The following is a 72,089-nucleotide window of genomic DNA, read 5'->3' on the forward strand; positions in this document are numbered from 1 at the left end:
CTCCAAATGGGCTGATTTAAAACAGGAATGTAGAACTTTTGGCTCTTTGGGTGTTGTTAGACTCCAACTCCCATCAGTGGTTGAGACCAATATAGTCTCCAGGATCTTGATTATGAATTTCAGACCCAGATTCATTCCTGCTTTATTCATTTCCAGGGTTCATTCTGAACCAAAATTGTGAAAGTGTTTTCCTCTTTTAATTTTTCTTTCTTTCTTAGTAGCACTGAGTTGGGTGAATACTTTCTAAAAGGTATATGTGCCCCTTATGAATTAATCGCCCTTTAGATTAGAGAAGTAGTTTATTTTTTTTTTAAAAAAAGGTCAATTAATTGCTGATTCAAAACATAATGTGCAATGTAAAATAATGCTGATGTATTACTAGTGCTCTTCAACCTCAGGTTTCCAGATGTTGTTGGACTACAACTCCTATCATCCCTGACCATGGGGATAATGGAAGTTGTAGTCCAACAATATTTGGGGACCCAAGGTTGAGGTACACTGCATTAGAGTCAAGGTAACCAGAATGAGATCTAAAGAAACCTTGGTATATGTGCTCAAGGATTTCTGCACTCGCATAAAAGAAAAGCTCTCTCTCTGTGTGTGTAGCTCTGAAAATCAAAATGTGTATGCTGTTTTCCACAGTAGTTATTTCCGTTCCACAGCGTATTTTAAATATGTATTCTATTTCATCACAGCCACTCAGCATTTAGGCCAGCCTTTCCGTCTGTCTGATCTTTATCAGGGGAGATTTCAACAACTGTGAACTTAGAAGTGTAAGTATCAACATCTTCTACCCTGTCTTTGAGTTTCTTGTCAAACTGTGATTTTAAAAGAATGTAAAATTAAAATACAGGGTGTAAGGTTTAAAGAAGACCCACCCAGTAAGAGGAATGCTGTATCTCTAAACGCTTCCTTCCTTTCAGCTGATGGTTATCTAGTGGTTATATATGGCCTACTCATTTGTAATCCAGGGTTGACAAACCCTGATAGGAAGAATGGAGCATCTCTTGCTTTTCCATCTCTCTCTCTCCATTGTTGTTATATCTAACCTTCATTGCTAATTAACATGAATTCCCAAATGAGTCTTGGAGGAAAGTGTCATGCTTTGTTCAAAGTCATATGTGCTTGCTGGATATGGCAACCTTCAGTCAGAAGCTTTTAATTTAAAAAGCTTTTTAATGCCATTTGCTTGCTGTTTTTAAAAAGCCACATTCAGCCTGCAAACTCATGCAGTTATTTGGGAGTGAGCCCCATTGAACTTGATGGGACTTACTTAAATACACCCACCTACAGGGCCGTGCTATTGTGAGTGACCTCTAATTCATTGAGGCAAAGTTAGAGTTTGCTTACAACTTCTTATTTGACATTCTGCCATGGTAGCAGAAATTAGGTCAGTGTTTAGGCAGAATATAATTTCTACCCACTTCAAGTCTGCTGGCCCTTGTCCATTTCATTCCAACCTCCAAGTAATTTTCTGCCCCTTCCCATGACTGGGAGAAACAATAACAAAAGTTCAAATAAATAAATAAATATGATAAAAATTGTCAAATTAGAGTCTATGACTTATAGATTCTTCTTCTTCGGCGATCACTTGTAGCCAAGTCTTCCATAAACACAGTTTTAACACTGAGTCCATAAGTGACTGAGGAGGCCAATTCTGGATCCACACGGCCTTCTACAGTGGGGACATAAATTTCTGGGTGCGAGTTGATCACGGTGAGGGTTTGCCAAACATGCCTTCCTCTTAGCACATTTCTCCCTTTCGTCCTGAGTTCGAGCGTCTTCAAAGTCCATGACACCTTGGTTAAAGGCTATTCTAAAACTGGAGCGCTCACAGGCTTGTGTTTCCCAGTTGTCGGTGTTTATACTACATTTTTTTAGATTTGCCTTGAGACAGTCTTTAAACCTCTTTTGTTGACCACTAGCATTATGCTTTCCATGCTTAAGCTTGCATTTTTAAGTTTACCTGCAACACAACAAACGTTTGCATGACTTTTTCCTAACTGGCTGGGCTGCCACGACAGGGTTTTCATCTCGGCAGGAGAAATCTCCCACCAGGTCCCGCCTATTAAATCTTTCGCCAGCCAAAAAGAGGCCTTAGCCCTCAACCCTTTCTTACTTTGCTCTGCAGGAGAGCTATAATCCACAGTATTTGTTTGACGGTGGGAAGTGGTGGGGTTATCATAAATTGAAATACAAGCACACTTAAAATATCCTAATAAATAAAGTGCTATGTTGTTTCAAAGCTGCCTTTTCACCTCATTACAGGCTCAGCAGAGTGGAGAATGATGTCATGGTTGACCTAGCACCAGTCCGCCCATAAATGTTACAGTATGTGCCCCTCTTTACTTCCTGGCTAAAGCACCGGGAAGCAGCTTAATATGAAATTCATGTTGTGCTGACAGATTTAAAAGTTGCCACAATCTGGAACAGACAGCAGCCTCAGGTTTACAGACACATCTCAGGCACTCTCTCGTATACCTAAGTGATGACATTTTCCCTTAAAAGAGTTGTGTTTCTATCATATAGAATTCCTGTCCATCTAAAGAAATTTGGCAGGAAAAGGAGGAAAGCGAGGAGAGGGGGGCGAAGGTCTCTGAATTTGATCGAGAGCTTTTACTAGGATAGTTTGCTACATGTCAATGACCGGGCTTGAGAGACCGCACACTGCAGAGTTCAAATATACAGCCTCCGTTGTCGGCCTTATGTGAAGGGAGAAGTGAGGGGAAGGAGATTGGATGTAGGGAGGAGATGTCCCCAGCTGTTGCACTTCATGTGGTTGAAATGTGTCCCTTATTCTTCGGACACTTAAAACCCGGAAAGTTCAAATGTTGCTAAACTGTAAATCTAGAGGCAGGAAATGAACAAGATGGCAAACTCGAGACACCCCTGTTTGGCTGGGTTTTTCCAAGCAATTAAGTAAATAGCTGTCACCCAATATCTCCTGAGTGATAAAGCATGTCACTGAAGTGGATTTATAGAAGAGGCCCAATAAGGCTATCCCTCACAACCAAGCTCCGAAATTAGACCTTCCAAGTGTCCCTATTTTCCAGGAACAGTCCCGTATTTAAAGAAGCCATTTCGGTTTTTGATTTGATCCTGGAATGTTGTGCTTTTCCTTAGGAAGTCTCTGTTTTCATGGGATAAATGTTGGAGGGTATGGATTTATGCAAGGAGATGAGTAATTTAGAAGACATCCGAAGGCAGCCCTGTATAAGGAAGCTTTTTTTAAAAAAATGTTTAATGTTTTATTATGTTTTTATATACATTGGAAGCCACCCAGAGCAGCTGGAACAACCCAGTCATATGGGTAAGGTATAAATAATAGCATTATTAATAATAATATTATGGAATAGGACATCCCTATTTTCATCAGAGAAATGCTGAGGGTATGTGAAATACTTCTGTGGCCCTGGCTATTCCACTATGCTGAAGGGACTTCCATATTGAAAGAAAGCCAGACTGTGAAATGTAAGCTTCTGTATCTGCCTGTAACCTTGGTGCGTTCATTTACCCTCTGTTAGCTACTTCCTTTCACTTTTATTTACTGTTGCACCACATGTGAGATAAAGCCCTCTCAGATTTATAGGTACCATGCAAAGTTATGCAAATAAATAAGTATTAATTATTAAACATTGGCCTAGATGAAAAGAAAAGACATTGACTTCTTCCCAGAAGGTATATTGCACCCTGCTCTCTCCGAATACATATAAACAGCTGGTGAAATTATGTTCTGTATCATCCATCAAACAGTTCCACACTAAAGGTGCTCTAAAATAGCATTCCTCCAAAACAGTGGTTTTCATGCCAAGGCACTGAGGCAGGATTTCCTATGAAAAAGACCATGGGGGCAAGCGTTGAGCTCTCAATTCAGTTTTAATCTGTCTTTTTTCTGGTGCACGAACATCACCTGACTTACCTATAGCCTCCAACATTTTTCTGATGAAAATAGGGATGGCCTTTTCAATAGTAGTAGTAGTAGTAATAATAATAATAATAATAATAATTTTAAAAAATTATTAATAATAATTTTATTATTATTTATCCTCCGCCCACCTGACTGGGTTGCCCCAACCACTCTGGGCAGATTCCAAAGTATATTAAAACATAATAAAACATTAAACATTAAAAAAGACCTCTCTATGCAGGACTGCCTTCAGATGAAGGTTGTATAGTTAGTTATCGCCTTGACTTGGGGATCACATAATCCATACCCTCCAGCATCTCTCAAATGAAAAAAGGGACGTCCTAAGGAAAAGTGGGGCATTCTGGGATCAAATCAGAAACCAGGATGGCTTCTATAAATCTGGGACTGTCCCTGGAAAATAGGGACACTTGGAGTGTCCAATCCTACATAGAATTATATGTTGTCCAAGGGGCTATTTCGATTTCAATTGGGGGGTGAGTAATAATAATAATAATAATAAAGTTTTTTTACTCACAAAAGCCGTCATGTGTGCATGGTGAGCAAAATTCACTGCAAAATTCAAAGGCCTTCTTTTGGATCTGCTGAAGATTAAATTGTGGAAAAAAGAAAAAGAGAATGAAGTTTCTGAGCTTGTTACATTTTAATAACTTCTAATATCCAGAGGGGCATGGATTGATCATAAAGATGTGCAAGGCACATTGCGCACATCAAGTGAAGGTAATCCATAATAATAGTCCCAGTTAGTGCACTGGAGATCTCCACTGACTGATTTACCACAATTGTAGCATGTGAGACAAGATGGACGCGAGCAGCTTTATCCTCAAATGCCTTGCAAACACCCCACAGCATGACATGGAAGGTTCTGTGCTAGATTTGACAAGGACGTGCACTACCCCCAAATACTCAGCTGGACATTGTTGAGAAGGCACAAAAGTTATGGAGAAATTGCATCTTTGTCCCTGTCACAGCCATCAAGTGGGCTTGATGCTGAGCTATTACTTGTGTTTTGTTGGGCTTCCTGCATGGTTTCCATTGCTTCCGTTTAAGCCACCTTCCTTTCTGATTCATTCCACTCTGCTCTGGTGTATATCAAAGAGCTGAACAGCCTCAGAAGAACATGATTGGTAGCATAGAAAAGAAGAGAAAGACTCAAACTCCTCTGTGGTAGCATGATTTTGAGGGAGATGTCTGATTTCTAAGCAGGCTTCTGCCAATTCCCTTTACTCTAGAAGGCGGTTCGTTGACTTTTCAAGCAGAGTGTGGAAGTGGTCAATGCCTTCTCAACAGTTTGTATCTATGGAAAGTCTGCCAGGTAGAATCAAGGGCCACCATGTTTTACGGTTTGACCTTCACAGAACACAACTTGAAGTCCACATCTGAATATTGCCCTCACCTATCTCCCCAGCCCAAACTATTGCACCCACCACACACTTCACCCCACAGGAGCCAACTCCTAGTGGCAAAGGTCCCTTCAGGTCCACCAATAAAATATTTGAGCAGGCCACCCCCCCCCCAATTATTGGGCATTGCCATTTAAATGGGGGGGGGGAGGTTGGGCTGCATCTTGTAATGGATTATGCAGGGCGGGCCCCCTCCAAAATTTTATTCAAGTTGGCACCCCTGCTTCCCCCGCATCCCAGCCCTGCCCTCTTCTTAAAAAAGAAATTAGGCTGGAGCATGAGGTGCTTAGGAAATACACCCGTTGTGAGTTTTCCAGTCCGATACCACAGCCGAGAAGGGAACATACACAAAAATGTCAGGCGGGTTCAACCCATTGAAATGAATGACCGTGACTAGGTTAGGTCCATTAATTTCAGTGGTTCTACTCTGAGTAAAACCTAGCTGAGTACCCACCCATGCAATGGAGCTACTCTTCTTCAACCTCTCTGCTCCTCCTTTCAAGCTCTGGCCTCTCCACCCACAAGTGACCAGCCGTAGGATTTGGCCCTCCGATTCAAGAAGAGGTATGACGACACTCTATTTTCCTGACATTTCCAATTAACGTGTGTAAATAAGACCTGGCATCTTAAGGTAGGGCATGCCACCGCGTGTCCTCTGTCACACCGCTGTCAGGCGAAGGGGACATCTTTTTAATCCTCTCTTCGGCCCAGCTTCCCCAGATCCATATTAATTTATCTTTGTCTCTGGCAAGGCCTCCCTCAGATAATTGTCTCTCATTTGTACTGTGACCTTTGCTAGCCCACTGGTTATCTTGTAACGAGTGAAGGGAAACTCCTCTCACACAGATGGTTCTCCTTCCTTGCTCAGCTCTGCGCTAGAGAGAGCCCTGCTGTTTACAGAAGGTCTATGTGAGGATTTCCTATCCTTCTTGGAAAGGGTTTCCAGCACTGACTGTAATAGGACAGCAACAAAATGTATTTCAAAATGGGCATTAATGAAAAGCTACAGAAATCTCCTTGGAAGGTTAATTGAGGAGATCCATTGCATAGTTCCTTAGCATGGTGGGCTTCTTTTTTTAAACAGTTCTTTCACACTCATATGGTTGGCTGGATTTCCCTTTCCCTTTTACATTATTGATTTAAAGCAGCATATATTACATTACCAGCAATCTGCTCAGTTTCATTATTTTTATAGCCCACGGAGGATAGTATTATTGTTCCAGAATTAAGATATTTTTAAGGGGAAGTGTGGCTGATGCTGTAAAACTGAGGGAGTGAGAGAAACTCTGTGGCCTGTTTGCCAGACTAGGAGCATGGATTAGCAGCGTGTAAAGAAGAAGAAGAAGAAAGAAAGAAAAGAAAAGAAATCCCCAGGGATGAACTATTGACCCAACGAGCAAGTCCTCATCAACACAGAGTCTAACAAAGTAGAGTGTTATTAATCACTACTTCCCATGTGTATTTTGATTTTTATTCTTTATTTGGCTAAGCAATATTGTTAATAAGAAGTCCTTTACTGAATATTGTTACTGTAAACGTACAGTAGATACACAGAGATATATAGCTACTGCTTCACTTTCAAGTGACAAATTTAGTGGGGTACCTATTAAAGGAATGGAGGCATTATATTGTCTACAATGGTATAGTCCCACTGGCTTCAGCAGAAGGTTACTAGAACTGAAAGGCAAGGCCTTAAAATAAATTCTCTTTAACACCGTGCTGCTAAACATACTTCTTGGATGCAAATTCCATTAACTTTGGCAATGTGCTTAGGATTTTGAAAACTGGCTAGGAACCAGAAAGTTATTCCAAAATGCTGTGTCACTGAAAAATATATGACTAGAGACTCAACTATACAGCTGCAAATAAAATGTTTTAAGTGTGTTTTAAGTGCAATATACAATGTGAAACTAATGGTGATAGCAAGCCTTATGGAAAATTCAATGTAATTTTTAAAACGCTTAAAAAACCAAACATTTCAGAACGGTTTTTATATGTCTGTAGATTCCACCTATGATAGGCCAGCTCCAAACATGGAAAAAGTGGACTGGGGATTGCAGCCTTCCGAGTGTTCCTCTGATTGCCTGAACTGAGGTTCAGGGTATGGTCTGAAGCTAAGCCTTCCAGAAGCTAAGCCTGTCTGGGTGTGGTCAGTTTTGAGATGAGAGACCTCTCGGGAACTGCATGTGCTGGGGTCCATGATGGAAGCCAGTGTGGTGTAGTGGTTAAGAATGGTAGTCTCGTAATCTGGTGAACCGGGTTCGCGTCTCTGCTCCTCCACATGCAGCTGCTGGGTGACCTTGGGCTAGTCACACTTCTCTGAAGTCTCTCAGCCTTGCTCACTTCACAGAGTGTTTGTTGTGGGGGAGGAAGGGAAAGGAGAATGTTAGCCGCTTTGAGACTCCTTTGGGTAGTGATAAAGCGGGATATCAGATCTAAACTCTTCTTATAAATATAAGAAGTAAATCAATCAATCGGTCAAGTAAATCTTGCAAATGCTTTTAAGAAAAAGTGGTGAGGCCCTTTGCACATGTATTTGCCATGCATGTTTCCAAAAAGTTAACCTGTGCAACATGGTAAGCAGAAAAATGAGTTGCACGTGTGATTTGTCAGTGCATTTCTGCACATCCTGTCCGCTACCCAGCCTGTTGCTTCATGCAAGCTGTTAAACTTTATAACCCCAGGAGTAATTGACTGCTGGAAGTTGGTGATCATACTGCCTCCAGAGTTTTAGTATTTTGTGGGAGGGTTTTTAAGCACATACTATAAATTTAGGTTTGCACCATTAAAGCGGATTAAAGCACCTTGTTGCCCTGCTGCAATAAACCCGCTTAACCCCCCCCCCCAAAAAACCCTGAAGGCTTTTGGTAGAAAAGTGACATGGGAACACATTAAAAAGTGTAGGATGAATGAAACACCAATGGGAAGACATATAAACACCACACAAGGAAATCAGGATGAATTCAGGTAGAATGCTCCTATTTGTATAACCTCTCCATAAACAAAACAGGATGAACACTCAGTAAAGGGCCTTCTGGCGGTTCCCTCCCTGCGAGAAGTGAGATTACAGGGAACCAGACAGAGGGCCTTCTTGGTAGTGGCGCCCGCCCTGTGGAACTCCCTCCCTTCAGATGTCAAGGAAATAAGCAGCTATCTTATCTTTAAAAGACATCTGAAGGCAGCTCTGTTTAGGGAAGTTTTTAATATTTAATGCTGTATTGTTTTTAACACTCGACTGGAAGCCGCCTAGAGTGGCTGGGGAAACTCAGCCAGATGGGCGGGGTATTATTATTAATAATAATAATACTAGTAATAATAATAATAATTAAGGCCACACTTAATCTAACCTCTGCATTTGTGCAAGCAAATCTGGACAAATGCTCAATAAACAGTTTGTCAGGAAAAACCCACAGGGAGTGGGTTGTTGCACATATTTGGGGGTGTACTTCCAGTGTAAACAGTGCATATGTAACCTGCATATGTAGGCTTTAAGAGGTTGGGGAAGAAGTGCCTGCTCTAGGCACAAGACATTTTGAAGATATAACTAGGACCTTCAAACATGCAGTTCCACATATCTAGGCCTCTCCCCAGGTGACCTTACATTTTCAGGGCGCATTGCAGGAAAACCAGAACTCAGAACTCACCAGAACCTCAACAAGTCCTGAGGAAAACGAAGTAGGTGTGGGTTAGCCTACCTGCACATTCAAGCTGTTACTGATGGATTAGTAGGGATACACTCAAAATCTGGCCAAACTGAATTAGCATGGACTTCTTCAGCGGGATCCAAAGAATCTCTTGGCTTGTTCCCAGGGCCGTAGCTAGGGGGTGGTAAGGTGGGGCCCTACCAGGAGCGCAGGCAATGGGGCACGCGCAAAATTGGCTAAAATATGTTGATAAATATAAATATTGGTATAATAATAATAATAATAATAATAATAATAATAATAATAATTCTACCCCGCCCATCTGGCCAGGTTTCCCCAGCCACTCTAGGCAGCTTCCAATAAAAGATTAAAAATACAATAAAACACCAGTCATTTAAAACTTCCCTAAACAGGGCTGCCTTCAGATGTCTTCTAAAAGTCAGATAGTTGTTTATTTCCTTGACATTTGATGGGAGGGTGTTCTTAGGGCGGGCGCCACTACCGAGAAGGCCCTCTGCCTGGTTCCCTGTAACCTCACTTCTCACAGTGAGGGAGCCGCCAGAAGGCCCTCAGAGCTGGACCTCAGAGTCTGGGCAGAACAATGGGGGTGGAGATGCTCCTTTAGGTATACTGGGGTGAGGCTGTTTAGGGCTTTAAAGGTCAGCACCAACACTTTGAATTGTGCTCGGAAACGTGCATAAGAAATGGTTTTTAATAGAGGGTGAATTGAATGGGTGGAAGGGGTGGGGGTTAGAGGAGAGGCGGAAAGAAGAGCTATTGTCCATGGCTAGGGGGCGCAATCTGGGCGGTTCTGCCAGGGGCGCAAGATCACCTCGCTACAGCTCTGGTTTTTCCATGACCCCAAAAGGGCTTTAGACTTTTGTCTCTTGAAAAGTAAGCACCCCCCTCTCCTACCCATCCACGCAAATATGCATGGCAAACTGCTTTTGAAACTGGTGTGGCCTTTTCCTTCCCTCGAAGGGAAAAAAAGAGGAAAACTCCGTAGGTGTGCCCAAGCCTTGGGACTGAGAAGCAGTTTGGATTCCAGCCCTCGGAAACGGAACACTTCCAACTATTTCAATTAAGCCATGTTGTTAAAATGTTTTAATGTATGACTTCACCCTTCATTTTTATGGCATTCCTGGAATACTGTTACAAATACAATAAATGCTCTTTTAATCTTGAACGCTCTACTAGTTGTCATTTGTGAGACAGTGCAATAAAATGATCACAAGTACTAAATGGCCTATTTTATATAGAATACAATATCCGTTGCTATAACTGTGAGGTATGTTTCAAGTTAGGATTTACTTTAGGATTTAAAGTTAAAACGTCTGAAAGGAGCTGTTCGTATTTCATTTGGCACATGATTTCCAGTAGAAGTTAATCAATCTCTGAACGTTCTGGGCCTTCCAGTTGTGTAACATATTTATAGGTGAAGGTAATTGATTCTATGCCACTGTTTGCTTTAATTCTGCAAAGTATATATTCAAAATCTGCTTCTTATTATCAGCTAATATGGATATCCCCATCGGAACTATTACTTTATGGTTCCACAGAAGGCATTGCTTATGCATGCACTTTGTATAGTTGTGAGTGACAGTCACCATTTGGTGCATGATATTTACACCCGTTCATCAAACTGTCTCCCTGTTGCAAGTTCTCACAAGCTCTCTCTGCTACATACACAATTATGGTAATTTGGAAACGAAACATAGAGTGGAAAAAAGTGCATGATAAATGCATATTATCTTAGTTTTTATGGCTCTAGTAAATTTCACACCCTAGGCTAGATCAAATTCACTTTGAGTTGCTCATGCAGCAATCATTTTTGAAATGAGTCAATCAACAGGCTTTTCCTTACTCATTACTCCTTTGCCTAAAAATCTTAGAAATCTGTTTTCATTCCTCTATCAGTTTATTTCCAAGTAATATTGTTGCCTTTACCTAGCACTGAAACCATTATTTCCTGTTTATAACAGTTGCAAAAGTAAAAGATTTCCCTCTAATGCCAAAGACATCTACTTTTGTGGCTGAATATTTCAATTTCAACCAAGATGCTTGGCTAATAAAAAAAATAAAAAAGCAATTTTCTCTCAGCAGTAGGTGAATGTTAGAAAAGAAGGGGTTAAATCGCCCCAAACACTGTTGATATACAACTGTGAATTCATCTGAAGAATTTGGATTTAGAATGATTTAATCCCATCAAAGTCCATGACATCAAATTGGTTCTGATGGATCACAGCACTTCAGTTTTACACGATTGTGGATAGATTCTTCAGCTATTAGATTATTTTATATTACTACCCTAAAGACAGTTATATTCAGTCTCCCTGGGCATTACGGAAGACTACATACTACACTGTCCAGCAAATAGATTGTAGGGGGGAAATAAAGATTGCCTGAAAATGGCTTGTATTTGTAAACAGTTCTGCAGAACATTGTACACACTGTATATCAGCTTGTCAGTGTAGTATATTTTTGGAGTTTATATGCATCATCCCCCGCTCCTTTAGCATTTTCAAGTAAACAGGTCTTGGAATAGAAATATTAAATATTAAGATCTGAGACGCTTGGAGAAAAAGAAGGGAAGACAAACTGTCACTTAAAAGACAATTCTGGTTTTGAGGCTTATAGCTGGAAGGTGTGTGTGTGTGTGTGTGTGTGTGTGTGTGTGTGTGTGTGTTCTACACTCAATGTCACCCCAGGATCATTAATAAAGAAGAGCATTCACAAAGTGGTATATGTGGAAACATCTCTGCCATCTTTATTAGATATTAGAATGTGTAACAGAAAACACACGCCACAGTTTAATTAATACGGATGATTAAGAAGAAACCATGGTGGACCATTTGAGTCCTCTGCAGGTATTCTTGTTCTCTTGTTTGTTGACACAGGAGTAAGAATGAATGAATGAATAAAACTTTGCGTCAGCCATCAGCCATAGCAACAAAAGAACATTGCGATATACACAGAACAAAATAAAAGTCGATTATATAAAACACAGTTTAGGGTCCTGAATCAGCAGTCAAATAGTGGACCATATTCTGATTGCCCAGCTAGAACAGCTGGGTTGAACAGCTAGAAACCTTGCAACCTTTGCAGTCATCTGCTCCTCTTGATCTGCCAGGAGAAAAGATACTGTGGCGGTGGTTGGGCGACCTGGAATGGACAATAAAAGAGGGGTGATAATCTCGTTCCACAGGTCTTTTAAAGAGTGCACGCGAGGAGGGCATGTGCCACTGATTCGGTGCTACCATCTCTGCAGGGACATAAGCGTTTTTCGTATGGAATCTGTTGGAATCGTCCCTCAAGTATAGCCGAGGTGAGTACATTACAGTGGTACCTCTAGTTACGAACTTAATTTGTTCTGGAGGTCCGTTCTTAACCTGAAAGTGTTCTTAACTAGAGGCATGCTTTCACTAATGCAGCCTCTTGCTGCCGCTGTGCCACCAGCACACAATTTCCATTCTCATCCTGGGGCAAAGTTCTCAACTCGAGGTAACTCTTCCAGGTCGGCGGAGTTTGTAACCTGAAGCGTTTGTAACCTGAGACATTTGTAACTTGAGGTACTACTCCACAAAGCTACAGGGAACCAGGCAGAGGGCCTTCTCAGTAGTGGCCCCCGCCCTGTGGAACGCCCTTCCAGCAGATGTCAAAGCAATAAACAACTACCTGACATTCAGAAGACATCTTAAGGCAGCCCTGTTCAGGGAAGTTTTTAACATGTGATATTTTACTGTATTTTTGGTTTTTATGGAAGCCGCCCAGAGTGGCTGGGGAGGCCCAGCCAGATGGGTGGGGTATAAATAATAAATTATTATTATTATTATTATTATTACTGTACAGGAGTAAGGAATGAGGGTGTTCTAAGTAGCACCCCTCTCTAGTCTTTGTGTGAATTGCTCAGCTGTCTGTAGTGATGGGACCTTTACACATATAGCTGCACACACAAATACTTTCTTGCAACCACAGAACATCCATTGTGTAGGGTCTGCAGCAGATGATAGTGTGGTGTGGGAGTGCTCAGCTGATCTCCGGTTGCTGGGTTGCAGCACTCCAGGAAGGAAAGGGAGAGGATTAAGGTTGGCAGCAAGGTTGGTGGGGTGCAAACGAAGCAGCGGAGCTAATCCAGTGTTCCTGCTGGTATGTTTGCACCATGATGACACCTCACCCCTCCCCATTCTGGTATGCAGTGGTGGTGTCCCCTGTTTTCCCCTAGGAAATGTGGAATCTTATGTACATATACCACACAAAGGTTATATCAGAAAAATGGTTGCACTTTTCATACAAAGAAACCTGCTGGGAATCATGGGAGCAAGAACAGGGCTTTGGTGAGTTAGTCATTTATCTCAGGCCAATATCAGAAGCCTTGACTGATGAGAGAGGAGTCTATGATGTAGCTCTGTTGGGTTTCCATGTACAGGAGTGTGCCAAAAGGCCCAGTGTCCATGTCCCCTTGTCCCCCACCCTCCTGCACATGATTAGCCACTTTTAGCTGGATAGTTTCTTGTTGTTTATTAGGGACAGGGTGTTACATCACATGCTTTCCCCCCACAGTTGACAACACTCCAGCAGTTCCTTCTTGGGGCACCTGTTGGATATAGTTTGAGACATTACCCTGTGGCCCCTTGAGTTTCTTTCCAGGAACTTCTCCCTCCTGAGAGAACTCCAGTCAGGCCGTCTCTCCACCGCCCCTTCTCTTCCTCCTCAGTTGTAAGGAACTCAGAAGTCCTACCAACAACAGTTGGGTCCTTCCTGTTGTTGTTGTTCTAATCTGTCTTGTTGTCAGGCCTAGCTGGAGAGAGGAGAAATGGCATGGCCTGTCTGGCTGCAGGCTTCTCTTCCAGCCATTCTCCACCAGCAAGTCTTGCCAACCAGAGCACTGACCCTGCATGTACAATTCCCATAATTCCCTTTGACGAGGGATTGATTGCTAAACCACTCAGAGAGTCAGGTGCTCCAACTTGATTTTGTTTTAAGGGAACTGGACCTCCTCAATCTTCAGGTGGTCCTACATGCATGTGATGCCATGTGAACAGCATGTGGTGCATGGTGTAGGTCTAATGTGTCAGGCTTTGGGGAATGAGCTTCTTCCATGGCGGTGAATAAGAAAATCCAGCAAAAGGATGTCTTACCAGTTAGGTTCTTTAATAATCACAGTGAGAGACAAAAGAACACGTTTCCCTAGAACGGCGGTGCTCCAAATTAAGGCTCGCTCTGCCCTTCTGTCCCTATTAATCTACATCACTCCTACGTCTTGTAATCTGAGCTTGTACCCTCTGCACTTTCTGTTCTAACACTTACTGAGCTCTCGGTGTCTTTGGGGAAGGTGGGGGTGAATGCTGTCCAGAGACAGTGAACCTGTTAACCCTCTCCCTTCCAGTGTTTCTTCTCCTAGCTGTTCCCTATCCAATATTTCCCAGCTTCTGCCTTCTGAACTATGGCCCTCTGCAAGCCACTGTTCCAAATCTCTAAACACCCTTACCAAACTACAGCTCCCAGAATTCTTTGGGGTAAGCCATGACTGTTTAAAGTGGTATCATAGTGCTTTAAATATATGGTGTGAATATGACCATACACTATTCCTACAATTTCGTCTGCTGGGGGGGGGGGGGGCTTCATTTAAAGGATTATGCTAAAGAATAGTGGATTGACTTTAGCAAGTGTTGGAAAATGGTGGCACTCTGGCTGCTGACATTAGGCATGTGAGGCTCCTGCTTCTTCCACCATATACTTTGTAATTCCCCAACATGCATCCATGATGGTGGGGGCTTTGTTTACAGGGTTATGCTATGCCCTCTGTTGTTGTTGTTGTTTAAGCAAGCCAAGCTGAATGTCAGGAATTACCAGCAGGACATCTAGCCTGTTTTGCAGTGGGTGTATAGTTTAGACCTCTAGTCAAACACAGACAGCAGTTTAGCTGTCGAGGCACTATCACTCCCGTGAAAGGTGAGATGATTTAGAGGCCGGGAGAAGCTTAATTTTTCTTGATCACCACGTGCAACCTGGAATTTTAATGGCAGGCATAATTAATTCTTCTGATGTTAATCATCAGGGCTGGACTCCACAATTATCAGCCTTGTGCAGCTGGGGCATGGTGCAGACATGAAAAATTAGGAAAATGAATCCGTAATAGGGTGGCAGATTTAATCTGCATCGTGCAAAACAAAGTTGAAAAAGAAGGGAGACTGGGAGAATTTCAGCCGAAGCTTTTGTGCCAATAAGTGCTGACAGAACTGAAAAATGTTGCCGATGTCCAAAGTGATTGGTAATTACCAAGCCATTGAATTTTTTATTGTCAATTTATCATTGCACCAGAGGTTAAATTTAACATCTTCTTCTAAAGCCATCACTCTAGGAGGAAGGCAAGCTTTGTATCACGTGATCCCAGGAGTCAGTGAAAGGTTAATCAGGTATTCCTTTAGCTGGCGTGTGCTTCCAAATAATTCTTCCTTTTTGTGTCCTTGTATGAGTGTGTGTCTCTGCCGGGGTGGAGGGTGTGGGGAAGAGATTTAATTTTTGCATTTACAGCACCTGTGCATTTCAGTTAAACAGCTGACTGCATTCCTCAGATGCATCTCTGGTCCATACAATTTCCCTTCCTTAAGGGAAAAAAAAACACATTGAAATTTTACTTATAGGGTAATACAAAGGAGGATATTTCAGAGCTTCTCACTGTGTGTTTTAAATCACATCTTTAGCTGCCCACAAATAGAATTTTAAGCTTCTTGCATCTCAGAAATGCCTCTTTTCTGGTCAGAAATCTTTATTTCATTTCATTTCATTTTTGCCTCTTCGTTTCCCTAATGAGTCATAACTGGATAGTTTATTGTAAAGTGAGGGGCCTATATTTTTTAGAACGGAAATATATATTTTTAGTTGTAAGCAATATGTGACATGTTTACATGCCTTGTGGAACTCCCAGAACAATGATGCTTCTTAAAGAAAAGGAATATATAGGATGTTTATGTGTGTTTTAATATGGATTGCCCCATAGTCAAAACATGCATGGCACAATCCAGACAAATTTAAGTGCTGTAACAGCACCAGCCTAGACATATATACTCAGAGGTAAGTCCTATCCTGTTCAAAGTACATTATGTATGGTATTTGTGCATAGGATTGCAGTCTTAGTCACATTAATTTCAGGGGAAGAGATATACATCACAAGCCTATACATTCTTACTCAAAAGTAAGTCTCACTACATTAAATGAAGCTTACACCCAGGTAAACTTGTATCAGCATTAAGCATGCATTTAATGTTCCACCTGAAATCAGTGGGATATAATATGCTTGCTGTTGTTTTGATAACACACACAAAAAGTTTAAAATTACCAAAAGATTCATACTAAAATTCCCTAAATGGCCTTCTGATATCAGGAACCAATCCCAGCACTTGTAAAAATCCAATATATCTTCATAAAGTTAGTGAGATTATTTTCTTTAGCAGATTGAGTTACAGCCTCCATTGTTAGCTCCTCCCTCTAAACAGCAAATATGATTTTTTCTAATCATTGCAGTTCAGCCACTTTTTAATATGATATGAAATTCACCCTTTGCCCTCATCGCTCGCTCATCTTTCCACAGAGCAGGCCCCGGATATTTTTTTCTTGAATTCTGGGCTGTGCTCTGTTGAAAAGGAATTGTATGCGCTTTCTATAAATTAAATATGGAAATGACCTTTAAGGGGGAAAGTTGGGATCGGAATCAATGTGTGCATTAATTGCTGCAATTCATTACCCAAATAAACACTGAGCCTTTCCTTCTTTCTTTTTTTCCTGGGTGCAAATGTTGGGGCAAAAGATGTTCGCAGGAGACAAAGGCTTTTGATCCGGCTATGTTAATCTGCAGATAAAAAAAGAAAGGGAAAGAGTGTGACTTCAGCTTCAGTGTGTAAGCTCCTCTGGGGATATCCTGGCTGGGATCAATTCCCACATGCAGGCAGTGAATTATTGATGCTGAATACAAAAGCTAGTCATGTGACCCACACCGCTATCACCTAACAGTCCCCTGCACCATCTTCATGTTCTGACACCCTGCCTTTTTATTATTAAACTCAACACACAAACCAGCACCTCTATTCTGATTTCTCTTATAATCAGAAAGATAATGCCTCTCGTTGCTGCTCCTCATTTATCTCTCTGTGTGTATATGGGAGAAAACCCAACATGAAAACGAAATCTTTAGCACCCTAGAGCCCAAGCAGAAGCCTAGAAAATATATAGCACGCATGGTTCTATGGGAAAGATGCAGTGAATTATTGAAAAGATTTCCTGCTCGTCTTCTGAATTAGTATCATCTGTTCCTTCTTTTTCTTAAGCAGAGCCACTGCACAAATGTAATTCCCCTCCCCCCCTTGCAGTGTTGGGCTGCCTTCCTTTATAGCCTGATGATAAATTGTCACAGGAAGGTTTTTTTCCGTACAAAAAAAAAAAAAAAGCAAGCCCCAACGACAAGGTATGATTTTAATTCTGAAGGGTTTTTGCATAGCAGCCATTGCTTACGAGAGGGCATAGCAATACACATTAGACCGGAAACTTCAGCTATTTTAATTGGATGCCATCCAAAATCGCAAGTAATTAAGAATCAATTTGAGGCCATTAGTAAGTGAGGCTAGCTAGCCAGTGTTGCATATTTCAGAAGAGTTAGTTTTAATGAGAGGAGTTCCTGGATTGGGAAGAGAGGAGAAAAAGAAAAGGGGGAAGCGGAAGGGGGGGGGGCGCCCCAGAGAGAGATTAAAGATAGTGTAGGGACTGTCTGCTGCTTAACTAAACAACTAATGGTACATGGAAAGATGCTGAACTTGTAGTCCTCTCTAATTGATCTACTTACTGTTCTTGAGGAAACTTTAAAAAATGAATGTAGGTATTTACTGTGCATTAGTGGCTCAATACCTATTTATAAACATTAGAAATGAGAGCATCCCTCAATGCCTTTCTCTTCACCATGGAAGCCTAAGCTGTCTCTTTTCAGACATATCAGGCTTATGACCGTCAAGCCATTTGCTCCTCCCTAGACTTGGTAGCCGCATAGTTTCCACCGCGTTGTCTGCAGAAGGCAATGTTAAAAATAATAACAACAACAAAAGGATTTAGAGAGTCATAAATTGGGGTGGGAAGAAAGCTATTGGCTCATCTGCCAATTCCGAGGAGCTCATTTGATTCGTAATTGAACCTTGCTCAAATCTAGATTTCTTCTCCTCTTACACACACTCTATTGCTTAATGATAAGTTTTAATTCATTTTAAAGAAGGGGAAAAGGGGGAGAATGTTGGATTATTAGATGCTCAGCTGGGCTTGAAGGTTACAGGCTGGAGGGATGAAGTTTCATGGGAAGAGTTGCAGATTTACTATAGGAGCGGCAATGCAATAAATCAAGCACACAGACCTGGGCATGGTCTCGATATTTCCGTTGCAGACCTCACTTTTTCCATGGAGTTATCACCTTACAAATTATTTGGGCCCAGTTTTTTCATCTGAGGCAAAACAAACACCAATGCCACATTACCTTTACTGGGTTGTTATTTGTTTATACACCACACAATTGGCGCAACCCTTCGGAGAGCTATTTGTATTTCCAGCCTGTGAACAGAAAAGAACATTGTTCAATGAAGTTCTGGTGTTACTAAGATTAAGGGTTACATTCTTCTTTTGAAAAGTAAATATAGGTCACAAGAGCATCACTCTCATATGACCTTAGCAGTCACGGATTCCTTCAAAGTGATTTTGTGTGTGTCCTCCCCCCACATTTTTTTTTCATTTTATAACACAAATAAAAAAACACAAACAGAAAAGACAAACAATACAAACAAATTCTTGTCATATCCTTATTTTTCTAAACATTGTTAAGTGGGCTTCCCCAAGTCCCACCTATCTGATTTTCATTTTACTTCATCTTTAGCAGTTTACATATATCATAATATCGAACCATCTTTTATTTTAAATCACACTTAAAATAACTTCACATTTTATCACTTACAAATAATACTATTTTAAAATACGCTATCTTCTACTTCTAACCCTACAGCCTATATCCACTTCCAAAGCTATTCTAAGGTTTAAATATTAACATATTTTTTCAAATATTCCTTAAACTTCTTCCAGTCTTCTTCCACCGTCTCTTCTCTCTGGTCACGGAGTCTCCCGGTCAGTTCGGCAAGTTCCATATAGTCCATCATCTTCATCTGCCTTTTTTTGATAGTTGGTAAATCTTGTTTCTTCCAATTCTTTGCTAACAATATTCTCGCATCTGTTGTGGCATACAGAAAAAAGTAACATCCTTTTTGGGGATTTCACCCCCCCTCAAAGTGATTTTTGGGGGAAGGGGGAACAAGGTGCTGGTACTCATATTTTGAAAAATTAAGGATGATATGTTTTAAGATAATACATTTTGTTCGAATGTCTAATAATTTTTTAAAAAAACAATTTCCCACTCACTATTTTATAATACATTTTCTTCCCCATTTGTTAGTTTTTTTTTTTATGTGTTTTTAATTTCTAATTTGTTTGGCTTCTTCTTTGGAAATGCAGCCTGGCTTCTGATGCCTGCAACTTTGGTGTTTTCAATCCAAAGGGTATGACATATTCAGGTATACTCTCTACTGCTTTCACAAGGCTCAGCACAGACGTTCCAACCAGTCTGAACTGGTTCCAACCATCTGAACCGGTTCGAACCGGCTCGGACCAGCTCCAACTGGTCTGAACCGGTTCCAACTGGCTCGGACCAGTTTCAACTGGTCTGAACCGGTTCCAACAGGTCTGAACAAGTTCTAACCGGTCTAAACTCGGACTCGGACTAGTTCCAACCAGTCTGAACCGGTTCCAACCGGTCTAAACCGGTTCAAAACGGTTTGGACCAGTTCCAACCGGTCTGAACTGGATCCAACTGGCTTGGACCGGTTCCAACCGGCTCGGACCAGTTTCAACCGGTCTGAACCGGTTCCAACTTGCTCAGACCAGTTCCAACCGGTCTGAAACTGATCCAACTGGTCTAAACCGGTTCATACCGACTCGGACTAGTTCCAACCAGTCTGAACCGGCTCCAACCGGTCTAAACCGGTTTCAACTGGTGTGAACCAGTTCCAACTGGCTCGGACCAGTTTCAATCGGTCTGAACCGGTTGCAACAGGTCTGAACCAGTTCCAACTGGTCTAAACCTGTTCCAACTGACTTGGACCGGTTCCAACTGGTCTGAAATGGTTCCAACCAGCTCAGACCTGTTTCAACCAGTCTGAAACCGTTCCAACAGGTGTTAACCAGTTCTAACCGGTCTGAACGGGTTCCAACCGGTCTGAACCAGTTCCAACTGGCTCAGACCAGTTTCAACCAGTCTGAAACGGTTCCAACAGGTCTGAACCAGTTCTAACCGGTCTGAACCGGTTCCAACTGGCACGGACCAGTTTCAACCGGTCTGAACCGGTTCCAACTGGCTCAGAACAGTTCCAACCGGTCTGAACCAGATCCAACTTGTCTGAACTGGTTCCAACCGGTCTAAACCGGTTCCACCGGCTCGGACCAGCTCCAACTGGTCTGAACCAGTTCCAACTGGCTCGGACCAGTTCCAACCGATCTGAACCAGATCCAACTGGTCTGAACTGGTTCCAACCGGTCTAAACCTGTTCCAACCGGCTCGGACCAGCTCCAACTGGTTTGAACCAGTTCCAACCGGCTCGGACCAGCTCCAACTGGTCTGAACGAGTTCCAACTGGCTCGGACCAGTTTCAACCGGTCTGAACCGGCTTCAACTGGTCTAAACCAGTTCCAACCGGCTTGGACCTGTTCCAACCAGTCTGAACTAGTTCCAACGGGCTCAGACCTGTTTGAACCGGTCTGAACCAGTTCCAACAGGTCTGAATCTGTTCTAACCGATCTGAACCAGATCCAACCGGTCTGAACCGGCTCCAACCAGTCTGAACTGGTTCCAACCGGCTCAGACCAGTTCCAACTGGTCTGAACCGGATCCAACTGGTCTAAACCGGCTCAAACCGGCATAAACCAGTTCCAACCGGTCCGGACCAGTTCCAAGCGGTTCAGACCACCTCCAACCAATCTGAACCGGTTCCAACCGGCTAGGACCAGTTCCAACCAGTTTGAACCGGTTCCAACTGGTCCGAACCTGCTCAAACCGGCATAAACCAGTTCCATCCGGCCTGAACGTATTCCAACCAGCCTCAACTGGTTCCAACCAGTCTGAACCGGTTCTATCCGGTCTGAAACTGCTCAAACCGGCATAAACCAGTTCCAACCGGTCTGAACCTGTTCCAACCGGCTCAGACCAGTTCCAACCGGTCTAGACCGGTTCCAAATGGGTCGGGCCAGTTCCAACTGGCCTGAACCGGTTCCAATCGGCTCAGAGCGGTTCCAACCAGTATGAACCAGTTCCAACCAGCCTGTACCAGTCCCAACCAGTCTGAACCGGTTCAAACCGGTCTGAACCAGTTCCAACTGGTCTGAACCGGCTCCAACCAGCTCAGACCAGTTCCAATCGGTCTGAACTGGTTCCAACCGGTCTAAACTGGTTCAAACCGGCTCAGACCAGTCCCAACTGGTCTGAACCGGTTCCAACCGGCCTGAACCAGTTCCAACTGGTCTGAACCGATCCAACTGGTCTGAACCTGCTCCAACCGGTCTGATCTAGTTCAAACCGGTCTGAACCGGCTCCAACCGGTCTAAACCAGTTCAAACCGGCTCGGACCAGTTCCAACCAGCCTGAACTGGTTCCAACCGGTCTGAACCATCTCCAACTGGTCTAAACCGGATCAAACCGGCTCAGACTAGGTCCAACTGGCCTGAACTGGTTCCAACCCGCTCGGACCAGTTCCAACCGGTCTGAACCGGCTCCAACCAGTCTAAACCAGCTCCAACCGGCTCAGACTAGTTCCAACCAGTCTGAACCAGTTCCAGCTGGCTCGGAACAGCTCCAACCGGCCTGAACCAGTTCCAACTGGTCTGAACTGGTTCCAACCGGCTCGGACCGATTCCAACTGGCCTAGACCGGTTCCAACTGGCCTAGACCGGTTCCAACCGGCCTAAACCAGTTCCAACTGGTCTAAACTGGTTCCAACCGGCTCGGACCAGCTCCAACTGGTCTGAACCTGTTCACCCGGCTCGGACTAGCTCCAACGGTCTAAACCGGTTCCAACCAGCTCAGACCAGTTCCAACCGGTCTGAACTGGTTCCAACTGGCCTAGACCTGTTCCAACCAGTTTGGAGTGGTTCAAAACTGCTTGGACCGGTTCCAACCTGTCCCAACTGGCTCCAACCGGCTTAGACCTGTTCCAGCTTGCTTGGACCAGTTCCACCTGGTCTGATCCAGTTCCTACTTGCCTAGACCGGTTCCAAACGGCTAGGACCTGTTCCAACTGGTCTGAACTGGTTCCAACCGGCTTGGAGCGGTTCAAACCAGTTTTGACTGGTTCCTGGACCGGTTCCAACTGGCTTGGACCAGTTCCAGTTGGTTTGGACCGCTTCCAACCATCTTGGACCAGTTCCAACCAATCTGGGCTGATACCAACCAGCCTAGACCTGATCTAACCAGCTTGGACCAGTTCTAACCAGTTTGAACCAGTTCCAACTGGCCTGGCTTGGTTCAATCCTGCTTGGACTGGTTCCAACTGGTGTGAACTGGTTCCAACCAGCTTGGACCAGTTCCAACCAGCTTGGAGTTGTTCAAACAGGCTTGGACCAGTTCCAACCAGCCTGGACCTGCCTGGACCAACAACATATGGAGGACTACAGATTCATATCTCTGTTCTAAATGAAATAGCCAATGGAGGCCTGAAGGACTCACCCACAATGTGAATGTTCAACCCATTTTCTACATGTCCATGGCTTCAAGAGGATGGTTCAAAGATTTTACTATCACAACATCTAAAAATTGAGAGAATATTTCAACTTTCTCTTTAGCTGGATGGATTATTACACAATGAGCACCAGTTGCTCTGAACATTATAATGACTACCAACACAGTAAACAACTTCATTGCATGTGGGTAATCAAGTGACCATCTGAGAGAGAAATATCATGCGACCAACAGCTGACATGATCTCGGTGGTGCACAATTTTCTCAAAGCTTAGCCTGAATATTTCAGGACATCACCAAATACATTTGGAATGCAGTTCCAGGTTCATTTATATATTCCTCACGAGACTTGATTTTGGTATCTCGTCAACAGCTGAGGTACTCCATGATGTCATTTGCAAAAGAACTTCCAGGAGTCAAAAATCTTAGTGACAGCATTATTGTACAGTGCAGAGGAGAATGTTTATTAGAAATGGCATTTCATCAACGGAAAGACAAAAGTTCAAGAATGTGAACTCAACAAAGATTGTCTGGGGACTGTACTTTCGAAAGATGGGACTCAGCTGTTATTATGGCAAAAATTCCATATCATGTAAATGTGAATAGTTCAGTTCACCACATTCATGTATTTTAAAGGACTCTTGGGGGAGGAGAGTTGTCTGAAATTTGAAGGATAACTTTGTTTCAGTTTGTGCATTGATTAGGGAACTGCCAATTAGGTAGATTCACCTTAAAATGTGAACTGAACTGAATTTCCCCTCCATCCTTAGTTAAGTAAGTAAGTTTTCCACAAAGTAACGCTCGTCTTTAAAGCAACCCAAAATATCCAAGTAGTTCATGAAGAACACTATAAGCCTTCCTGTAGGTTCAAAATCTAACCACTGCTTTTACACAACACAAAAGATAAGGGCTGCCAACTGGTCCTTGCAGTGAAGTGCAGCACTGAAATTGGGGCATTAAGGTAAAGGTAAAGGGACCCCTGACCATTAGGTCCAGTCGTGACCAACTCTGGGGTTGCGGCGCTCATCTCGCTTTATTGGTCGAGGAAGCCAGCGTACAGCTTCCGGGTCACGTGGCCAGCATGACTAAGCCGCTTCTGGCGAACCAGAGCAGCGCATGGAAACGCCGTTTACCTTCCCGCCGAAGCGGTACCTATTTATCTACTTGCACTTTGACGTGCTTTCGAACTGCTAGGTAGGCAGGAGCAGGGACCAAGCAATGGGAGCTCACCCCGTCGTGGGGATTCGAACCACCGACCTTCTGATCAGCAAGTCCTAGGCTCTGTGGTTTAACCCACAGCGCCACCCATGTCCCTGAAATTGGGGCATTACCTGCACACAACCACTGAGCAGACACGTGCAACACTTTAGCTTTAGCCGCGTTCAGCTCCCAGGTGTGTGTTAACTATAGATGCAGACCTGCCTCTCTTTAGTGCAAAATTGGTGAATCCTGCAGCCCTCAGATGTTGTGCTCCTACTCCCATTGGCCCCAGCTAATTGCTGGGATACTGCTGGGGAGACAGGGGTGTCAGGCAGGCCCCCAGCTGGTTCCAGCCACCGTCGGGCAGCCGGGCGATCACCGATCTCCCTTGGAACAGCATCAAACAGCGACACGAGCCTCAGATAACTTTAGAGACTCGGCACGCTCTATCAGCAGAGTGAATAAATCTTCTCACAACGGAAGGGGCGGACAGAGACATGTGTAAGCATATTTACAGCATTTATTCAGCATAGTTCGGGAACAAAGGAAAAACATGTCTGCTTCCCTTCGTGTCAGAGCAAACAGCAATAGCAAAAGCAATCTACAAAACGGAAGTTCCCAGCAGTCTGTGCTGGAAGTAAACAGGCATGTGACACACAACAGTCATGCCTGTTCCCTTTAAGGTGGAACGGAACTATATCCTAACACTAATATGGCCAATATGCAGGGATGGTGGGAGCTAGCGTCTAGCAACTTCTGGAGGGCTGCTCCCTGCTTTACATGTGAACACGGTTCCCCACTGGAATGTGCAGTGAACGTTTGTGTCAGAGCCGCCCCTAGGTCCCAGCTCACAAAGGACCAACGCCTGGCTGTAGTTATGTACAAAAGTCTTTATTGAAGTTCAGTTTCCATTTCAAAGCCGCAGCGTGCAACTCTACGTCTTAAAGCCTAGACCGGCGAAGTTCTGTCTGACTCTCCTCCCCTTCCACACCAGTTTAAGACTCTAGCCTTGCTCCACCTCTTCCTTAGCTCCTTCCTCCTCTGGGCCCTCCTGCCCGCTGGGGTTTCATCCTTTCTGGACTCTTCTGACGCTGACCCCCCTGATTCTTGCCCCTCCTTCCGGCGGGCTTTAGGACCTGGTTCCCTATCTGGGCTACCTGCTGCGCCGCTCGCCTGTACATTTGAACTTGGCGCGCGCACCCAGCCGGCAACCTTCCTCTTGACCGTTCCCTCGCTCTCCGATGGAGGCGTGGCCAACCCTGACTCATCTTCTCTCGCTGGTGGTGAATACACTGGCCCTGATACCTGGGACTCCTCCCCCCCACTACGCTCTGGTGGGGAAGCTGGTCCTGATTTCCAACTGCTGCTCTGGGAGTCCCCGCTGGCCCCTTGCTTCTGGGGTGTCCCCCTTGGGGCCCCCCTTGCCCTGGCCATCAGCGCCCCCTTCTGTGAATCTTCCGATTCACTGGAGGGGCTCATGGAATCTCTCGGGCTACTGTCCTCTTCTCCTACGCTGCCCTCGGATTGCTCCCCCTCGCTCTCCATCTCCTCCCCTCCCTGCGCTCTCGCTGCGTCCCTGACAGTATGTGAAGCTCCACTTCTTGTAGTACATGAAGTGGACCTCTAACATCAAAACATGTTGGCTGTGCTTGGAGATTCCCAGGATGCTGTGTGAGACGCAGCTTACAAAGCACCCTGTACATTGAAACTGATGGATAATGCGCTGTCTTGCTCCTGGGCACCTTCTCCTTAGACATAAATACAGTGTGTTATTATTACAAGAGATGTTTAACTACACAGAGGGCACCCCCTCTGCATCCTCTCTCCTTCCTTCTGACCATCTCCACAAGCATTATTAACTGCTCCAGGAGCTTCCATGTTTGTTGGTCATGGAATCTGCTGTAACAGTTTTGATAATGAAATTTAGAAAAACGGGAACCCCGAAACCAGAGCTTCTGGAAATCAGCCAAAGAGAAAAGCAAATGGAAACCAAAAGCAGGGTAATTAAATGACTACAGACGAAAGATTAGCCAAGGCTGCAGTAGCCTGGTAGGCACACACACACACACACACACACACACACACACACACGTTAAAGCTAGCAATGAAAAGCCTCGCTTCCCATTCTTCATGCTTAAGAGTCTGGCAGGATCATTGCATTTTTTATCATTTGGGCTGCAATGTGCTGGAAAGCAAAGCATGCCCAGAACCCACAAAGACCAGGGACTGATCCAAGCCTGTATTGTTTTTAATGGAGTAAAGAAGGACGGCAATGGAAGCTAGACAGACCATTTTACAGAAGAGCGAAAATACAAAACATTCCAGAACGGACTGTCCCGTTAAGTCTGGATGAGACATTCTGGGAACACAGGCTGCTATGTCTTGTACTGGTTTGCGCATGTATGTGATTCCCTTGATGACAATGGATTGCTCCACAGAGGAGGCTTCCCTGTCACCTCAAACACAATGTGTAACAGAGACAAAACCCCTGTGTTGCAATATAGAAAAATCTGCTCAAATCAAACTGCAACACATGGCTAATAATATATTATCAATACAGTCATACCTCAGGTTACAGACGCTTCAGGTTGTGCTTTTTCAGGTTACGGACCGCTGAAACCCGGAAGTACCGGAATGGGTTACTTCTGGGTTTCGGCAGTTGTGCATTTGCAGAAGTGCTAAATCGTGCTTTGTGTATGCACAGAAGCGCCGAATCGCAACCTGCACGTGCACAGATGTGCTGCTGCGGGTTGTGAACGCTGCGGGTTGCGAACATGCATCCCGCACGGATTGCATTCGCAACCCGAGCGTCCACTGTAGTTAGGTCATAATACAAAATTTACAAATCATAAACATCCACATACAATGTATGCATAGTTATGCAAAAGTCCATAAACAAGAAATCGTAAGCATAATAAATTGAACAGAACAGAACAGAACAGTGTTTCTGGGATAAGTAAACTGTTTCAAGGATGATTCTTCATCAGCAGATAAATTCTTATTCCGGAAACACTGTTCTGTTCTGTTCTGTTCTGTCCCTGTTTTGTTTGCTGTTCATTGCTGCATTCTACACGTTGAAGCACCTACCACTGCAATATTGCTGGATATTGACTACTGAAAGGCATCCTGCCTTCGTCCCGTGTCCCCTTCATCCCCGTGCCCCTGGCAGCAATTTATTATGCTTACTATTTCTTGTTTATGGACTTTTGCATAACTATACACACATTATATGTGGATGTTTATGCTTTGTAAATTTTGTATGATGACCTAACTATTGATAATACATTATTAGCCACGTGTTGCGGTTGGATTTGAGCAGACCTCAAACACAGTGGCTTGTATCCTGAGATCCTGTGACCGGCACTCTACTCATGTGATGCTCCTCCTGATGGGAGAGAGGTGCTTTTTGCTGGTTCCTTCTTTGTCACAGAGCTCCATGCAGCTGGCACGCCATCACACCTCAACATGCAAATACTGTCGGAACTTGCGTTCGACCGAGCTACTCCTCCAGTCGAGTCCTCCGACGGAGATTAACGACCTAAGCCTTTGATGAGGATCCAGACACGTTCCCTCATTATGCAGAGTATCCAAGCAGCAGAAAGACGAGAAATATGAACTACATTGCTAAGAGTTTTATTTCTAACTACGCAGACAGAAAAGAATATACATCCTCTCTCTGTGAAAGCAGAGAGGCAACTGGTACAAAGAAACAGGAAACCAGTAATATCAACATCTGTCTTTTGTCTCCCGTGAGACTTCCAACAGTCTGGAATGTCTGGAATGTAAACAGAGTCTTGTGACTCCAAGCACTGCACAGTGGCAAAACAGAAACCTAACAAATACCTCATATACAACCAAGTGCCAGGACATCCTGAGGGAAAGAGCATCTGCTGCTGCTGCAAAAAAGTGACTGCCAAGGCATTTTCTCCAGAGTGTCCTAAAATGATGCTTGGCCCAGTGCATTCTGGGGGAAGGGGGAATGTCATATACTCTGCTGGCTTCTGTCAGCAGAGAAGAGCACAACTTGTGGCGGAGGGCTCCACCATAATGGAGACCCCAGTTCCCAGTGGCAGTAGCATTGGAGTGCTTCAGGGATTGGAGCATGGTGTTCGTGGCTTTGAATCCACTCAGTCCAAAGTCCTGTTATACCCCCAAAGGCCAAATTCTTGGTCTCTTCAATTATGCCAGCCTGAAGCTGGTGTAGCCAAAAAACAAAACAAAATGGTGACAGCACCACTCATCCACTGAAGGCTGAATCCTGTGAATGATAACATGGTTTTCTCACCACAGATCAAGGCCACTGTGGACAAACTGCTTCTACAACCAGCTTATGCCAGATTTTTGTGTGATTTGACAGTGATGATCCATAAAAGCAAAGTTTAGAGAAATCAGAGCTTTCAAAATATTTAAGAAGCACGAACAAAAGCAGCAACAAGGCACGAGAATTCTATCTGTAATCTGTTTTGGTGCTGTTTTCCAACAAAGATAACTCCCCTCCCCCCGCTTAAATTTTGATAATTTGTTGGATTTTTTTTTTATCTAAAAAAAGCAATAAGACATGACAAGCGTGAATTATGGCATGCTCATTCACACTTCAGTTCAACACAACTGGATGTAAATTAATGTCCCATAACTCATTTAGTGGAGCGCAGGGTCTTATTACAATTGTAAAGTTTTATTTGAAAATGTTTTTAAAAAATATTTATACTGTTAATTAAGTGATGATGAGTCCCATAAATTCTGACAAGTGAGTGATGTTGTATTAGTCACTCTCCAGATTCCACACATTAGCCAATCAGGAGTCTTGTATTGCTGTGCTATGTCTTGATTTATGAAATATTAAGGCCTGCCTAGGGCACTTTTCAGTTTTGTGTGTACTCTTTGTTCAAGACATTGCTTTGTAAGCCAGTAATAACACCTGGATGGGTCAATCCAGAGATGTTACATTCATCTACAGATGCAATGGGCATAATTCACGAGACATTTTCCTGCTTAAGTTCTAGTGAAAGGAGTGAATGCAAAATCAGAAACTGTTTTGCTCCTATCAAACTTTAAGAAGAAGATTGTTCCCCTCCCCCAATGGTTTTGAAGGCAAGCAATTTGAATGTATCTGTTTTCCTTTGCAAATGAAGCACCAGGCTGAGTAAGGCATATTGCTCTCTATCATCTATCTATCTATCTATCTATCTATCTATCTATCTATCTATCTATCTATCTATCTATCATCTATCTATCTATCTATCATCTATCTATCATCTATCTATCTGTCTATCAGAAGTTGACTGATAATGCTGGTCTTTGCCATGCTTGTATTACAGTGTTCTTGGGGATTTTCTGAGCAAAGTGTGCCAAGCATTCTGATTATCACACTGGTTTCTCCTTTTCTTCTTTGTTCTTTAAAACACAATTTCATTTTTTGTGCTTCTAACACTAGGAGCCTGCTGTACCATTCGTTGAGGGTGTGAAGACCAACAGACATTAGAAACGGTCAAATGAAGTCGAGGTTTAGATGAACGTAGTATATTTCTTTCACATTTATATGCGATAATTAAAAACAGACAAATGGTGCCAAAATTAAATATATAACCTGGTAGCCAATGAAATGTGCAATAACAGCTAAATGCTCTTGTGCAGCTTTACAACATTTTAGTACAAACACAGTGTGTAATCTCATATAAATCTGTTCTAAGCTCTAGCTGTGCTTGCAGAATATGTCTTATAATTCCTAGTTATACCACAACAATAGAATACATAGTTTTTATTGCAAGTTTTCCAAACACTTACAAAATCTTCATTCATAGATTTGCTTTGTGTTTTACTCAGAGAGCTGTTTTTAATTTTGTGTCCAAGCTGGATTTTTAAAGGCTCACTTGAACACTGGGAAGTGTACTTGAACAAGGGGGGCTGCCAAGCATCTCATAGTTTCTGAAATTGTGCTCCTTCCTGTTTCTGCATATGTCTGCCACTAGGAGGGAAGCCATTTCAGTAAGTTTATTCCAAGATACCATTGCTGGAAAACATTGGGTCTGCAATGAATGCAAAAGAGAGCTCTCCATAGGTATGTTATTCACAATGTGGAATGGACTTCAGGCTTGAAAGCTTAAAACCGATTACATTTCCACCTTGGCATGCTTCTCTGTCATGAACTGTAGGCAGAATACCTGCTTTTCTGTAGCTTGATGTTAATCATCAATGGAGCTTGCCCTATGCAAAAGCAGTTTTTCAAATATTATGATACAGTGGAGGATGAGAACCTTTGTGGAGAATTGTGAGTCTTGGTGTAAAAGAATACCATAGGTGTAGCCAGGGGGGCAGCTCCCCCCCCCCCAATCAAGCAAATAAGTAAAAAATACTTAAGTAAAAGTAGAAATAATCAGAATATTTGAAATTCAAATGCTCGCTGAGAAGAAGAGTTTGGATTTGATATCCCGCTTTATCACTACCCTAAGGAGTCTCAAAGCGGCTAACGTTCTCCTTTCCCTTCCTCCCCCACAACAAACTCTCTGTGAGGTGAGTGGGGCTGAGAGACTTCAAAGAAGTGTGACTGGTCCAAGGTCACCCAGCAGCTGCATGTGGAGGAGCAGGGACGCGAACCCGGTTCACTAGATTACGAGTCTACCACTCTTAACCACTACACCACACTGGCTGAGGTCACTTGGATGATGTTGTGTAGCATTCTAGTGATGCAACTGGCAAGCCAACTGAACCATAGGCGAACTAACCAATTACTTCGCAGGTAGCTCAGTTCTACCCCTCCTAACATAAATTCTGGTTACGTCCATGAAGAATAGGTAAGGCAGAAAAGTGAGGGGGGGGGGGAGATTATTCCAGATTAGTTAATTCAGAACATTTCTTTCTCTGACGCCATCCATCATCTGCTTTGCCTCAGCCTGCCACCAGCTTGCAGCCCCTGATAGATGATTGTAGCCCTAAAAAAATGGATGCTGTCCACCCCTTAATTAGCGATCCACTCTTATAGTCACGTAACCTCACAAACAATTTGCCTTTTCTTTTTCAAAAACAGGATTTACATTAATTTGAACATTAACCTGAAATTTGCCAGAATGCTGTTTCTAACCAAAACCAAGATGAGTTAATCAGTTGGTCCAGATGACAAGTCTTAACTTCAGGCCCAGATGGAACAACATTTTGCATCTGATATTTAGAACAGTAAAGGTGTAGACTAGACTCTCTGTTCATTAGCTGAGGCTGTGTACCTTCAATTAAGTACTGGTGTTGCAAACCATCACACGCACACGCACACACGCACACACGCACACACACACACACACACACACACACACCCCATTTCTAGTGATGCCTGATGAAGCTCTATTAACTCACTAGAGGTCACTCCATGCTAAAAGAGCAACGAGATGGACTTGGCAACAGATCTAAATATACAAATGCCCAAGAGCTTGCAAGCACTTAAAGCTTCCAATTTCCATCCAGGGCCACCAGGGATTGGTCAGTAGAGCTTCAGTGAATCTAGGAATTTGTTTTAGAATGGGTTGCTAAATTTCTGTGTCAAGCATGAGAAATCTCTAGGGCAAGAAGCCCTACTAGATGATTGGCAGAGTCGAAGGATGCAGTTGTTAGCTTTCTTGAAAAACATCACAATGGTAATATAGTCAAGAACAGAAACTGAATTTTAAATCTAAGTCTAATGTCTGATCCTTTTTAATCAAAAAGGAAGTTGAAAGGCAAAGTTTTTTTCCAAAAAGTAACTCAACTAAAGTATAGACTGCAAAGCAGAAAAGGTGCTACCAGGGCCGGATTTAGGTTTGATGAGGCCCTAAGCCTTTGTCACTGTTTTTTGTGTTGGATATATGCTATATGGTAATTTATGGACCTAATAGACATCTAAAATCAGTGATATTTTAGGGAGCAGGCTAGCAGCCGGGGCCCATTACTTATATCATAGGAGCCTACACACCACAAAATACTGCTGCTGTATGTAGGTTTTATTTTATTTGTTTTTTATCTTATATTTTGGAAATATACATCCAGTTTCCCCCCCTTTAATTTTTTGGGGGCCCCCAGGAGAGTGGGGCCCTAAGCTATAGCTTGCTTAGCTTATACGTAAATCCAGCACTGGGTACCTGAGCGAAGAGGATGCTAAAGAAGCTATTAGAGGCAAGAAGGCTTCCTTCAAATGATGAGAACAAAAAGGAACACAAACGTTGACAAAGGAAGTGCAGGTAGACAATAATGGAAGCTAAATAAAACAATTTGAAGAGAACATTGCTAAAAACGTTAAGATCACCAACAAAATGTTATTTAAATATGTTAGTAGGAGTAAACCTAGGGCGGTGGTTGGACCCCTGGATGACAAGGAAGTCAAAGGTGTACCAAACGAGAATAAGGAGATTGTAAAGATGCTGAATTATTTGCATCTGTCTTCACAGGGAAAGATATAGGGCAGATCCCCATGCCTGAATTTTGCAGAAGGGGAGCCTGAGGAACTGAGGCAATTAGTGTTGTTCAGAGATGAAGTTCTACATAATAAAAACTTGTCCCTAAGACCAGCTTCCATACCTAAAAGCTAACAAGCCAGTGCAACACCAGTTCTACAATGGGATCCAACGGGGTTTCTGGGAATTATAAGCCTGCTAGTGAAACCTCTTAGCAAATTAAAAGTGGCTTTGTTTGGGCTGCATACTTGATCTTTTAGCTGGGAGTAAGTTTCATTGAAGTCTGCAGGGCTTACTTCAGAGGAAGCGTGCCTGAGATCACACTGTTAAGCACTTATGGTAAAACTCTGATTGTGTGCCACATACGTATGGAAAGCAATTAGAGAGCCTGCCAGGAAAGCAAAGCACATTTCCGACAGTTCCAGGTGATGTGGGATTGTGGCACATTAAGAGCATTTGTTGATCCAAATGGAGGAGGCAATAGAACCGCTGGGCTTTCCTCTGTAAGGTGAATAGAAAAGCGAATGCATATCCATTGGCCATTGATGCTTACAGACTGAGGATGGAGGCAATTTGGGGACTGCAACAGTCTCCACAGACTGCATCACTTGACGATGCCTTTCTTTTTCTCTGCACACAGCAGCCCAAGTAACATTTAGATCTGCACCATCATTAAAATTCAGATCACATTCCCGAAGCTGGTGCTTTTATAGATAATCCCCCAGAAATTTCATCAGCGCGAAAGCTTTGGTGTACAGTAGGCAGCAAATGATAAGGGCTAATATTTAATAAAACCATTCGAGGAGAGCTATATTTTTTGACAGGATGCTTCAGAACTGATCTGATTCATTACAGATATTAGACAGCATTTGAAAATATTAGAAAATTGCAAAGTAAAAACGCTCTGTGGTTTAGTTCCGCCTAAACCATTGCTTAATGTTAATGAAAGCAACTTGAGTGAAAAAAGAGGAAAGTTTAACTGTCTTCTAAATAAGCTAGGAAAACAAATCCCCAATCATGTATAGCTACTAAATGTCAGATTTCTTAAATGTCAGGGAAGCAATAAAATAAAATAAAATCCCTATAGTATTTTAGTTCTGATTCAATTCTTGGGGTGCCATTGCCTGTGTAGACAAAATAGCAACAGCCACAAACAGTATCACCAGACTGAGGTTTGCAAAAGTTAAAAAAACCCTTTTGTGTGTGTGTGGGGGGGGGGGGAGAGACAGAGGACAGGGTAACCTTCCACAAGCATCCCAATGTGGACTGAGCATGCCCAGTGGCCATGGAATGCTGGCACGCCTGTTGTGAGGAAAAACCACAACAACTGGGCATGAGTGGATATGGAACGAAGTGACTGGAAAAGCAAGATGGCAGAAAAGACACATAGACATATGTTCACTGATTCTCTCACAAACTGACACCTGTCCGTTCACTCTCTCTCCTTTCCATTTGCTTCAAATTTTGAGCATGTTTTTTTAAAAATCTTCCTCCCACCCAGTTTTACTCTGAGGGGTTGTTTTTTTAGAAAACAACTTGATAGAATTTGCATCTAGTGCCAGATTTATGTATAAGCCAAACAAGCTATAGCTTAGGACCCCACTCTCTTGGGGGCCCCCCAAAAAAATTTAAAGGAAAAAACCAAACCTGGATGTACCTTTCCAAAATATAAGATAAAAAACAAATAAAATAAAACCTGCATACAACAACAGTGGCAAATGGCTTTAGATACCTAAAGCTAAAGGTAAAGGTACCCCTGACCACCAGGTCCAGTCGTGACTGACTCTAGGGTTGTGTGCTCATCTCGCTCAAGAGGCCGGGAGCCGGCGCTTGTCCACAAACAGCTTCCAGGTCACGTGGCCAGCGTGACTAAGCCGCTTCTGGCGAACCAGCGCAGCACACGGAAACGCCGTTTACCTTCCCGCTGGAGAGCGGTCCCTATTTATCTACTTGCACTTTTGGGGTGCTTTCGAACTGCTAGGTTGGCAGGAGCTGGGACACAGCAACGGGAGCTCACCCCGTCACGGGGATTCGAACCGCTGACCTTTCGATCAGCAAGTCCTAGGCACTGTGGTTTAACCCACAGCGCCACCTATTAGGTCCAAAAATTACCATATAGCATATATTCAACACAAAAAACAGCAACAATTTGTTGTTGACAAAGGACAGCTGGACATATAAAGGGCCCCATTACCAGTAGCTTAGGGCCTCATCAAACCTAAATTGGGCCCTGTACACATCTATCCATGACTATAATGACTGCTCCCCACTTAAAACGGGGGGCGCCCTTTGCGTGGACGCGTGCAGCCCCTAGATCTGGAGCGGCCCCAACAGCATAGGCTTGGCTTTGCCTTCCCCCAGGTGGGATACCTGGAGGTCTCCGCCTACCTCAGTCAGTTGTCCAATCCCATCTGGGGGAGGTGTTGCCAAGGAGACCAGGCCAGGTAGGGGAGGGATTACCTGCCCACACAATAGAGGGAGGATCTTACCTGGGAATCCTCACTTGGCTCCAGAGCTTCTCCCACCCTACCCACCCTCAGTTAATGTCTTATTTTGCAGGTTAACTTTTCTTCACAGGTTTTGCAGGTTAATTTTTCTTCACAGGTATGCGGGCACTGCTACGTTAAGGTCGCTGTTAAAGGGCCGGAAAGGAATTTCCCTGCATTGGCAGGTTTCGCCTTTCCCGTAGCAAAACGTCACAACTTTGGCGGTATCAGGCCTTGGGCGGAATCCTTTAGTCCATCTTCCTCTTTGCGGCGGCGATACCAGGGTTCCCCGTTAAAGGGGTTTTCGAAGGGAGGCTTTGGCCGTACGCCGAAAGGTCGTCATTGCTCTCCCCTGCGGCGGCGTAACGGGGGCGGCTATCTCTGCTTGAACATATGTTCTCCAGAGCCGGCCCATCCCCCCCCCACACTGGATAACCCTGATGCTCCCTAGGTCCCCGGCTGGGGACTAGGGAGGGAGAACGCCCAATGCCTGAGCCAAGGTCTACCCACATTTGAAATTTAATAAAGTTGTGGCCAATTTAATCCCATAGCACGTTGTCTAGAGTCGTTATTCCACATGACGGGGGGACCGCACGGGATCTGGGGACTCCGCCTGTCCACGCAAATCAGGCAGATTTTTCCTCAATTATGTATTTTTTTTATATTGTGATTTTTGTGTTGTGAACCATGGTATAAAAATTTATTTAATTATTATTATTATTATTAATAATAATAATAGAGTAAACAAAAGGTGCTAAAGAAGGGTCACCTCTTATTGCCAGAGAGCATGTTCTGCATGCAGAAGATTCCAGGTTTGAGCCTCAGCATCACCAATTATGGCTAGGAAAGGCTCCTGTCTGAAACCCTGGCAGCCTTTCTCAACCTGTGGGTCCCCAGATGTTGTTGAACTACAGCTCCCATCACCCCTAGCTAGCAAGGCCAGAGCTCAGGGATGATGGGAGTTGTAGTCCAACAACATCTGGGGACTCACAGGTTGAGAACCACTGCACCTAGAGAGTTACAGCCAATTAGACAAAGCTGAGCTTCCTCAAGAAAATTCCAGTTTTTCAAACCAGTTTGGAGCTTCGGGATGGAAAGAGGTGGGAAAGAAAGTCTTCATTACAAGTTTGCAGTGGGTCCCGGGAAAGAATACTTGAGCAATGGATCTACCTAATTCAGTACTGACTGCTCTGAGTAGCAGCAGGTGTCCAAGGATTCAGGCTGGTGTCCAACTGTGCTACGGGGGCTCCTTTGGGAGGACCGTTGAGATATAAAATGAACTGTATTTTTCCGTGTACAGTGGTACCTCGGGTTAGAGATGCTTCAGGTTACAGACTCCGCTAACTCAGAAATAGTACCTCGGGTTAAGAACTTTGCTTCAGGATGAGAACAGAAATTGCATGGTGGCGACACAGTGACAGCGGGAGGCCCCATTAGCTAAAGTGGTACCTCAGGTTAAGAACATTTTCAGGTTAGGGACAGACCTCCAGAATGAATTAAGTTCTTAACCTGAGGTACCACTGTATAAGACACCCCCATGTATAAGACGACTCCTGTTTTGGGGGACTAAATTTAAAGAAAATGAGGGGAGAGATGGCCCAAAGTTGTTGAGCTTTTTTCAGGGGAATTGCACTTGCGCCATGTCCCCAGCAGGGCCGTTGCTGGGGGCTGCCAACCAGCTGGCAGGCGGCATGCAGCCCCCCCCCACGCCACTATCCATGTATAGCATGACCCCAGTTTTTTGACATGATTTGAGACTCTTTATCTCAGAGTTGTGGCCTTGAGCCCCATGTTGGGCAAAAGACTCCTGCATTGCGTCTATAATTCTATGATCCTGCATACAAAATATGTGGTTTCTGCCACTGAGCTATGTAATCAGAAGGCTAGCTTTCAAAGCACCACAGAAATAAAAGCCAGGATTTTTTGTCTGTTAGACAGGTGCTTTAAGCCAGTTTAGCCAGGGTATAGTAAACTCACTAGTGATGAATCAGATCACATCCCTTGCATGCACCTCCCATTTCCTGAAATTAGGATGGATTTGTATTTTTACTGGAGGTTTTTCTTGGGGGTGGGGGAAGCATAATTATGTATTATGGGCTAAATGCTCCTCCCTCTTAACATCTTCCAAATGGCCTTCCAATTGCCAGAGAGAGGAAGAGAGAGAAGTAGCAAATACCCAAAAGACAATACTGCTGCAGAAACAGCCCATTATGCCATGGCCCAGTAGCTTAGAAAGAGAAGGGAGGGGGAATATACCTTAAATTTTTGAAGGCTCCCTTCCCCATTGCTGCGCTACACATCTCTGCTTTAAACAAAGTGGCAAACTAATGAGTTTCAGCAGAATCTATGTTCCCAGGGCACTGGAATGACTTGGCAGCCATTCATTTCAATGATAGTAATTGTGGACAATACATATTAGAACATGTACTCTTGATGTGAGAACATTGTTGGCAGAGAAAAGACAAATGGTCCCACAAACAAACAATGCATTGGGCATTGCTTCAACAAACAATGAGCTTTGAAGAACATCTGCTTGCTGTTTTCAACTGTGAATATATTACAAAGCTGGATAGGAACCAGCTTGTTGTATATCTTGGGAAAAAATGAGTGATTTAAACCCATTCCTAATGTATCTTGTAGGTAAGCAATAACTTGATTTGCTGAGTGGGAGAAATTTATGTGTCTAATGCATTAGGCAAATAAAAACATCCTCATTCAGTAATAAAGGTGAGGATAGAATGTCTATATTTGCAAATAAATAAATTACTTAAGAGAGCCAGAATTGGCTTGCCAGGTCATTTTCTAATACATGCTACAAAAAGAAGGTGATTTACTTCCCTACTTCCCCCAACCCCCGAACCTTTCTGTCAAAAAAATTATTTGAACATCCAGGTTGTTGTAAGTAACCCAAAGTTTTCAAAATAAAATTTAAGGAAGTTATAAATATATTTGGTTTGTATCCATTATTATTTAGGGGAATGTTTTAACTTATCAATATGACTACTCATTTATTATGGAGTTTCTATTTGCTTAATATAATGCATTAGATCCATAAATACCGTCCACTCCACAAGTCAAGACATTGCCTGTGGGTTTAAATCAGTCACACGTTGAGATATATTGCAACTTATTCCATATACAGACTTGCTTCCCATGGCATACTTCCTATGAGCCACTGGATGGACTATGGATGACACATGTTAAGAAACAGAAAGAATTCCAAAACAAATTATTAATTTTTTTTATTTAAAAAATATGATTGAAGCTTAACAGTACTGCTATTTCCACACCACCCTTTCTTTCCTGCATTTACACAGTTTGCTCACTCATTTATTCCTAGACTCCAAACAGCAATCCTCCTCCTGGGTTTTCCATGTTATTTTCCAGTGTTGCATTGCTGCCGTGCGTGTTTTTAAATGTGATTTTTGGAGCTTCCATTGTAAGTGCAGCACAAGCCTTTCAGGTATGAACTGGCAAAGTGAGTTTATGCCACCTCTCCACCTGCTCCACCATCAATACCATTGACTTTCCCCACTTTCTGCTCTCTGATAAAACCAATAAGATGGCAGAGGAGCCTTGTCAATTCCATGGCTTCCCTGCCATTTCCCTTCCATTTTGGTGGTGCACATCACACAGGCTTTTATTAATTAAGAAATAACCCCTCAGAGCAGCATCACCTGTTACAGATCTCTGTGATTATTTCTTCTTCTTCTTCTTCTTCTTCTTCTTCTTCTTCTTCTTCTTCTTCTTCTTCTTCTTCTTTTTGTAGCATTGTCCCCTCCAAGGCTAAATAAAAATGCTAAATAAAGAATAATATATGCTGTATGGTCACCTCTAGCAAGCATGTTTTGCTAGTTTTTGTAGCATTTCAAAAATCTGCAAAATTCACAGGGACTAAAATATACTGAGGGTACATTCGTGATGTGTACGCAGAGTGTACCCACCACAATCCTTCTATCAAAGCAGTTTCCATTCTCTCTCTCTTCCCTCTTTTACAGTGTATTAATGCAGTTGGCTTTATTACTTCAGAGCCCTCTTAAAAAGTATTGTCTGCCTTCAGGCTAAGCTGTAATTCAACGGCGGGGAGAAAAGAGCAACTGATAGCCTTACATTTTGCACGCTCCTCTACAGCTCTGCTGTTCTGAACTGCAGAAGAAGTCTATAACAATGATAGAACTCTAAGACGATAGAAGTCCTCCTTGCGTGGTTACCCAAGTGTACTACTGTCAGCTGTAGAAGTTGGCTTTTTTCTAACATGCATTCAGAATTAATTTGCAGAGTATACAATCGCTTGTTACCAACTGATGGGCAAGCCTGAGTGCTGGGTATGTCAAATGATGGACACGTAGGGTATTCTGTTTAGCCAGGAACTGCTGCAGAGGCTGATATACTGTAGCATTTGACACTGATAGTGATGAGTGGTGTGCAATGCCAAGTTGGAGATGAAATGCTAAAGCACATTCTTACAGGAGAAGCCCACGTAGGAGCCTGATCTTTCTGACTGCCGTGACTGACTGGGAGAAAGGCCATGCCTGGCTTGAATTATATTACCGTAGAAGGTGAAGGGAGAAAAGACTTACTGCTTTATATCATAACCCCACCTCCCATTTGGGCGAAGCGCATTTTGACAATACGAGTAATTAGAACTTTGCTCTTGGATTAGGAGGAAATGCGCCAGGATAAAAGGAATGAAAAGCTGTCAGATTTCCTTGGCAGTGTCATGTCCTGAAGAGAGATGGCTGCCGGAGCCTTCACCTTCCATGTTTTGCCCATATCCCAGTGCAATAACGTATTGCCTGCATGGCACAGGTTACTGGCAAGCTCAGTAAATCAAAAAGACACTGGAGATGAAAGAAGCAGGTACTCATCTAAAGAGTTCAAGAATCATGAAGCCACCTCCCTTCATCACCACCTTGGTAAGCAGCTACAGTGGTACCTCTGGTTACGAACTTAATTCGTTCCGGAGGTCCGTTCTTTTTTTTAAAAAAAATAATATTTATTAAGATTTTGGAAATTACAAAAAGAAAAAAGAAAAATTGAACATACAAAGACAGAAACAAAAACAAAAACACTACATAAAACATTAAATTAACAAAACAAAACAAAACAAAAACAATTAAAAACACTTCCAATATTTTCAAATCTTAGCTTTGATACACTTGTTTCATTGACTTCCTCAATGCCTCCCTTTTTGTATTCCACTTCAATTAACTATTTCAGCAAGTCCTTTCCATCTTCATCTATTTTCTATCTTAAAGTTAATTTTAACATATTGTAACCTAGTTTTTTCCCTTTTAATGCATTAACAATCTATCTATACCTAGTTCCTTCTAACATTTCTGCCAAAGCCATATAGCTTCATTCCACCTTTTTTCTAACATTCATTAATTTTACAATATTTCCGTAGATAATCTTTAAACTTTCTCCAGTCTTCTTCCACCGACTCTTCTCCCTGGTCTCGGATTCTGCCAGTCATTTCCGCCAGTTCCATATAGTCCATCAACTTCATCTGTCATTTTTCCCGGGTGGGTAAATCTTGTGTCTTCCAATACTTCGTGATGAGTAATCTTGCTGCTGTTGTTGCATACATGAAAAATGTTTTGTCCTTCTTTGGCACCAATTGGCCGACCATGCCCAGGAGAAAGGCCTCTGGTTTCTTCAGAAAGGTATATTTAAATACCTTTTTCGTTTCATTATAGATCATCTCCCAGAGTCTTAATCCTTGGGCATGTCCACCAAAGGTGAAAGAATGTACCTTCAGTCTCTTTACATTTCCAACATTTATTATCGGGCAAATGGTAAATTTTTGCAAGCTTGACTGGTGTCATGTAAATCATTTTCATTAAATTCTCTCTTAAGGCATTAAATTTCATACCTGTGGTCCATAACTGTTCCCAGTCAGCCGTTCTTAACCTGAAACTGTTCTTAACCTGAGATACCACTTTAGCTAATGGGGCCTCCTGCTGCCACTGCACGATTTCTGTTCTCATCCTAAAGTAAAGTTCTCAACCCGAGCTACTACTTCCGGGCTAGCGGAGTCCGTAACCTGAAGTGTTTGTAACCCGAGGTGTTTGTAACCCGAGGTACCACTGTACAATGGCCACCTCAATGCTATGTTTTTAAAACAATGGCATTTGTAGGCTCTTCCCATATGTTGGTATCCATCTAGTCTTGGGAGACAGTGGAAGAGTGTGTCTTCGGGGGTGAAATCAAACCATTGGAGAGTAACTGTGCCTGCTGTGGCTGTAGAGACCAATATAGGGGAGACATGTTTTGGTGCAGCTAAAGCAGAGGAAGGCATCAAGTTTTGCTGTTAAAGATGCAACATGGTGTTCCTTCTCCCAGTTGTCATTTCTCCTCTGGTCATTGCTGTGGATGCACAACCTGACTGTCTGTCTCCGGCACTGTGGTCATCTGCAAGGCATTCCCACACAGTGGGGTTAATGTTGCCAGCCTTCATGTCATATTTGCAGATGCCACTGTAATGCAGAGTTGGTCTGCCAACAGGCCTGGTGCCTGAAGCCAGTTCCCCTTGGGAAGCCTATCCTTGGAGATCCTGCCATCTTCCATGCTATGGACATGAACAAGCCAGAATAGACGTCACTTCGACAGGAGTGCAAACGTGCTGGGAATGGTTGCTTCCACAGGGCATGTAGGGAAGTTTTGTGCAACATCCACACTTACCCATAGGCGCTAGGGGTGTGGGGCACCTGGGCACGGGCTCTCAGGGGCACCAGGCCTGAGAGTTTAGTCCGGGGAAGAGCCCACCTGTCGGTTGGAGTGCCATGATGGGCTCTCTTGCTGTGGGCAGCTCTGCACTGCAAGTTTGGGGGCAACCAAGCCAGCGAGATGCTGAGGCGAGCGGGTGGCTCCGCCCTCCTGCACACCTGGGACTGGGCAACCTGGGGGGGGGGGCGCACCGGGCGGATCTTTGCACCCTGGCGTCACATATGCTTCAGACAGCCCTGCACTCAACATCATCTACATCAAAATTACCTCTAATATTATTTTTCCATTTAATGTCTCTGGGGGAAACTCAAGAAAACAAACCTTGTGGAAACTGTAAGCCTGGATTAAATGGAGGAAAGGTGGGGAGGAATTTTGCCGAAGACATCATGTAACACCGGTCCTGAAAGACCAACATTGGCTTCCAGTACATTTCCAAGCAGAATTCAGAGTGTTGGTGCTGACCTTTAAAGCCCTAAACAGCCTCGGCCCAGTATACCTGAAGGAGCATCTCCACCTCCATCGTTCAGCCTGGACTCTGAGGTCCAGTTCCGAGGGCCTTCTGGCGGTTCCCTCCCTGCAAGAAGTGAAGTTACAGGGAACCAGGCAGAGGGCCTTCTCAGTAGTGGTGCCCACCCTGTGGAATTCCCTGCCATCAGATGTCAAGGAAATAAACAATTATCTGACTTTTAGAAGACATCTGAAGGCAGCCTTGTTTAGGGAAGTTTTTAATGTTTGATGTATTTTAATATTCTTTTGGGAGCCGTCCAGAGTGGCTGGGGAAACCCAAGCAGATGGACAGGGTACAAAATAAATTATTATTATTATTATTATTATTATTATTATTATTATTATTACTATTACTATTATCAGGCAACTGCTGCTTAAACCGTGCATGAGCAGCAGTAATAAATCCACAATAAACAACTATGGGGGAGCACCACAAGTTGGCGACTGTCATTGTTTTTACAACATTCAGAAAAGAAGGAAACACAAATGGTTCTCTGATACCCATGGAAAGGGGTAATTCTGCCAGGGTCTAGACTGAGTCAGAGCTAACTGTTACATTGGCACTGGCAGGCTTTTCTCACATTCTTTTCTTATGTCTCTGGTAGGAACTGCCAGCTGCTACAGTCACCTGGAATCTTTTTGCCACGTAAAGCCTCATGCACCAGCTCCTGTGTGAGCTTACTGCTTAAGAAAGCTGTAGTAACAGAGAAACTACATTAACTTTCAGGCTGAGCTTTCTGCTTTTCTGATTCCATAAACAAGGATGCTGGAAGAGTTGCAGAGGGATGGCTAAGGGATTGGCCAGTGATGGCTGAGCCTGGGGAATAACCAGGCAAAACCAGCTACTGCTGTAGTCAGGGAACAGAAGGAAGAGCAGATTTCTAGGACCTAGCAACACTGCACTGTCTTGTCTGCTGTGCCTTGGAAGGAAAGCTTTGCTGTAGATGGAGGAGCTGAGCTAAATGTGGAAAGGAAAGAGAGGGAGGGAGGGAGGGAGAGCCTGTTCAATAAGCTTGTAGTTCTGCTATCATGGTATACTCTTGCTGAACGATGTCCTTTCAGTACAGTTTTGAATTTCATTTTTAATTCAGTATTGGCTCCACTTCAGCCACTTCCCCTATACTTCCCCTAGTCCAAATCTATAAATGGAAAGCAGCTTATCTTCCTATGATGTTCTACGGAGTATTATTAGATTATTATTATTATTTAGATATTTAGATTTTTAGATAATTAGATTTTTAGATTAGATAATTACTATTTCTCCCCACTCAAGACAACCTTAGGATGGTGTTCAATCTGCTCTCCACGTCACAGCAATTCACATAAGACCTCTGTATGAAGAATAGTTAAATTTTACTTATCCATGTATCTATTCATTTAACAAAATTCACATACTCCTGGATTGTGAATCAGCCCTCATGAAGTTCACATAAAATAAAACAAACATTAAAATTGTCAACAGGTATTTTGAAAAATTCAAAATATAATTAAAATCAACAGTTAAGCTAAAAGGATGCTCAGATTCATTAGGAGACCCCCTTCCCCACAACAGAGCGGTTGACAGCCAATTCCTCTTCCAAGCACCTCTGAGAATTGTAGTTCTGTGAGGGGATGGGAGTGTTCTGATATGTCTCACCACCCTTAAGAAACCAGAATTCCCACAATTCTTTTAGGGAAGACATGACTGTTTAAAGTGGTATGATAATTCTTAAAATGTCTAGCACATGCGGGGACTTAGTTTCAGCAAGATTGCTGCATTGTGTACCTTCAAACCATCAGTCCTGGGACAACAAGTGATTTCAGCGGTCCCTGAGCAAAACATTACCCAAGGTCATAAACAATCAATGCAGGGCTACCGGCAGGCTTGCAAACATGTCTACAGGTGCCAGTTATAAATGATCTACCACATTTATGTGACTGGGGTGGGGCTGGGGGGGGTGTCTTCATGCAGTTTCCGTCAGGTTGCAAGTCCATCAACAACTCTCACCCCTGCAGGACTTTGAGACATGAATCCAAGCTAATGGTCTCCTAATGGCGACTTCAGTATGTTTTTCCTATGGTGGAATTAATATGCTTAGCAGCTTTTCCTCCTCATCCCTGTTTGAGAAAAGGAAGGAGTCCTTATGCAGCTAACAATACAGTACGTACTTGCCTGTTTGGTGTAAGAAATCGCCTTCCCACTGTTGTGTAACAATCACCTTATCTGCTGGGCCAATGAGACGGGTAATGGAAACTCTGGCACAACAGATTCGCTTCTTGATCAATAGTTATTTACTTCTGAGAGGTCAGAGCTTGGCTAATATAGCTGAATAATTTTATTGATAGATCCCATAACAATGAAAAATAAAGTTTGAAATGGAAGGTGAATACGGCACTTTCTTCGGACCTGAATATTATTATTATTTGGAAATATTAATAGCTGCTGGAGTGTTGAAAGGGCAGACAACAAAAGCACTGAATAATTGTCCTAGGTCCATAATCAGACTTTCATTATTGACCCCTGCTAATATTCTACTGTAAGTGTCTGCTAAATTGGTTCCTTGGGGCTTGAAATATACAGTGATGTTATGAGTTCCTATCGTAAATTGCCACACCGAAAAGTAGTGAGCCTCTTGAAATAGTGTCGGCCCTGGTTTGATCAATACTCAATTCTATGCCGCGCAATAGGCAACTGTTTCCATAGAAACATTGATGTCACAGAGGTTGAACAGTGGCTGTTACAACAAATCATTTCCTTTGAGCAGTTGTAATTGACTATACGTACAGTTGGCTGTCACCTGAGACTATTTACATCAAGCCAGCAACAGAGCTGCATTAGTTATTCCAGGAGTAAGAGGGTTAGCTCTTCTTTTGGTGACCTTACAAATACTTAGGAGGATGTTGCTATGGCAACCGGAGGTATAGTAGGCTGAGCAATAACGCAGCCCCGGAATGTAGCAGCATCCTTTCTGGAATGCAAGAAGTAGTTTTAATAAAGTTTACCTGGCCATCGCATAACATAACAGGCTGCATTAAATACTTTTCCTGCCCACCTGTACTGGGTTTAGACTTGGCAAAAAGCAAAAGCAACTAGTTGGACACTACCTGCTTCTGTTGAAAATAGACAAGCTTTCTATTCTATAAAGATGCTTCAGGAATATTAAGAAGGAAGGAAGGAAGATTAGCTCAGTTAGCATTTGTACATGGAATGGAAGGGCAACTTGTTCTTTGTCCCAAGACAAAGAACTAGCTCAGGATTTCAGAGTTTTGTGCAACTGTGATGAGAGGACTTTTGAGGTTTCGCTGGATCACAACTTCCATCACCTTCAATATTGTCTCTGCCCTGTGGATGCTGAGCTTGCCAGCAGGGAAGTCTTCTCCTCACTCAGTTCTGACCAGGGGCACCTACTTGGGCCCCAGATCATGGGTGTCCAGCAGCGTCAACATAACATGGCATCATGGCATCACGTGCGCCATGACGTCACATTTCGTCGCCCCCAGAAGAAGCATCAGAGGACCTGTGAGGCCTAGGACACCACTTCAAAAGCCCCCCGAGGCATTGGATGCCACATCCAAGGCCCCACAGGGCCTCAGATGCTATCTCCATGAGGCTTCGGATAGGATCTCCGGGAGTTCGCGAGGAACCAGAAGTGGAGTCGGAGACCCAGCAAGGCATAGGATACTGCTTTCAAGGCCCTCCAAGGCCTTGGACGGGACCTGGAAGTCATGTTCAAGGCCCCTTGGAGTGGGTGCTGAGCACCCACAACAAAAGATTTGTGGGTGCCTGTTCAACCAGGGCCCTCTGGAGTTGGTGTCAGTGACTCTGACCAAAATAGGGAAAGTTCAGAGGGCTGGCAAAACTGACCCAACATTGGCGTCAGGGTGGGAAATAAAAATGGCAGTTAGATCCAACTGCCAATGTTGCTTGCTTGGAGTGCTACGCTGGGCTTCTTAAAGAAATCAAAGCCAGCGTGTGATACTGTGGAAAATATTAGGAAAGGCACATGCTAAGATCAGTTACTGTCATCAGTGTGCAGTGTGTGTAGTTGCCTAGAGTCCTGGGCCCCATGTCCATTTAAAGCCCAATATACATTTAAAGCTTAGGGAAGAAAATGAAGAGAAAGAGAGAGACAAAAAATAAAAATAAATCGGGTCCTCCCTTAAAGAGGTGAGACCTGGACAACCGACACCCTGTGTTGTGGGTGGGTACAATTGGTAAGCCACAACACCTGATTGGTAGGTCCCTCGAAGCAGGGTACAATCTGGGTACAATCTGGCCAATGGGATGCAGTTCCAAACGGTTCGAGGGACCTATTTATGCCCATGCATGTGACCGAGAGCTTCCGCTTTCAGCGCGTGCATTCGGAACACCTGTCCACCTCTCCCTACTTTTAGGGCTTGTTGCGCTTGACCTTGCTATGCTGTCGTGTGTCATCTGTCGTTGGGACAGGGGCACGGCAGGAATTTCCCCCACTTGGCTGATTGGCTGTTGCCATTTGGGTTTCACCTGCCGCATAGCAAATCGTCACAACTTGTAAGGTTGCGGATGGGCTCTGGTTCAGGTGATAGCGATGGGAGAACGCTCTCGCCATCCCTATGCATAGGGTATTCCGTTAAAGGAATCCAGGGACTCGATGGTTTGGTCAACCCCTGTGAGGGGGTTGTGCCCGTACCTGAGTCCAGGGGGACATTTGGGTGGCGGAGGTAGCCTGTTCCCAGCTTTCCGCTTATCCAGGTGTTCACCCTTGGCTGACCTATGCTGGTGCCCTGGGTCAGCGCTACCTGCATGGCAGGAAGCTAGTTGAACCAGAGCCTATGCAAACAGTCACTTTCTGTAATCAATAAAGTTGTGGCCTAAATTCTGCCCAAAACCAAAAGCAAAAATTTGAGTCAAGTGTGAATTTATTTAGGGGGGAGGTTTCTGGGTCTGAACACGCAAAAATCCAAACTATAAGCAACCACTTATAAACACTGCATCCATAAGTTGCCATTTGTGAGCAATATATGCAAATGATAGGGCTATAAGGATTTGGTTCTATGGAAAAAAGCTTAAACTGCCATCCTAGCGTTTATTACCTGAACCACCTCCAGGATTCTGATAAACACCTGTGATCTGCTGGGTAATTCAGAAACGGAAGCCGCTCTCAGCAAGCCCTGCCTTTCTCTTCTTCTTTTAAGTTGCCGCAGTGTTATAAAGAGTGAACACACTGATTTTGAACATGCACAGAATACACAGGGGCAAGTCAACGTGATGGCTGTCAGCTTAGACCCAACAATAAGGATAATAGCAGGAAAGACACTGTTTAGCACCTCAGTATGGTGCAGTTAAAGATGGAAGGAAAGGACAGAGGACAATAGAAACCAGTGGGACCTGGAAAGCAATTTACAAGGCGATGCTATGTGTGTTTACTCAGAAGTAAGGTCCACTGTGTTCATTGGGACTTGACCCCCCCCCCATGGTATTTAGGACTTCAGCCTTAGCAATTTGTTTTGAAAGAGTAAACAGTGGCAGTTTTTGAACATATATGGTTATAAATGTTTAAGGTGCTACGTGATCAGTTGAGTAGCAATTTCCTTGAAAGTAATACTTAAATATATCCATCATCATTTAGAGTTTAGACACACAGTTAAATATTATTGATCATTTGCAATTGTGTGCATCCATGTGTTCCTGTATTAAACCCAAAACTAACGGTAGCATGAAAGGAGTGGAAGATGGAATACAAAATGGCACTTGAGTTTCTAATTACTAGGATAACTTAATTCTCTCCCCCCCCCCCCACCCCCTCGAAAGTCACAAGCAAATTACAGGCATCCAGTTTATAGCATTGCAAACTTATAAGCTTCTAGTCATGAATATGGTAATTTTTTTTTATTTTACACTCTCTCAAGATGTCTTGTTAAAAACATTTTATCGGTGATCCTAAAATTCAGTAAATTTGATGCCCCTGGCACCTTAAAGATGGTTAAAGTTCTTCAAAGGGGGAGGGATGCCAGCAATAAATATCTGGCAAATCTAAAGAATATGCACATTTTCCTCAAGTGAGCAATACATTTATCTAAGCATAGTTCTATATTTTGTGTTCTTTTCTTCAAGTGATGACACTGCAGTTCAATGCGAAAGTGCCTATTGACATTTGCTTCTCAAAATTGCATGTGTAGCTTCAAGAGCACTGCTCCCATGCAGCTATATTTATGGGGGCACCTGGAAGTGGTTACATGCTTGCTCTGAGTTGCCGTTGTTTTGGACAACCAGGTGTAAATGGACTTTATTTGGAGCAATTAAAATCCTCACATTCGCCTCTCTTGACATGCAATTACTGGAGCTCTGCTGTTTCCACTAATTGCTCTTGCTGAGGACATTGGTGAGAAGCCAATGATTTTGATGGGTAACGGATTATCATTTTTACCCGGCTACCTGCGGAAAAAAAAAATCATTTGCAAAATCCCATGTGTAATTAGCACAGCTCATGATTAATTGTCCTGCAAAATTAGCTTCACCGTTGCTTTTATTTTACTGCTTCAAATATTAATTAATGTTAACTCCTTTCCTTCATTTTCAGCTTTTGAATATTCAACGTGGCTTTGAAAAATTAGTTAGGGGTTTGAGTTGCATTAGCATGCCGGGGCTTTGATTTCAGAATAAGTATTCTGATTTAGAAGATCACACTCGGGCCATAAATAATTTTTATAAGAGGACAAACAAAGCATCAAGGCACCATGGGAAGGCATTCATGCACTAACCGAAAGTAAATTGCCTCAGTAATGATTCATTCCCCCAGTGCTTTTGGGGAAACATCAGCAAATATTCAAGCGGCTACATTGTGTGGGGCAAAACAATTCCTCACTGACAGGCAATCAATGTATGTGGTTCCTAATCTGTTACTATAGGACACTGGGCAAATACTGCTGCAGTAGTATCTTTGTGGTAAAAACTTACACTCTAAACTTCAATTCTGTGCCGTGTCAACTCCTTGCGTGCTGTGATCTGTGGGCTGTTAAGTTTGATGGTGCAAGATAGAAAATGCAAAGTGCCTGTATTTTAATACCATCTGCCTTAGTGCTCTCCTAACTATTATGCTTAAACCTGTGCTTAAAATAGGCAGGGAGGAGTTATGCTGCGTTGTAACCTTAAGCATAAAACAGTTCACTACCAGAGCCTTGTTGTTGTTTCCCCTGGAACTGGGAAGTTGAAAGGCACGCTGCCTCTGGATTTGGACATAGTAATATAGCCATCAGGAGTGGGACACGGGTGGCTCTGTGGCCTAAACCACTGAGTCTCTTGGACCTGCTGATCAGGAGGTTGGTGGCTCGAATCCCTGCGACAGAGTGAGGTCCCGTTGCTCTGTCCCAGCTCCTGCCAACCTAGCAGTTTGAAAGCATGCCAGTGCAAGTAGATAAATAGGTACCACTCTGGCAGGAAGGTAAACTGTGTTTTCGTGTGCCCTGGCTTCTGTGACAGTGTTCGATTGGTCCAGAAGTGGTTTTGTCCTGCTGGCCACATGACCCGGAAAGCTGTCTGTGGACAAACGCCGGCTTCCTCGGCCGGAAAGCAAGATGAGCGCCACAGTCGCCTTTGACTGGACTTAACCATCCTGGGGTCCTTTACCTTTATAGCCATCATGACTAGCAGGGCTTTTTTCCCCCAGCCGAAACTCACTGGAACTCAATTCTGGCACCTCTCAGGTGGGTGCCATTGCCATTATAAGGGAACAAGGGAGGCGTTCATGGTGAGTTCTGGCACCTCTTTTTGTAGAAAAATAGCCTTCATCACTAGTTGCCACTGACAGACATGAATCTGCGCAATCACCTTTTAAAGCTATCTGAGGTATCACCCACCGCTACATCTTGTGGCAGTGAATGCCCTAAATTAATCCGGTGTTTGTATATGCATACCTGGAGCTATTGGCACCTCATTTATCCATTGCCTGTTCTAGACAAATCATATTAAAGAAGGAACCTGCCACCAGCTTTGGACTCCTAAAGCAGGGGAATGAGGATTGGTGATTTTCCATAGAGGAATGATCACTCTCTTGGAGATCTCAGAGCAAATATGAACCGCTTGCTCCTTCAACATTTTGGAGCGGGGAGGAAGGGGGCGATTGAATAGTAGTTTCCTCATCATCTATCCTGGTTCTACACAGCTATCTCCCCCTGCTGTCCAAATACTGTAGCTGACAGGGCTGGCCCTACCATTAGGCAATATCCACCTTAAGCAGTGGTAGCAGCAGCTCCCTCTCCCCAGGCTGCTCCTCCCAAGTCCTTCCCCACCAACAGGGATAGATTTAGCTGCACAATTAAGTTCTCATAGATAAATGAAGAAAGAAAGGGAAAAAGTTGTGGGGAAGCATTCATAAACCCAAACGATATACTGCACCTTATTGGAAATATTTCTTGCTGGCCCCATCTTGGTTACTTGGGTTTTGGGAGCCCACATCTTTGGCTCTGTGGGAAGTGAGTGGAGATGAAAAGCAGAAGGTACATACAGTGAATGCCCAGGGAAGAGTCAAGCAAACCAAGGTTTTCCCCCTCCCCCCCCCACAGCAGTTATCCTTCTTTCCCTTGAACCTACATCACCTTGATGTTGGGTTATTGCACTATCTGCACTTTAGCTGATGCATGTATATACACTGCATGAGGAATAAATTAATTCAAATCAAAATTGATTCTATTAAGAAAGTTGACATTACATTTACCATGGTATTAAAGCACTATTGGCTACTCAATAACATGGTGAGTCAGAGATGAAAACAACTTGGAGGTTACACTGTCTAGGACATGGGATCTGAAAGCAAGCACTTTGTACGCAATATATTTCTTCTATTTATGTTAATTCCTACACACCCACATCCAAACAATGCATCATTTTTTAAAAAAATCACTGTGTGCATCTATGGTTGCAGGGGATTAGCCAGCCTAGTAAATATGTGTGGGTGTATAAACACTCTCTCACACACACGTATAAAATATTCCTTTACGTCTCAGGTTGCGAAAGTAAATAGAAATCTATGAAAGTAGCCAAAGTGCTGAAGTCATTCCAATAAGTGAAGAGCTCATTAATTTAAATCTTACACTTGGCATCCTTAAAGGCTAGTGAACAGCATGGTCTGTGTGAAGCTTACTTCCAAAACTGTACCACCAGCACTATGGCAGCGGCTAGTATGTTGTTGTTGTTTCCCCCCCAGTGGCATTGCTACTGACAGGAAATGCCTTAGACCTCAGCATTTTGCACAATGGAACACCAAACTCTGTGTAAACAGATCAAACATTTTCACAGGCAATGCTTAAATCAGGCTGTACTTCAGTTAGCCTTCTATGCAAGTGTAAAACCTACCATTGCTGGACATTTATGTTGGCTGTAATTCTATGCACGCGTAACTCTTGCTGAAGGCAACAAAGCTTACTTCTCAGTAAGCAGACGTAGGATTGTGCAATCATTTTCTCTCCCCTGTTTTTCTGCGCATTAAGATTTATTGCACAAACGATGTGAGAAGTTCAATGTCTTTCTTGATAAGTTACATGATTTATTTCATGCTATTAGCAGCTTTGCAGGCAGACAGTAGCAGCTTAGAAGGGGATTTCCAAAGGGAAATGACACTGGGGTTGAAAAGGGGTGCCTCCCAGAAGCTGCTTTTGGTGGTTACAAAAAGAGAAAGAGAAGACATTGCCATTGGGAACCCCAAGTTTGAGTTTCAAAGCTGCGTTTGAAGTAATGCATACTGGTACTTCAGTCTTCTCCAACCCGGCAAACTCAGATGTGATTGAACTCCCAGCCAGCAAGTGGAATAAATGAAGCAAATGGTTAATTTTTGGGGTGGAACCCATTTTGTGATTTTGCAAATGGAATGAACGGAAGGCAAAGCGTTTTTGAGAGGGTTGACGACAAGAAGAAATGAACACCACAGAAGAGGAACAAAATGTTGTGAGTGGTGGCAAAAAGCCCTGCGCCTCATTTTGTGGGTCCTTTCTGAGTCTGCGGACTCCAACCTTTCAACACGAGGCCATTAAAAAAAGTACAGCAACACAAAGAACCAAACAACCTGTGTCTACTCAGAAGTCAACCACATTGGTTAAGGAGAGCTGACAAGTCAGGGATCAATTAATTAAACCCTTATTGGTAAATTTTCCTGGAAATTCTTAAACCTTTTATCTCAAGTTTCTTCTCGAAGATAAGACAAATTATATTATCCTGCCCATGGCAAAAATTTCTCTTGGTGGTAATAAGAATTAGAAATCAACATGCCCTGGACTGCTTGGAATGTTTTCTCTGAATTCCTGCTGTATTTTGCTTTAGAAATTGTTGTTATGTGTCTTTGGACCATAATAAATAATGTGTATGGACAATGAAAATGGGATTTGCAATCCAAGGTTGTAATTTTGCACATATAACATAAAAACAACAATAATTCTGTACTCATTAACTTAACCTGCAGATGCTGGAATATGCACACGGTTCCTTCGCAGTGAGAGGAAAGAAATTTCCGACAGAGCTGAAAGAAGTTCCTTGGAAAACATTGGAAAACACTCCCAGTTCCTGCTGTTCCCAGAAATATGCAAATACGTGCCATGCCTGTGGGCTATTTAAAATGGGAAGATGTACAAAGAACTGGAGGTGGATGCACAAAAAGACAGAAAGTAGTCTGCGCCATCAGCATCTAAGTGAAATAAATGTACCATCATATGGTGAGGTAATTAGAGGGGTGTGTCAGCTCAGCTGATGTGAGACAGATGTCTATAAATTGAAGTGAGCATTAGAAAGTTACTTGTTACTAACGGTAAGTTTGGAATGCGCTAGCATATCTCTTTCACCATTTCTTTTTCTTTTTTATCTGTCCAGTCCTCTTTTATTTTTTACTTTTTTGAAAAGTTTTTATTATTAAAATAATTCAGCATTAATACACACATATTGCGAATATACAAGCATACAAACATACATTTCATACAATCCTTAACAATGTTCAAATATACCTACACTCAGTCCCACAGATAATTCCTTTTCCCATCACCATCCACCACCCCTCACCCCACCTTTGTGTTAGACTTCCAATCTACTCAATTGCAATTTCTTTCCACTTCTATTACTTTCTTTTACACACCTTTAACCTAATTTCATGCTTCTTTTTTCTGTTACACATTGTTATCCATCTTATTTAGTATTTCAGTATTTAAAACGGAACTTGTTTATTCTAATAGGAGTTCTGATTTTTCAATATGGTTTTGCAAGTATCCTTTAAACACCTTCCTTTTCTCTCACCATTTCCTTTTCTTATCCTTACATGTGCAAAATTAAGTGGAAATGTCAGTTTTCTGAATAATAATTTCCTTGATGGCTCACAGGAACCTGCCTTCCTTTGAGTCCGATCGTCGGCCCACTCAGCTCAGTATCATTGCTCCCCAGGGTTTCAAGCAGAAGTCTTTCCCAGCCCCCCCCCCCGAGATGCCGGCGCTTAGGAACGGGGCAGAAATTTGATTCATTTCCCATGAAACGGTGAACCTCCCCGATTCACACTTTCTGAAACCCCACGTGAGCTGAAACAAGGCCCTACTTCAAAATTCACACTTCTCCAGATTTCGCAATGTGGTTCTCTAGACGAAAGAAACGTGTACAAGACACTTTATGGGGGTAAAGTGTCCATGGAATGCACAGATTAGTAAAAACAACATTTTTCACTACCTGTGTGTGTGTGTGTGTGTGTGTGTGTGTATTACTTTACAAAAATCTGTATACTGGGAGAAATTCAAACCCAAATGCTGATGTATTTTCATGAGGACTCTCCCTCCCACTCCCCGCAAACTGAGGTGGAAATGGGGAGAACAAAACTTAAGATTGGAAAAATGAGAAATGGAAATTGACAGATTCACCCACTCCTATGTGCTCTACCCAGGGGTGGCATGTCCTATATCGCCATGTGGTGTAGTGGTTAAAAGTGGTAGACTCGTAATCTGGTGAAGCGGGTTCGCGTCTCCGCTCCTCCACATGCAGCTGCTGGGTGACTTTGGGCTAGTCACACTTCTTTGAAGTCTCTCAGCCCCACTCACCTCACAGAGTGTTTGTTGTGGGGGAGGAAGGGAAAGGAGAATGTTAGCCGCTTTGAGACTCCTTAAGGGGATTGATAAAGCGGGATATCAAATCCAAACTACTACTACTACTACTATTACTACTATTCTTCTTCTTCTTCTTCTTCTTCTTCTTCTTCTTCTTCTTCTTCTTCTTCTTCTTCATGTGAGGTGAAACAGGAAGGTGCCACTCTGTTGCTGTTATGCTGCCAAAGCCCTGCTGCCAATGGCTTCCTTGCCTGGGTTGCACAGCAGCGCCCTCAAAGTGGTGGCAATGATTGCAAGTTACAGTGAAATCTCTTGTAGCACATGCTGGGCCTGGGGTTTGAGTTTCCGCCCTTCAGTCCACCGAGAATTCAGGTGCTAATCTACTGACATTCACATAGAGAATTCACATGATTAAAATATGAATCTCCTTTTAGGATTTTAAATCTCCCCGAGAAAAGATGGGCTTAAAAGATTTAACAAGTCAAAAGTTGGCAGGGCCGTGGGATCCATTCTATACGAAAGCCAAGCGAGCGGATCCTTGCAGCCCCCTTCCCCTGTCCATAACAGCGATAAATCCTTCTCCTGGCCTTGTAAAACTGATTTAGTGTATCTAAATGGCTTTGTCCACTGATTTGTACAAGAGACTTAGACGGGCAGATGGAAATTCTTTTCGACCATAAATACCACTAATTCTGTGATGTTGCCGAAGTTCAAATAGAGGCAGAGGGGTGTTAATACCTGCCAAAGTGCATTCCAACCTGACCCAGCTAGCGTGATGGATCCACTTCTTCTTATCAGTTTGTTTGGACAGACAGCGTCTGACCTTTGCTTGCAGATGTGGACCAAAGAAAGTGGCTAGCTCTGGGCCAGAATGCACAAAATGACAAATTTGTCTCTACACTTTCCCACCATTCTCCACCCCCCCAAATGCCAAGGCTTAACCTTACCCAGACATTTCTGAAGTTTCATGCATCTGCTTTATATCTATAAACGTTGCCTGGCATCACCTCTTTTATTCCTCACAGACAAGGCTTCTGGGATTCCCTGGTTGCAGAAAGGTTTTGCTTAAAAATAATAATATTGGGGAATTATGATGCTTTCTGTGGATCTCTTTATTCTTCTCCTTTGCTTTGCTTTTGTTAGCATTCGGGGTGGGGGGCGTGTTGCGGTTACATTTTTTCTTTTGTCAGATTTTGCAGGAATGCTTAATGTAAGAAAGTAAAAGCAACGGCACATTTTTAGATGCTACTTTGTCAGTAAGTGTTATAATGTAAACAGGCTACACCAGTAAGATGAACAATAACTGGTTTTCTTGGTTTCTGTTAATACAGTTTTTGGTCTGGCATCCATCTTGGAACAACGCCCAAAAACACAGGCCTAGAGCATTCTCACTTCCAAGTGTTTCTCAAGAAACATTTTTTTGTGTGTTTTTGGCAACTTGGTAGCCACCATATAACCATACCTTATATGCAATATGTCAAAGTAGGACTCTGCAGCATAGGGTGACCATCATCTGGGCTGCTTTACAGAGGACAATTCTCTCTTTGAAGGGGTTGACAGAGGACACTTCTCTGTTGGAAAGGATGTCCAAGTTTATTTCTCCACATATTATGCACTGTTTAACACCTCCAACATTCCTCAGATGAAAATAGGAACATTTCTCCCTCCCTCTCCCAGAAGAAGAGCTAGGACACACACTATCCTGAGAAAACCCTTTAATCTCCTTAAAACCACATAAGCACAGAGAGGGGGGGGGAGTGAGTGGTACTTCGGTTTTCAAGCTTCTTGGAGGCCGAACATTTGGGTTTTTGAACGCCGAAAACCCAGAAGTAAATGCTCCCCTTTTAGAAGTCGACTGGCTCCGTTGCATGTTTTCAAATTTTCTCAACTGAACTTTTTCGAATTTTCGAATGTTTTGGAAGTCGAACGGTCTTCCGGAATAGATTACGTAAAAATAAAAGCACAAACCAATAAATAAATTTTAGAAAGGGGCAAGATTAGATGTGGATTAGAGATGGCAGACATTCGGCATGCCTCCTGCCCCCAACTCCCAAGCCTCCCCCAGCTGTCAAAATGAAGGCGGAGGGGGGGAATGCCGCCGGCAAAGCGGCGCAGCTCCCCCTCCCCCGACAGGTCGGGGTAGGCTTGGGAGTCGCAGGTGGGTGGCGCGCCAAATGTCACCCCCCTCAGCAAAGACACCTGGGGCGATCTGTCCCCATTGCACCCCCCTTCCTCCACCCCTGGACATTCTGGGATCAAATCAGAAGCCAGGATGGCTTTCGTAATTCCTGGACTGTCCCTGGGAAATCGGGACACTCGGAGGGTATGCTGTTTTTTCCCCAGTTTCTGCAGTAAAGTACCCCCGGTTTCATTTCTCTCTGGACTCCGTCTTCATTACAGTCATACCTCATGTTATGTTTGCTTCATGTTACGTTTTTTCAGGTTGCGTCCTGCAGCAACCCGGAAGTACCAGAAAGGGTTACTTCCGGGTTTTGCCGCTCGCGCATATGCAGAAGCGCTAAATTGCACTTCGCACATGCACACAAGTGCCAAATCGCGCCACGCACCTGTGCAGATACAGCGCTTCAGGTTGCGGGCTTTTCATGTTGTGAACGGGCCTCCGGAATGGATCCCGTTCGCAACCAGAGGTACCACTGTATTTAAGTGGCCATAGGAAAACTACCCACCATTTAAGGGGTCACTGTATGTTGCATATTGTTGCTCCAGATGCATGTAACATTTCATATAAGGCATATCCGTCACATTTAATAAGGGGCTAGGTGAGCAAAACTAAACGTAACATTCAAAGACGAGATTAGGTGGCTGGGGAGCTGTTAGATTGAGGAAGCCTTAAAATGTCTCTTATGGGGGCCTTTGGAGGTATTTGCTTAGTGGTTTTTAGTCTCATAGGACATACTAAGTTGGTAAACACAGCATGCTCAGTCATCAGCGGAATACTTGTTAATTCATTAGCCAAAGCCTGTTTCTTGCAAAACGAAAGGTGGAAGCAGAGCAGGCAAGCTCCTGCTCTTTCTTTCAGGGCTGAAGGTTAATATGTGATAGCTCATAACATCTTTATTATAATGCATTTATAATGATTTACTGGAATCATTCTACGGCTAAGTATCTATGGCAATGTCATTGCCTAGGTCTGGCCCGGAATAAAACCTCATATCCTTGGGTAGCTCTAGGGATAATAAGGCTTCAGCTGGTAGTTTCAGGTAATTTTACAAACTGTAATAAGGGTAAGGGCAACTGCATTAATGTCAATTAAGCTATTAATAATCTCCATCTTGTCATTCCCAAATCTTTGCGGTCTCGTGTACATATATTACTATTGCCTGCTAAGTCTACACATAAATGAGATAACAACGTATCTATGCCCTAAAAATCTGGCTAGCAGCCAGTTCTCTTTCTTTTCATGGGGCAGAAATACATATACTGTGCTGTGCTGTTTAAAAAATGTGATTTATTTAAATCATATCTGCCTTGCCAGCAATCCTATGGGTTTTTGCCAGTGTCTTCCCCCCTAAAGAACTCTGAACTCCTTAATGGGTTTTAACCTTTTGTAACATCACATCATCATCATCATCATCATCATCATCATCATCATCACCATCATCTATTTATATGCTGTCCATTGAGTGCTCACTGGCAGGACAGATCGTGAAGCTGAGGCTCCAGTACTTTGGCCACCTTATGAGAAAAGAAGACTCCCTGGAAAAGACCCTGATGTTGGGAAAGATGGAGGGCACAAGGAGAAGGGGATGACAGAGGATGAGATGGTTGGACAGTGTTCTCGAAGCTACTAGCATGAGTTTGACCAAACTGCGGGAGGCAGTGGAAGACAGGAGTGCCTGGCATGCTCTGGTCCATGGGGTCATGAAGTGTTGGACACGACTAAACGACTAAACAACAACAACAACATGCCGCCCATCTGACTGGGTTGCCCCAGCCACCCGGGGCAGCTTCCAACAAATTAAAAACATTAAGCACAGTAAAACATCAAACATTAAATACTTCTTTATACAGGATGCGGGTGGCACTGTGGTCTAAACCACTGAACCTCTTGGGCTTGCCAATCAGAAGGTCGCGGTTCGAATCCCCGTGACGGGGTGAGCTCCTGTTGCTCTGTCCCAGCTCCTGCCAACCTAGCAATTCAAAAGCACACAAAAAGTGCAAGTAGATAAACAGGTACCACTCCGGCGGGAAGGTAAACGGCATTTCCATGCGCTGCTCTGGTTTCGGTGTTCATTTGCACCCAAAGCGGCTTAGTCATACTGGCCACATGACCCGGGAAAACTGTCTGCGGACAAACGCCGGCTCCCTCAGCCTGTAAAGCGAGATGAGCTCCGCAACCCCAGAGTCGTCTGCAAGTGGACTTAACTGTCAGGGGTCCTTTACCTTTACCTTTATACAGAGCTGCCTTCAGATGTCTTCTAAAAGTTAAATAATTATTTATTTCCTTGACATCTGGGGGGGGGGGGGTGGTTCCACAAAGCGGGTGCAACATAATAGTAGTATTGTGGCTTAAAAGAACCTTCTCCTTCTCCTTCAAGCTCCTGTACAATTCAGTGGGAAAAGCTGTTTAAATACAGCAAAGCATAGCAATGTAACGTGTGGACGGTACCAACAGGACTGTGAGTCTGTTGGGCGTCTTCTCCTGGGAGACAAACCGTGTGCAGTGTCCAAAACAACCCTTAATTTGAAGCAGCGGAGTTTGCAGAAGGCTGCGAGGGAGCAGGTGCTTAGCATCATACTCCAGGGAGTGTTTGAATGCCCAGCTGCAGAACTTTGCTGCTCATCTAACTTAAATCAATAGATCTATGGCAATTATAAACAATTCTTCTGTTGAATGAGGGAGTGGAGAGGATCTCTCTGAAGCAGCTCTGACCCTCAGGGACAGAAGCTCAAAGCCAGTAGAGAGCATTCCAGGGGAGAGGAGAATAAATCACTGGCGCAATTTGCTCAGTTGCATTATGGGCAGTGTGAGTGAGGCAATTGGTTTTGTCAGTGCTTTGACACAGCAGTCGCTGTGTCTGATCCTAAACACATATTTGTTGTGTTGTGGCTCATAGGATCGACCTGCTATAGTCTCTCATGACTCTTGGGAAAGCAATAGACTTTTTCTTCTGAAGGGCATCAATTTGTTTTCCTTTCCAAGAGAAATGAGTTATTAGCATATGTAATGGGAGCTGCTTTCTTCTTCTTTACTTACTTTTGCATGTACAGTGGTACCTCTGGGAGCGAACGGGATCTGTTCCGGAGGCCCGTTCATAACATGAAAAGAGCACAACCTGCAGTGGGGCGTCTGCACACACACGGGTTGCAATTTGTCGCTTCTGCGCATGCCTATGTCATCATTTTGCGTGTCTGCGCATGCGGGAGCGGCGAAAACTGGAAGTAACCCTTTCCGGTAATAATAATAATAATAATAATAATAATAATAATAATAATAATAATAATATATTATGTCTACCCTGCCCATCTGGCTGGGTTTCCCCAGCCACTCTGGGCAGCTTCGAACAAAATATTAAAATACAATAGTCTGTTAAGCATTAAAAGCTTCCCTAAACAACAACAACAACAACAACAACTTCTTCTTCTTCTTCTTCTTCTTCTTCTTCTTCTTCTTCTTCTTCTTCTTCTTCTCCTTCTTTCAATTTATATACTGCCCTTTATCAGAAGATTCCAGGGTGGTGTACAACATTAAAAGCACATTACAGAACATCAGTGATAAAAACATAATAAAAAACAATGACAGACAGCCTAATAGTAAAATTCTCATCATAATAATAGTCTACTCCCCCACATAGATGATTTAGTAGCCATAGGCCTGGGCAAAGAGGAATATTTTTGCATGGCACCTAAAGACGTGTAATGATCATGCCAGGTGATTCTCTCTGGGGAGAGCATTCCACAGCCGGAGAGCCACCACAGAAAAGGCCCGTTCTCTTGTCACCACCCACCAAACCTTTCTGGGATGGGGACACAGAGAAGGTTCTCAGATGACAGTTTGGTTCATATTGGGTGAGGTGATCCTTAAGGTATTGCAGTCCTGAGCTGTGTAAGGCTTTTTAGAGCAACGCCACCACTTTGAATTGGGCCTGGAAACTAATCGGCAGCCAGTGCAGTTGTGCCAGGATTGGTGGATATGCTCAAACCATCTTGTTCTGGTGAGCAATCTGGCCGTTGCATTTTGCACCAGCTGATCTTTCCGAACCGTCTTCAGAGGTAGCCCCACGTATGACACACTGCAGTAATCCAAGAAATGTTTAAAGCATGGATGGGGAACCTGTGGCCTCACAGACTCAGAGTCAGACCCTGACAGCAAACAGGACAGCATCAGGACAGAAAAGTAGGACATCGGGACATAATGAAAACAATGCCCTAGAGACGACACATAGGTTTATTTCCAGAACCAATTGGAGTGTGAATGGCTTAGCAAGTCATTCGACCTTGCTAATGTTGCTATGGCAACCTATAGTGCACCTGGCACCTTTATCTCAGAACATCCAGATGCAGAGGATGTGTTCCTCAAGACAGGATGAGCACTATGTAATTTAACCCATTATTCACATGACACCAACATTGCTGTAGTCCACAAAGGGCCACAGGTTGCCATCATTGATCACAGAATTGTAGAGTTTGAAAGGACCCCAAAGGTCTCATTTAGTTCATCTTGTCATGGCTAAAATAGCCGCTGTTTCTTTAATGCTTAAAAAAGCTGGGTCAGCATGAGTCAGCGGCCTGCACCGGGTTGTATATATAGAGTGAGAAATGTTAGTTTGTGGTTGGTTGGTTGGTTGGTGAAAGCTGGTAGTGTTGATGTGTATAGTTGGTCAGTCGCTTTTGCAGAAAGACTTTTAAGAATAAAAGCAGAAAGTACTCTGGAAGGATACTTTTCTCGTGGACTCTTTTATGCTGACAAGGGTCTGAGGACCAGGCTGAGGAGACAAAGGGAGGTCAGAACCCTTTCCTTTTTTCTTTTTTTTTTTACAAACACTGACACATCTCCCTGCAATGCAGGAGATGTAAAGCTCTGATCACGTACTTCTGAGAAACAGGTAGTTTGGAGCTGTTCTTGGGTGTGTTTGTTTTTATTCACGTGAAAATTCATTGAGGTGATGGTTCACTCTATAAAGCGAGAAACCTTCCAAAATGCCAAAACGATTATCAAAATTGCATTTCTGTGAATCTTGTAAGAATACTTCAATGTGTTAATAGTTTCTTGGTTTTGTTCCTCAATAGGTGTCTTTGTCCGAAGCATCAAGTATGTTAGTTAAGTCAGGGAATAAGTTTGACTTTAATTTCTTTAAAATGCAGAATGAAACAAACAAACCATCCAAACCATGAATGTTTTCCTGGGAAGTGCATTTTGGATGCAATAAAAGGAATTCCTAACCCTGGTGGCAATCACGAGAGGGGACCTCCGGTGATCACTGCAGCTCAGCAGCTGCAAAGCAGAAAATGAAGACTGTAAAAATGTCACATAAAGAAAAAATGCAGAGTGGATTCGTTTTGCGATGCCCATAATTCAGTAATGCCTTTAAGTAGCTAGAAGAAATATAATAAATATTTTTCCACAACATTGATCATACTGTATCAGAGGAAATATTAGTGTGCAGGGAGCCATGATTATGCTGGTAGTAATTCTCAGAATAGAAAACTACGAGGAGATGGAACCCTTTATAGCCGCAGCTTTTATCGGTTGCCGTTATTTAAGAATGTCCCTAATACACTATCCTGTAGCTAAATATTTTTGTGAAAACTGAGACCATCAGTGGTCAGTAAATCAGAAACTCAGATACCCTGCATATGTGCGCCTGTTCTTCATATGTGCCGAGAGACACAGAAAATGAAGCAATTGACCATATTACAAAAAAGGGAAAAGACAGTTTGTAAAACTAATTCTTCTAAAGTCTGAATTTGGCCAGGCAGGTTTATTGTGCATGATGCCATCCAAACCTTGCCTGTAAGCATAAAATATCCCTATAACTTTAATGGATTATTTGATTGGACAATATAATAAAGATACATGATTCTGTAGAGGAGATACACACACAACCCCTTGTACACAAACTGCTATGGGATTCTTAGTTGTCTTACTGAATAAATTGTCATAAGTCACATGAACAGTCATATGATGTCTGAAGAAGAAAATATGAGTATTGATTCCTGAATGCTCCTGTCTTCTTGAGCTTGTCGGGATGGAAAAAAAGCTGGTCCTGTTGACAATAAGTCTCCCAGGAAAGTAGGAGAGGATTAGAAGAAGAAGCAAGGGTGTGTATGAATAATAGTCATCTGTCAATCAGATGAATCAGGGATATAAATATGGCCCAGAGGATATTCAACCATGTTCAAAAAAGCGGAATGGAAGACAAAAAGCAGGGCAAAATCAAAATTCTGATAGAAAGTCAAAGGCCTCCATTGCAGAAAACTGGAAAGGAAGGAATCAAAACTTACCTGCAATGCCTCACTCTCAGCGAAGCCACAGTTACAATCACTTTTCTAAAAAGCAAGGAGCCCCATCTTTAAAATGTTTACACAGAAGTTTAGCGGGCTTTACTCATGAGTAAGTATAGACAGAATTTCAGCTTTAAAGGGCACCTCTGAATAAATATGGGTGGCACACTTTTCAAAGGCAAATGACAAGGCACCCATCTTGAAAATTGTGATGGCCTTCCTAGCTGGACTGAGCCAAAATGCCTCTTTCACACACACAACTGCACCACTCTCTTTGCATACTGTGTATCTGGTAAACCTGGGCAGGGGCAATGTGTGCATGTGTGAAATGGAGTAAAGATGGTGCTGCTGTTAGATATTCTCTCTGCGTGTGAGAGAACAGAGAAGAAGTTTCGAGAAGCAGCAGAAGGCTGAGATTGTTTTGTCTATGCAAGGACATTTTCTGTGGGAACTGTTCTTTGGACACGCACGGTGTGACAGGAAGTACTGATAACAAAGGTTATGTGTAACTTGTAACTTGTTGTGAGTCTCTTGCTTGCACCTTGCAGTGAGAGAGAGTCTTGGACTCTTGTTGGACTCTAAGCATGCCTTAACCACGGCAGTAGTGAATGTCTGTATATCTTTGCTACCAATATGCTTTTCAGCCTGTCAAGTAAACCTCTACACTAGACTGAATCTTTATGGTGTCCATGAGTGTTTATTGCCTAATGTGTGCACCCTCAACCCCAAAGACACTTCCAAGGAAGGAGCTGCAGTGAGATGTAATTCTGCTGAGTAGGAATACTGGCACACACGTGGAGCAAAAGTGATATCGGTCCCAGTCCTTCTAAATAATCCACCAGAGGTTGATGGATTGATCCAACAGCTGCAACAATGGCACTCCTCAGCATCTCAGCAAGAACCAGCCATCATTTCCCAACAACAAATCGCCAAAGTAAGAGCCAGAAACATTGCTCTCGCTCTGGTGGTGTGATGGCCTGGGACTCGGACTCAGACTTGGAACCAGAGGAGTCTCAGTCTGCACCAGATCCTTTGCCTCAGGCATCATCTGAACCAAGACCCTGCAACAAACACCAGCTAGGCCATCACTTACAGCTGCTCCACTACCGGTTTGGTCAGGGGAGGCTGAGGTGGCCCCTGGGTCTAGTAACCCACCGACATCTCCCGGGCTGTAGAGACTAAGGTCTGAGAGAAGGAGAGACCTGAGTACTCGCAGGAGGAGTGCTCACCTTCGGGCGAGACAGGCAGGTGAATCATCAGGACCGGCCGTTACCCCGACAAAGATAAAAGGCTGTCAGACCCCGCCCCAGGTTGTGGGAGCAACACTGCTGTATGCCAGACCCTGCCTGAGATCCTGTACCTGTCCTTGCCTGGTTTCCTGCCTCATGTCCTGCCTTGACCCTGTCGGACTGACTCCTAGTGGAACCTATGGATTCTGGACCGGACCTGGACCATGGTTCTCGGGTTATCCCTGGGCCCAGCACAGGTTGGAAGAACCAGTGAAGATGGCCCCAGGTAGAACTTCTCCAGGTAGGTTTGGGAGAGTCTTCTGTCTGAAATCCTGGACAGCCGCTGCCAATCATCAGAGACAGTGCTGAGCTAGATGGGCCAATGGAATGACTTCATATAAGGCACCTTACTATGTTCCTATGGTTTGCATCACGGTGAATTTATGTTCTCTCAAGAACGTTTGGCTTGGTCTTGCCACCATTGGCTTGAGCAGCTAGTGACACCCCATGCTGAAACACAGTCCACTCTCCATATATGGTGACTCACTACCAGGGACTCCATAGAAGCGCAAGTGTTTCTGCCACCTGCCTAGAACTGCAAAACTACCGCCTCCAGCAGATTGTCACATGGTTGGTAGGCTGCATTTGGTTTAGCACGTTACAACCTGTGAAGACATGGCTTCACACATGGCCATTTCAGATAAATTGGCATCTGAATGAAAAGCAAGCAGATACATGGTGGGCCTTTTTCTTAGAAAACACTGTATATCAGGCTGTACTGTACTAAAAAGGTGTCAGCGCTAGGGGCCCGCTTGCTTAGTTTGTGCTTGTATTTCATGGAAGAAAACCAATTATTCCTCAGAAGGAAAGAAAATGTCAGGCTCTGATCTACAGCTATCTGTTGCACTTGGATATGTTGACATGAACTGAAATACTTTCCCCACTCCGTGACAGAAATACATATCTATCCCCGAGTTGTCGTTTTTGTTTGTGAGGAATACAAAGTAAGATCGGGTGTCTTAAGCCTAGTGGTCCTGAGCATCATTGTGACAGCATCAGAGCTGTTCTGTAACATCAGGGCCACGGCTTGGCATGTGGAGAGGGAAAGAATGAACACCAGAAATTGCCTTATACTGGATTGCTTCTGCTGTGTGGGGTATTGGCTCTCCTTTCTTCCCAACACGTACATAAGATAATAAGAAGAACGTGCTGGATCAGGCTGATACCCCCATCTAATTTTGCATGCTGTTCTCACAGTGCTCGATGGCTTCAGTGGGACTGGACTACAACCGAAAATGCTATCACATTGATCCAGAAAGTTGTGGATACAATTACTTTAGTGCACATTTAATTCAGTGAAGGGCCTGATCCATGCATATAAAGGAATACAGTTGAAGACTGGCTTCTTTCACTGGCTGTAACACAGAAGCTGTTCTAATGTACACATGACAGTTAGGGAGCCTGGAGTGCGTTGAAATGCTGCATAGATTAACTTGCACCTTACACCTAAGTAGTGGAGGCTAGTCCATTAGGTTAAAAGGTAAAGGTAAAGGACCCCTGGATGGTTAAGTCCAGTAAAAAATGACTATGGGGTTGCGGTGCTCATCTCGTTTGAGGTTGAGGGAGCTGGTGTTTGTCCACAGACAGCTTTCCGGGTCATGTGGCCAGCAGGACTAAACTGCTTCTGGCGCAATGGAACATCGTGACAGAAACTAGAGTGCACGGAAACGCCATTTACCTTCCTGCTGTAATGGTACCTATTTATCTACTTGCACTGGCATGCTTTTGAACTGCTAGGTTGGCAGGAGCTGGGACAGAGAAACAGGAGCTCATCCCATCGTGGGGATTTGAACCACTGACCTTCTGAACAGCAAACCCAAGAGGCTCAGTGGTTTAGACCACAGTGCCACCCGCGTTCATTAGGGTGATTGTTCCACCAGCTTCTATCTGCCCTCAACCAGCCCCCACCTGTCTACCTGCTTACTTGCAACCATTCCAGGGGTTAGCACTGCCTATCAGATTCTGCGTCCTTAGTCTCAGGTTGTGTACCCAACTATACCTTTAAAGCACATTCAGAACATATTCCTCCCCTCTAAGAATACTGGGCATTGTATTTTACCCCTCACAGAATTACAATTCCCAACCACCCTGAGCAAACTACAGTGCCCATAATTCTTTGAGGGAGAAATGTGCTTCGAATGTGCTTTAAAATGTATTGTGTGTACACAGCCTCAGTGTTGCCCTAGTAGAATTCAGCAGGCAGGAGGATGGGACAAAACTAGAATTAATCATTGGCTCTGTCTCCACCTACTGCTGGTCTTCCTGCCTTCTACCCAACAAGACCCAAAGCCATCACTGCTTCCAAGTAAATGGGCTGTAAATTAAGAGTATGTGCAATTACTCCTGCTGTTTGCAAATTTCACATTTGTTATATTACTTCATAGTATCTATATAGATTGAGATTTATTCTGAGGAGGACTGGAATTAAAGCACGACGGAGCTCATAGGTCCCACCATCAGTCCCTTCATAGGATTCCCTTTAAAAATATGCTAAAACATGCTGGAACGGGATTAGTTTTCTCAATATTTAACCTAGGGTGGATCCTTATCTTCAAAGCAATCTTAAACCCATCAAATCAACAATAATGAAATCTCAACCAATGTGACGTACTGTGGTCTTGTAATACCACCGTCAGCAAACATAATATCACCACAATTTCTAATCATTTGCACATCGAAAATAATCTTGAAACAACTTTTAAGGGGAATAGATTGTCCCGAGCTTGCTAGCTTCTGCAGAGAGACAAAGTTAACATTACATTCTGGAAGGCAGGCAAATAAGGATTTCCAAAGAAATTCTTTCACGTATCTGTGCAACAGCTGGAACTAGCAGGATGCTTGGCTTAAGAGACCATTTTTGTGAGCCAATGAGCAGTAGAAGTCATATACGGTCCTTTAAAATGAAATCTGTCTGCACCACCCCTTAGGATCCATCAGTCGAATGTAGAATTCCTACTTAATGCTGGTGGAAGAGCTGAATGCTGCTGAAATAATGAACAAAATATAAATGAACAAAATAATGGCTGTAATGAAATGCAGTTTATAATACTCCTTTTCAAACGCTCAACCTGAGGGTGCTCTCCACTTTTAGATTGCCTCGCACAGTCACCTCTCTGCGCGTTTTGTTGCAAAGCTTTTGTTTAGACAGCAAGATTTGAAGCAGATATTAAAGGAAAGAGCTGTTGACAAAAGCAGCAGCCAGATTTTTTGCCTCCCCTCTTCCCCTACAATATTTGACTTTACAAAATAATTGACTCGGAGTTGTGCTGCAGGTTGCCTGACCCCCCCCCCCGCCCTTGCTTCTGTTCCTTGCTAAGGAAAATTGCCTGCACAGTTACTTTGTAGCTGAAGAGGGGTCCGTCCCCCCACACAACCAGTCTTTCACTGCAGAATCCCCACAATATGAGGCATCTTCATAAAGTCGTCATCCATTTGTTGCCCCCATGTGTGTTCCCTCTGGTTCCTCCCAGGGGTGTGCAAAAGATTTGGAGGGCTCCCAAATCAAGAACCAAAAAGGGGCTGTTTCAGAGAGATTTGTGGATTGTCTGAGGCAAATCTGAGGGACGCGGGTGGCACTGTGGGTTAAATCACAGAGCCTAGGACTTGCCGATCAGAACGTCGGCAGTTCGAATCCCCACGACGGGGTGAGCTCCCATTGCTCGGTCCCTGCTCCTGCCAACCTAGCAGTTCGAAAGCACGTCAAAGTGCAAGTAGATAAATAGGTACCGCTCTGGTGGGAAGGTAAACGCCGTTTCCGTGCGCTGCTCTGATTCGTCAGAAGCGGCTTAGTCATGCTGGCCACATAACCCGGAAGCTGTACGCCGGCTCCCTCGGCCAATAAAGCGAGATGAGTGCTGCCACCCCAGAGTCGGTCACAACTGGACCTAACAGTCAGGGGTCCCTTTACCTTTACATGAGGCAAAACGGGAGTGCCTCAAAACAGAACAGGGGACCTCTGAGTCCAAAGTGCTTTAGGATGCTTCAGAGATTCAGATGTTTGTTAAAAATGCCACAAACTGTGCCTGCAAAAAATGGAAACCTTTCTTCTGCAAGCTTGCCATATTATGAAAATGCCAGGGTGGAGAGAAGGCAGGCCGGGGTGCGCTCCTTTGTGACTGACAGGCCTAACTTCTAATCACAGGGGAAGAGACGTTAAAGTGACACATCACCTCACCCCTCTTATGGTTTTGTGGTTTGTGGTGCCTGTTACAGAGGACCTCGACAGCCATTCCTGGTGGCTGCCATTTTTTCTTCCCTTGGGAATTCCATGGGGAGAAGCAAAATTTGCAGCTGCCAGAGAAGCCAGTCCTACCTACTGCTGCTGGAAATTGGGAATCTCCCCCTACCCGAATGGTAAGAATGAGGAGTGGATGGGGACTCCCATTCCTCCCTTTTAGATTCATTGCTGATTGTGTTACAATTGACCTGAATATGCCCTGGCCTGTTTCATTTTTGCATTGGTCCTGAAACAAATACATAGCACACCTACGGTCTGTGTCACCTGGGTTCTGAGCCTAGTGGCTTTGCCTGCATCTTTGCCGTGTCCCCAGCAGCAATCCTTGGGCTCTTGGGGATGGAAAAAAAATGTGAGCCATAACAAGGCAATTCAAACATTGTTCTCGGGGCAAGTCAAGCACAATGGATAAAGGGTGCCAGCAACCGTCTTGCAATGAAATAAGTAGCCATGTCAAATTTTAATGACATCACAATCCAATGTCCTCAGAAGGAAGTCTAATTGTTTCCAGTGAGGGCTTAGTCCCCAAATATGTGTGCCTAGGACCGCAGTCTCTAAGTGTTAATTTATTCTGCAAGAGTGCCCCCCCCCCCCCGTTCCAGTCCTGGGTAATATTTCGAAGGCTGGCTGTCTAGAGAGCCACCGGGTGGCACTGTTGCATCCATATGATAGCCCCAAACGCCTTCAAGAGGACCGTTTTGGGAATGGCAATGCAAAGCAAATTTGCCAATATTTGGCTCCTAAGATCTGACAAAATTCCTGCAACAGGGATTAATGTTGTACATTTTGCTGCGCGTTCGACTGGAGCATGTGCATTGGAAACCCTCATTCAACTACTCACATGTAGTGGAATAATTCACAGTGTAATCCAATAGATGTCTAATTTCCAATAGAAATCTCAACAAGTCGGAGGCAGACAAGATACCCCTGTTGCCTGGGAAAGAATCGCTGTAATTTAAATCAATGCACTGAAATGGATTTGTATTCAAAGCCATGGTGGGGAAGATTTGACCAGGTGACCCTCATGCTCGACCTGCGGTCCTAGTTTTCAATGTGAATGTTCTTATATTTCTTTATCTTTCAACCAGATGTGGACCAGGAATTCTTCAAACAGAGGACACCTTCAAATACAGGAGTGTCCCCTGACCAATAGAGTGCTGCATATTAGGAGAGATGTCCACCTCATTTTGATCTCGACCTAAATCTTCAGGACTTTTTGTGTGTGGAAATCCAGTGGATTTCACTGATTAGGATACTGAGATCTACACAAAGCTACTAATTGCTTGAGAAACGGGTTCTTCCAGAACTCTATTGGCTTTGCAGTTTAAATGACAGGAGCAATTTCCTTTCTGTGCAACCTACCATATAATTAGCTGCACAGAAATACCACGCAAATTGAAATTATTTTAGAATTTTCCCCGTGTAGCAAGAGAACAATGGTCCAGCCTATTGCTTCCATTCATGCGATTGAATTCACTCCCAGTTCTTTTTATGCAACTTTAAATAAAGGGAGGAAAAGAGCGAAGAACGGCTGCCCAGAAATGGTTTTAAAATAGCAAGAGAGTGGTTTGCTCTTCTCTATATTTAGAAAGCGTTGGACATCCCCCCCGCCCTTTGTACCATTGGAAACTGCTATCTTCCTTTTTCTTTGTCCTCAGACCTTTTGTTTTACTTCCCTGCATGGTTATGAATTTGGAGATGCTAGTCCTGTTTACGAAGGATTCTTGGCCTGCGCTTTAGCTGTGGAGATCCGTCCTCGGTTTCTGTAGAGGATCACAGAGCAATGCTGCCTTGCTGCCCACGGGATGCTGTGATCCAAAATTTCAGTCATTGTTTCCACATTTAGGGGCTGGAAGGGACATCAAAGGTTGGGCGTCCTGAATTTACTGGATGCCAAAACAGTACAATAACACACAGAGGATATAAGCAAATCCCCAAGGTGAGATGGGTTGCCAAGTCTTGCACATAATAAAAGCGCTCAAGTGACAGCGTATCTTTGACAAATGCATAATGAGATCAGTGCCAAGGGAAGGAACTCGCTTGGCAAAAGGTAGGAGGGGAAAGGGAGTCTGGGAACAACCCACGGCATTTTGCATATTTCCTCAGTGTATTTTCACACCACAAGGAAATGAGACTGTATGGATGCATTAGGTGAGGTCCTTGAGAGGACCACAGATCGGCCAAGTTGTTGTTCACACTTTGGCTAAAAGAAACCCCAAGAACAAAATGGTTTGAAATAATTAACCTTGGATAAGTTAAAAAAAAATAATAATGGAAGGAGGTAACATGGTCTTTTTTTCCAGCTGGAACTCACCAGAACTCAGTTCCAGCACCTCTCAGGTGGGCTCCATTGCTATTATAACAAGGAATGGTGAGTTCCGCCACCTCTTTTTCTAGAAAAATAGCACTGGGTCTATTCATTCTTATGCTCTGACATGTTCAGATTTCACATACACATGGTGCTTGCATAAACTCTGTTGTTTCTTGGGTTGGTGCCATCTTAAATGTTTGTACAGCTGTTTCGGGACTACAATTCCCATCATCCCTGACCACTGGTCCTGTTAGCTAGAGATGATGGGAGTTGTAGTCCCAAAACAGCTGGAGGGTCGTGTTTGAGGATGCCAAGCTTTTTCCTTGGCATGCTAAGGGTTCCTCCCCCCTCACGCAGGAGCAATTCAGCCACATAATCTGAAGACAGTCTGCTCTAGACACGGGACTGAACTAGTTCATTTAGTGTTATGGCATAGACTTGTCATTTCATCCTGTTATTAGAGGTTCCATTCTTTCTCATTTAGTTGTGAGTTGTAGGGCGTGCCATGTCTCCTACTTTACAGAGGACGGTCCTCTGTTTGAAGGGCTGCCAGAAGAGACATCTTTATTTTGGAGCCCTCTATTGGAGTGGCTATCTGGTTCAAGCCTGGTTTAAAGCCAAAAATCCTAAGAAGGGAGAACAGCAGCCTCTGAAGTTTCCTATCAACGGTGAGCGACTGGACAGCAGACTAAGCAGACACACAAGTCACCTGATCCCTGTCTTCCCCACCATGGTGAGATTTGTTGTACGTCTTTAAAAAATGACAGCAATTATTTCTATACTAGCATCTATATGGATGACTGAGCACATGCAGATTTTATGCAAATCTGTACACACTTTTCGCCACCATTTTTGGTGATACATCTACTCTTTCTTTGCAGTATGTAACCAATGCTCCTAGTACGTTGTAGGTAGGATTGAGTTAATCTGTTTTGTTTTTGGTTTCTCTCAGTTCCTTATTTCTCAGTTCTCCCCATTTCTACACCAGTTTTCAATTTTCAATTTTTTCAAAAAATGTCCTTATGAAATTCCTCAGCATTTTAGCATGATTTTTCCTAATATACCCACAGCTCCCCCAGTATAGCACATTTTACTTTTGTATGTTATTTTAACCGATATATGCATTTATGTGCACACTTTACAGTAATCTAGATGCATTTTTGAACACATTACTTGATTGTAGAACTATATTGCAAAATTCAGAGAAGTGTGAATTTCAAAGTGCTTCTGTGTTTTGGTTCTCATATTGTTTTTGAAAGTGCAGATTAGGTAAGATTGCCTTTCACTTTAAGTGTGCTGCCCTGGGTTCCTTCAAGCGGAAGAGTGGAATATAAATGGAATTAATAAATAAAGCAAACAAATTTAAATGTGAACAGAATCAAACTTATTTGACACCTCTAGTTGTAGGCTAAATGGGATGTGGGTGGCGCTGTGGGTTAAACCACAAAGCCTAGGGTTTGCTGATCAGAAGGTTGGCAGTTCGAATCCCTGTGACGGGGTGAGCTCCCGTTGTTTGGTCCCAGCTCCTGCCAACCTAGCAGTTCGAAAGCACGTCAACGTGCAAGTAGATAAATAGGTACCGCTCTGGTGGGAAGGTAAACAGCGTTTCCGTGTGCTGCTCTGGTTTGCCAGAAGCAGCTTAGTCATGCTGGC

The 72,089-nt window shown here is 43.5% G+C and overlaps 1 long non-coding RNA gene across 3 annotated transcripts; it reads right to left on the bottom strand.

Moving 5' to 3' along the window:
- Positions 1–14,612: 14,612 nt before the first annotated feature.
- LOC309335539 lies at positions 14,613–45,581 on the bottom strand. Of its 3 annotated transcripts, none has more exons than XR_014153563.1 (5): positions 44,100–45,581; positions 43,391–43,441; positions 38,554–38,662; positions 16,717–18,557; positions 14,613–15,577 (listed from the first exon to the last, which is right to left on the bottom strand). It is a non-coding gene; the product is annotated as an uncharacterized lncRNA (long non-coding RNA). The 3 variants fall into 3 exon arrangements; XR_014153564.1 differs by having other exon boundaries at positions 14,614–15,577; positions 44,877–45,581; XR_014153565.1 differs by lacking the exons at positions 38,554–38,662; positions 43,391–43,441; positions 44,100–45,581 and adding an exon at positions 18,955–19,323 and having other exon boundaries at positions 14,615–15,577.
- Between the last annotated feature and the right edge of the window lie 26,508 nt (positions 45,582–72,089).

Source organism: Podarcis erhardii (genome assembly GCF_964252035.2).
Source record: "Podarcis erhardii genome assembly, chromosome: 1".
Taxonomy (NCBI): domain Eukaryota; kingdom Metazoa; phylum Chordata; class Lepidosauria; order Squamata; family Lacertidae; genus Podarcis; species Podarcis erhardii.